Source organism: Neoarius graeffei, chromosome 5 (assembly GCF_027579695.1).
Source record: "Neoarius graeffei isolate fNeoGra1 chromosome 5, fNeoGra1.pri, whole genome shotgun sequence".
NCBI classification, from domain to species: Eukaryota; Metazoa; Chordata; class Actinopteri; order Siluriformes; family Ariidae; genus Neoarius; species Neoarius graeffei.
Genome location: NC_083573.1, coordinates 29,674,225 through 29,746,313, shown reverse-complemented (window position 1 = coordinate 29,746,313; position 72,089 = coordinate 29,674,225). Strand labels below are relative to the sequence as shown.

Genomic DNA, 72,089 nt, shown 5'->3' with positions numbered 1-72,089 from the left:
TAAATAACAATAAGTTTGAAGTATAACACTGAGCTCTAATTATAACTAATATTATGTGATATGAACTGTTTTCATCTTTTCATATTGAATTATCAGAAGTGTCCTGGTCATAAAGTGCAGGAGAAGTTTCCTATTATTATAAATACTGTATATACCATATGTACTGCAACACACCTGGATTCCCAGCTGCTTTCTGTGGATTGTCTTTAATGCTGGCGCATGTTTCAGTGACATCACCTCGTCTGATGACCACCACTGCCATGGCCCGCCCCCTTGCTTTCCTCATAGTGTGGAGCGCCTCCTTGTGGGTGGAGTTATGTAGAGCTGTGCCATTAATGGACAACACTTGGTCCCCTACATAGATGGAGCCCTCCTGGGCTGCTATACCATTGCGTAGCACCTTGTGAACCTGAGAGAGGAAATATTTTATTTGCCAAGTAGCTATGAGACCTCTGGTAAGGGTATCAAAAATAGCTCAAATTCAATACCTCAATTATTTTCAGGATCAAATGCCCTTTTTTCAAAGTACAAAAGTCATCTTGTTATTTTATGACTTATGTCCAGGTTAAGATGTTTGTTCACAAGTAATAAACACTCACAGTCACAGGTTTATTCTGATCCACTCCTCCAGCCACAGTGAAGCCAATTCCACTTCCTGCCTCCTTATGTAGGACAACCACATGGACATCCTCACAGTTCTGCAATAAATAAAGAATAAATGGATGCGCATAGATGCACTTAAAAATGCCCATATTCTATATAGATATACTATTCCATATCGCAATTTTATATTAAATATTACATTTCTTAAAGCATATAATTCCTGAGTATACAGAACATGCATCCTATAGAACTTCATGATAATTACAGCAAATACAGAAGGGTGACAAAGTACAGAAAAATCCAGCGTCTTTGTTATGCTTTGACTGATTACTTTTATCTGATAATGAAACATTTCTTTCCTGATGGGAGTGGGTTCTTCCAGGATATCTATGTACCTATACACAGGGCATGAGAGCTCATTGAATGGTTTAACTCAGGGGTTCTCAACCTTTTGCAACCTGGGCCCCACCAAAGCTGGTTCATTGCAGTTGGGGGCCCCTCTTCTCGCCCCGCCCCCACCCCCACCCCCGCAACACACTCACCCGCAGTGACGCCACCCGACCTACAACACCTTATATTGACAGATAGATAGATAGATAGATAGATAGATAGATAGATAGATAGATAGATAGATAGATAGATAGATAGATAGCTAGCCCTGGGCTAGATTATTATTATTATTATTATTATCATTATTTTTATTATTATTAGTAGTAGTAGTAGTAGTAGCAGTAGCAGCAGTAGTAGCATTATCCATTCCATAGAAATACATAGGCCTATTATCATTATTAGGCTATTGTTATAATTGGCAGTAGCACCACATTTCTAATCTGCTTTCGGGCATTATTATTATTATTATTATTATTATTATTATTATTATTATTATTATTATTATTGCCTATTATCATTACTAAGCTGTTGGCAGTAGTACAAGACTTATGTTCTTTCAGGCATTATTATTATTATTAGGCCTATTATTATTATTATTATTATTATTGCTGTTGTTGGTTGTTGATATTATTATTATTATTATTATTATTATTATTATTATTATTATGCTATTATTATTAATAGGCATCATTATTATTATTATTATTATTATTATTATTATTAGTGTTTTTATTAGGTATTTTATTAGGCTTATCATTAGCTGGCTATTGATATCATTGGGAATTGGGACCAGGCGTGAATTTAGGTTTTACTTTTTACTGTGCCTTTGTGATCTGCATTTGCGTTAATGCGAGACCTGAGCCTGCTTTGCCTTACAAAGATCCTCGATTCTTGGCGAAATGTTTGACAAGCACAGTCTCAAGTCATCCTCAATTTGCGCACGATTGCGATATTTCGTTTTGAGCGCAGTCATTTTTGAAAATCCTGCCTCACACAAGTAGGTCGATGCGAATGGGATGAGCAGTTTCAAGGCTACGTCACACAGTTGCGGGTACTCCTGCATCAATGCTGCCCAGAATGTCGAAAGAGGGCATGAGGTGAAGACTGCCTTAAGTCTACTGTCACTCTTCAGCTCAATAAGCTGTTCCTGCATGTCAACTGGAAGTTCGTCAGCAGTACACACAAATGGATCTCGAACCCACGCAAAAGAGCGATAATCCTCTGTGAAGTATGCCGCAAACTGTTTTCTCATTACCGACAGGTGCTCTGACGCTGCTTGAAAGACAGATGAGAAATCGTGGGAAGTGCCTGCATTACTGATAAAGTCTGCAAGGCTTGGGAACATATCACAGTTCCCCCGACTGATGCGGCCACACACACAAGATTTTATGATAGATTGTTGATAGATTTTATAATAGTATTGATTTGTATGTAATAGTCCAATGTCCTGCATTTTGACATGGGTAAATGTGTTGCATCTGCTTAGCTACTATAGCCTGTTAGCCCCAGATTTTTTTTTTCCTCCATACATGAAGCCTACTCGCGACCCCCCTGGAGTACCTCCGCGCCCCACCAGGGGGGCGCGCCCCCCCGGTTGAGAACCACTGGTTTAACTAATATGGCAATAAAGTAAATGATATGATATGACTTTGACAATGACCAGATTTCAACCTTATTGAACAATTGTGAGATTTCAAAACAATGTATCAGTGAGTTTATATGTCTGTGAAGATTCTCAATCATCCAGGTCATAGTAAACTGTGGGTGGTAGAAATGGGCCAGTCCAGTTGCCCATTTCTACCACCCACAGTGAGTTTATACCCCACCATCATCAAAATGCCAAATGACAGAATATCTTTTGGAAAAAAGGCATTCCTTTTTTTCCATTAGAGTTCCTGGAACTTGTAGAATCTATACCAAGGTACATTCAAGATATTCTGGCAATCCAACAATTTACTATTTTATGTTTTAATTTTATGCTGTTATTAGTGATGCAGTGCTATGCATTGCAAACTATTGATTTAATTTGCCACTCAGCTACATGTTGTGGCAGGTGGGGGTGGGTTTTAGCAGGAATCTGCAGCAGGATTACCCTGGTGAAAAACCTCACAGGATCTTTAAGGATCCATGAGGATTGTCAAAGACCTGCCAAAGATCCTTAAAGACAAGGACTTTTAGAGGATAATTAAAGGATCTTAGAAATATCTTCAAAGATCTTCATATGCAAAATCATTTGTGAAGATCCTCAAGTATTTGACAAAGATCTTTTAAGGATCCTACAAAGATCCTCATAATGATCCCCACAAAGATCTTTGCAAGGATCCTTTAAGATCCTCAAGGATTCAACAAGGCTCTTTCAAAGATATTAGAAGGATCCTTCTAAGGATCTTGTGAAGATCCTTGAGGATTTGATCAGGGTCTTTGTCAAAATCTTCATAAGATCTTTGCAAAGTTCCTCCAAGATCCTCAAAAACAAGGATCCTTCAAAGATCTTAAGGCCCGGTCCCACTGGCCGATGGACACAAAACGTATGCAAAAAGGACACAGCGGACGAGCAAAATTTCGGGGGTGGCTCTATCCGTTTTCATCCGCTCCAGAAATGGACAAAATTGGTGAAAATTTGCGAAAACAGAACGGAAAAGAACGGACGTGGGTAGTATATAGCGGGGATGTTAAACGCATGTTCATAGGAAGCCTAGCGGATGAAAGCGGATGGAAGTGGATGACAGCTCCAAAGGGGTTACCGGTGATAACTGAGAAGCGGACGCATAGCAGAAAGAGCGGATGCATAGCGGATGAAGGGGATGCATCACGTACGCCTAACGGAAACAAAGGGGATGTTGCGCGGATGTATATCGGATGCAGACCGTTCACTGCGCATGCGGGGGGTATGAATTGCGTCTGCTCCGCGGATATAAAGGGATGCAGCACGCACGCCGTCAGCATAAAGCGGAAAGACGTGCTGGCGGCTACATCGATACATCTCTACTACTAGATGATTTTCTCCCCCTTTTTATACAAAATATCGATTGTCCGCTAGGTGTCCTTCTACATACTCTAGACATACTCCAGACATCCTAAATATATGAGATACATCCCAGATATAAACGCTTTGTCCGTTTTGAATACTTTATATACGAGATGCATACGCTTACATCCTTTCTATTTCTGTGCTACTAACGATGAATAGACGTTTCATGTACCTTATCTTTCCTCCCTCTTTCCGTTTTCAGCTGCAGCGGATGTGAGTTGCGAGGATGCCCAGAGGATGCAGAGAGGATACAGCAGACGTTTAACCGATGATAACGGACATAGAACGTTTGTTGCTCGTATATGTCGCGGATTTACATCGTACACGGCGGAAAGTTCATCCGTTCTAAAAGTTTTGTGCAGCTCAAAACTTTTTGCGCGGATGAAATCACAGTGGACGGATGCTCGATGGATAGAGCGTATGAAGCACGTATGCAATGAGTACACAACGGATGCATAGCGTTTTCCAACGGATGGCAAAGATTTTTTTACGTTTTACATCCTCTTTGCATCCGTAAGTGCAGTGGGACCGGGCCTTTAAAAGGATCATTTTCAGGATCTTTCCTTATAAAGATCTTAACTGGGGCGGCACGGTGGTGTAGTGGTTAGCGCTGTCGCCTCACAGCAAGAAGGTCCTGGGTTCGAGCCCCGGGGCCGGTGGGGGCCTTTCTGTGTGGAGTTTGCATGTTCTCCCCGTGTCCGCGTGGGTTTCCTCCGGGTGCTCCGGTTTCCCCCACAGTCCAAAGACATGCAGGTTAGGTTAACTGGTGACTCTAAATTGACCGTAGGTGTGAATGTGAGTGTGAATGGTTGTCTGTGTCTATGTGTCAGCCCTGTGATGACCTGGCGACTTGTCCAGGGTGTACCCCGCCTTTCGCCCGTAGTCAGCTGGGATAGGCTCCAGCTTGCCTGCGACCCTGTAGAAGGATAAAGCGGCTAGAGATAATGAGATGAGATGAGATGAGATCTTAACTGGAATCCTCAAGGATTTAATCAGAATCTTGTAAGGATCCTTGTCAAGGTCTTCAGGAGATCTTTGTGAGGATCCTTTAAGATCATCGAGGAACTAAAGAGTATCTTTCAAATTTTTTAAATGATCCTAATTCAATGGAATTGGCAAGGATGGAAATAGATTGACGCTTACATAATTATGATTCATAACAATTGGATAAGGATATACCAAGGAATCCTGAATAGCCAACATCTTAAAAGGATCTTTGAAAGAATCTTTCATGATTTTCAAGGTTTCAAAGATCTTGAAAGGATCTCTTGGTCAATCAATTGATTTCTTCTACTGGAAATGTCAGTGTATATGTTATGATAGCATCAATAAAGAATTGTTTTGTTTGGAATTGGTTTTTGTTTTTTAAGATTCTTGTTGATCTTGTCAAGAATAATAAAGATCCTTGAAGATCTTGTCAAGAATTTCAAAAATACTTGAAGATCTTGGCAAGAACTTTAAAGATCTTGACAAGTATTCTAAATATCCTTGAAGAGCTTGAATTTTTTTTTTTTGAAAATCCTTGTAGATCCTTAAAGATCTTGGCAAGAAAATTGAAGATCCTTGAAGATTTTGGCAAGAAGTTAAAAGATCTTTGGAGATCCTCAAAGATCTTTTGAGGATCTTTGTTGAGATCCTCAACAGCATCCTCAAAGACCCTCACAAAGAACTTTATGGATCCTTGAAGATCCTTGAAAGATTTTCACCAGGGTTAGGACGGTGATGGGCCATTCCGCCATACTCCTGCTGCAGACTCATGCTAAACCCTGTGTCTACTTGCCACATATGTTTTTTTTGGACCGCTAAAGAATTCCTAGTACCTCTAATGCATCATCATCCAAACCCCTGACATCATTCAATAAGCAGTCCAGCTCATCCATGCCCAACAATGTCACAGAGGAAAAGGCAGACACCTCTGAGCTCATGGACACTGTACGCTTTGACATCCAGTTCTCGTCTTCCTGTGACCCAGTGCTATCTGAGGGTGGAAGGTCCAACCCACCCAGACTGCATAGATCTACAAGGCTGTTAAGAGAACAAATAGGAAAAAAAGTAGGACAAATTAATTCACCATGAGGAATGGAAGCAAGAAGCTGATGATATGTGACTTTCAAAAATATATAATATAATATAATATAATATAATATAATATAATATAATATAATATAATATAATATAATATAATAACAGGACAAACAGAATAGAACTTACAACATAATTTTGGACAGTGTGTATGTTATTAAAGGTGACATATTATATCCCTTTTCCACAAGTTGACACAGACCTGATGTCTTAATGAGATGGCATGCTTTGTTCAAACCACAAAGATAAAACACCACAGTTCCCTCCTCACGCTGTCTAAACAGCCCTGTTCAGCACAGTTAATTTGAGTGCCTGTTCCTTTAAATAATAATGAGCCACTGCTCACCCCACCCCGTCTTGTACCAGCTAATCATGTAGAACTTTCATCATGAATATTCATTTGCAAAGGCAGTTCAAAAGCCATGAGTGGAGATACTCAGATGAGGGGGTGGGATAATGCTAATGAGCTCCTTGTGACATAAAAAGGGGAGCCAAATCTGAACAGCTTGTTGAAGCGCATGTTTTCTGAAATAGGCAGCCCAAAAGAATCTGACTGGGTGTCTTATTTCAGAGTTTGTGGTTTGGTAGGTACTCCCAATCTACAAATGTACAGTGGATATAAAAAGTGTACACACCCCGTGAAAATGATAGGTTTTTCTGATGTAAAAAAAATGAGGCCACAAAAAATAATTTCAAAACCTTTCCCACCTTTAATGTGGCATATAACCTGTACAATTCAACTGAAAAATAAACAAATCTGTTGAGGGGAAAGCATAAAAAATAAAAAACGTACAATAAGCTGGTGACATAAGTGTGCACACCCTTAAACTAATGCTTTGTTGAAGCAACTTTTGATTTAATTACAGCATTCAGTCTTTTTGGGTTCACACCTGCCATCAATTAAAATGACTCTGATTAACCCCAAATAAAGTTCAGACATTGACTCAGTTGCATCTTCCAGCAAAAGCCAGGGTTCACAGAGAGCTTACAAAGCATCAAAGGGATTTCATTGTTGAAAGGTATCAGTCAGGAGAAGGGTGCAAAAACATTTCCACAGCATTAGATATACCATGGAGCACAGTGAAGACAGTCATCAAGAAGTGGAGAAAATATGGGACAACAGTGACATTAACCAGAACTGGACGTCCCTCAAAAACTGATGAAAAGACAAGATGAAAACTGGTCAGGGAGGCTGCCAAGAGGCCGACAGCAGCACTGAAGGAGCTGCAGGAATTTCTGGCAAGTACTGGTTCTATACTACATCTCCCATATTCTCCATATGTCTGGACTATGGGGTAGAGTCACAAGACGGAAGCTTTTTGTTACAAAGAAGAACATCCAGACCTGGCTAAATTTTGCAAAAAAAAATACATCAACTCTCCCAAAAGCATGTGGGAAAATGTGTTATGGTCTGATGAAACCAAGGTTGAACTTTTTGGCCACAATTCCAAAAGGTATGTTTGGCGCAAAAACAACACTGCGCATCACCAAAAGAACACCATACCCACGGTGAAGCATGGTGGTGGCAGCATCATGTTTTGGGGTTCTTTTTCTTCACTTGGAACAAGAGTCAAGGTGGAGGGAATTATGAACAGTTCTAAATACAGTTCTAAATACCAGTCAATTTTGGCCCAAAACCTTCAGGTGTCTGCTAGAAAGCTGAAGATGAAAAGGAATTTCACCTTTCAGCATGACGATGACCCCTAAAAAGTTTTGGAACGGCCCAGCCAGAGCCCAGACCTAAATCCAGTTGAAAATCTGTGGGGTGACCTGAAGAGGGCTGTGCACAAGAGCTGCCCTCGTAATCTGACATACTTGGAGTGCTTTTGCAAGGAAGAGTGGGCAAATATTGCCAAGTCTAGATGTGGCAGGCTGATAGACTCCGACCCAAAAAGACTGAATGCTGTAATTAAATCAAAAGGTGCATTTATGCAACCAGCTTATTGTACGGGTTTTTTTTTTTTTTTATGTTTTCCCCCCTCACTGATTTGTTTGTTTTTCAATTGAATTCAGAGGTGGACAGTAACAAAGTACATTTACTTGAGTACTGTACTTAAGTACACTTTTTGAGTATCTGTACTTGAGTATTAATTTTTTTGGCAACTTATGACTTTAACTTCACTACATTTGAAAGACAAATATCATACTTTTCACTCCACTACATTTCTATCAAGGTCCTCTTTACTCGTTACTATGAAGTGGTTTTGAAAGTGGATGTTTTTTTCTTTTCTCTTCTAAAACGGGATTGTTTTTTTCACAGGTGACACTGAGACAGCCTATCAGTAATTACTAGGGTCAGGTCACGTCCATGGACTGGATAAAATCAAGTTCAGTGATTTCTCTGCAGCATTACTTAACATGATCAGTTGATAGCAGAATGGAAGGAGGTGGTTCTTCTGGGGGATGCACACACCCATGGCTATAGTTAGAACCCATGTTTCAGTTTTCTGAAAGGAATAAAGAGTTGTTTCATTTTAAATGTTTGCTTTGTTTGCCTAAAACAGAGCACATCACAGCCTACAAAAACTCGACGTCCAACCTGCGGAAGCATATTGAGGGATGTAAACGTTTTATTCCAAGAGAAAGTCAAGTCAAGTTTATTTTTATAGCACTTTTAACAATAGACATTGTCGCAAAGCAGCTTTACAGAATTTGAATGACTTTAAACATGAGCTAATTTTATCCCTAATCTATCCCCAGTGAGCAAGCCTGTGGTGACGGTGGCAAGGAAAAACTCCCTCAGACAACATGAGGAAGAAACCTCAAGAGGAACCAGACTCAAAAGGGAACCGATCCTCATTTGGGTGATAACATATTGTGTGATTATAACATTTTTAACAGTTTTAACATGAAGTCTGTTTTGTTGATATTATAACTCTTTATTGACGGAAACTTGAGTGCAAAACTGTTCATGACAACTGCAGTCCTAAAGTTAGCAAGTCAACTGTAGTCCTCAGCCACAAAAGCATTACTGTAAGTGTCCAGAGCATCTTCCAAGTGTGACTTTCAACTGTCCATATGGGGCCGTCCTCCACAGGAGCAATGTGATGAGACTCCAGCCAGACGTAGGGCATCTGGATGGATCAGGCAGGTCCGAGGAGCAGAAGAGGTCAGCATCTCAATCTCAGGATTGATAGAAAACTTGCAGTGAAGTTGTCTGTGCTTTTAGAGCTAGCGATAATGTTGCAATAGCTATGCAGTCTGGTTAGTCAAATGACTTTCTATGGATTTGCCTGCCAAGTTGCCACAGCCTTGTCCATGGCTAACGTTAACACATAGCTAGTTAACTTGGACACTGCTAGTTAGCAGTAAAAATGGAGTTACGCTAACATGAATAGCATTAACTTATCTGAAGTGCTTTTGGAAATGTTTTAGCATAATATTGCCAAATAAACAGAATGTATAAGTCTTTCTGTTCTAGTAACGTTAGCTACCCAATAAGATTTCAAGTTTGAAAAGATTTTGCTAGCATGTCAGGTGGAGCTTCACTGACTAGCTAGCTTAACATTAAACCACCATGATTCCACAGGCAGATTCATATGTGCATGAATACACGCACTTGCGCGCATGAGACCTGTGAGATGGACAGTATTGTAGTAGTCAGTCACAACAAATTGCTGGAATTTTTTGTTTTGATGTCAGATGATGGTCTTGCCTTTTTTTTTTTGTCTTGCTTAAAGTAGTGTTGCTGTTGGGCAGTTATTAAACTCGAAGTGTGGACCTGGGTTTTAAGCAGGTTGGATTGTCATTTTTATTTTCTGAGCAAGCTGCATTTACAGCTATTACACTGTCTTCCTGATTAACATATACATTAACATACATGTGTGCACACACTGCCAGAGCTGTGTCAGAACATGACCATGCTGCTTTGTCGGGGTGGGGAGGAGTGTTACAATAAAAAAAAAAAAAAACACCACCACAATGGCTCTTTTTCACTTCAGTTGTGCTTCATTTTGTAACGTTCTACCAGGTGTTTATTCTACAGGTTCTACAAGTTAGTCAGTAAATCCAGTTGTTTGGTTCAGAGGCATTAGGTTTTGTAAGTGTTGTGGCAATAATACAACAATGTGTTGACAGAAAATGTACTTTTAATACTTAAGTATTTTTAAAAGCAAATACTTCAGTACTTAAGTAAAAATTTGACTGTATAACTTTCACTTGTATTGGAGTAACATTTAACCAGTGGGATCTGTACTCTGACTTAAGTAATGAAGTTGGGTACTTTGTCCACCTCTGATTGAATCGTACAGGTTATAGGTCACATTAAAGGTTGGAGAAGTTTTGAAATTATTTATCGTAGTCTCATTTTTTTACATCAGAAAAACCTAGAATTTTAACAGGGTGTGTACACTTTTTTATATCTACTGTATGTGCACAAGCACTGAAAAAGTCAGTTTTTCATATTTCCCCTTTAATATATGGTAAGTTTAATATTTCTGTTTAGTTTAAGCTAATGACTACATTTATCCTGTATAGGAAGGCAAGGTGCATTGGCTGTCATGATACTTGACATTTAATGGTGGCAAATGTCTTAGATAAACCACAATTATATTAATTTGGCAAACACATTTCCATTACATTTTACCACAGGTCTATTTACTGACATTTTACATCTTAATTAGATTTTTATTTCACTGATAAGTTTCTGTATTTATCAAGCATTTTCATAACACAAAGTCCATGTACACTCACCGGCCACTTTACTAGGAACACCCATACACCTGCTGTTTTATGCAGTTATCTAATCAGCCAATCATACAGATACAAATCACTTCACTTCACTCCAAGCATCCGAATGGGAAAAATTGGGATCTCTGTGACTTTCACTGTGGCATGGGTGTTGGTGCCAGATGGACTGGTTTGAGTATTTCAGAAACTACTGATCTCCTGGGGTTTTCACACACAACAGTCTCTAGAGTTTACACAGAATGGTGCAAAAAACAAAAAAACACTGAGTGAGAGAGTTATGTGGGTGGAAACAAGCACCTTGTTGATAAGAGAGGTCAGAAGAAAATGGCCAGATTGGTTTGAGCTGCCAGGAAGGATATAGCAGCTCATATAATCACTCTTTACAACTGTGCTGAGCAGAAAAGTATCTCAGCATGCAACAGCAGACGACCACACTGGGTTCCACTCCTACAGCCAAGAACAGGAATCTTAGAATCAAGAACAAGTTCCTATTAAAGTGGCCAGTGAGTACATGACAAATTCTGTAACGTTAAGATGCTAGCAAAAATACTATCTGTGTTATTGTCCTCAAACTGTAACATCATACTGTACCTCATAGAAAAACTCCTATTGCTCATGTTGCTTGTGATGGTTACTGATGATTCGCCTGAGTCAGAGTCATATCCTCTCTCTGTTCCCTCATCATCTTCATCGTCGTAGTCGTCATCATCATCATCACAGTCTTCACCATTCTCATCATCAACCCCTTTATCCATGATCCACCTAATAACTTTTGCAGCTACTTTTTCGTCCTTTATTGTGTTGTAGGTATTACTGAGATCACCTGAAGCTGAAGAACAGACTTGGATAGGAGAGATTCCTGCAGAGTCACTAAAGAGATTGGATGGTGATTTAGAATGAGTGCTGTTGCCTGTTAAATCTGTTGACTTTTCTGGAGTGAAGGAATTTTGATATGGTAGCACAGGGCTGCTTTGTGATTTTAGAAACACTTTATCTTTTGTAGACTTTGAAAATGTGTTCTCTGGTTTAGGAGAGAAGTCCTGAGGATCAGAGTGGGATACATTCATGATTCTACTTGATTTTTGGGAATTGTGGGATGTTGTAGAACTGAGATTATTCTTACCATTTTCTTCAGTTAATTCAATGTTTTTAAGCTTTTGATAAGATTTAAGGTTGCTGCCTTTGGAGAAATCTGACTCATCCATGTGCTTATTCATCATAGTAAATTTAGCCTTGTTCTTCTGCTCAGATGGAAATTCATCCAGGAGTTTCAAAGTCTGAACAGCTCCAGGCTCGTGACTTTTAGTTCCTCTGCTTTGGGTTTTCACTGTTAATTCTTCTTTATCTTGTGTTGTGATCTGGACAGGTCCACTTAGATCATGTATACTCACTGCCTCATCACTCTTTTCAATCTTACTAAAAAGATTCTCTCTCGAGCATTCTCTGCTGCTGTCACCCGAACTTACACTTAATGACCTACTTGAATATGTCTTATTCAGACTGGTCACTACTTTCGGTGTTTCTGTAACTGACAAAGCCCTTCTATGATGCTGAATCTGTGATGAACTCTGGCTTTGCAGAGCAAGAGCCTCAAATTTGTGAATTGTTTTTCGCACCGAATCCAAGGATGGTTCATGGACTTTTTCTAACGAGAACTCATTCTTCATACTAACCCCATGTTGTTGGTGATGATGTTTTTCACTGTCTGCTGTCATACTTTGGGATGGTTGAGGTTTGGCCTGAGGATTTACTCTTTCCTGTGAGCTATTGGTTTGTTTTCCTGGAATTGTCTCCATACCTTTTGTCTGATTTGAATTTCTAGTCCTTATTTCTACTTGCCTCTCTGTTTCTTTCCCGGTGTTTTTTTGGACACTGTTGCTATTGTTCAGACTATAGGCTGGATATGAACTCAGAGTTGTAAAAAGTCTGTTTCTTGTTCTGCCGAGAGAATGACTTCCCAGTCCGACAGAGGGCCCAGTCAGTCTTCTATCATCATATATACTATTATTAGTCACCAAGGAGATTGTACCTTGGCTAAGGGTTTTTTCGTTAGACCATGCTGACGTTGTTGCCAAGTTATCTTTTCCATCGGCTGAAACAAGTGAAGTGTCTGGCAAGGGAGTAAAATTCATATGTCCTTTTTTAAAAGGTGTTTTTGGGAAGGTAGCCGACTTTCCTGGATTAGATAAAACTGTCTTTGTGTTACGCACTGTGTAAAAGTTTAGGCGATCATCCATTGATCTTCTACTGGGATTCTGTTTATCTAAACCTGAACCGTAAAAAGGCTCAGGGGTGATCATTCCAAATGAGATTCCTGAACTTGCTTCACGATTATCCTCTAATACATTACGATTTCTTTCCTTTACAGTGTTATTCCCAGTGATCTCACTGGTCTTTGATGCAGTGAATTGAGCTCTGAGGTGGGGCTCTGCTTGATCTGGCTTGGTACCACTATGTTCAGAATGCCACCAGGGACTTTTTCTTTCCTCCATCCTGTCCTTACTTTGATTTGCTTTTAGTCTGGATGGGAAAGATTGGGCAAGAGCCACTGTTTTCACAGGTAAGGTTCCAGATGTTGCAGTTCCAGAGATTAGTCCATTATTGTCCTGCTTTCTTTGACCATTTCCACTGAATGGTTGAATTTGTAATGATACTCTCTTTAATGGGTGGGTCAGTTCATTAGATTTTGGGCTACTGGCAGCGTCATTTCTTTCTAAACTCTCAGAACGTCTCATGGCTCTCCTTTCAAGGTCCTTAGTATTTCTGATAACATCCATCTGATTCTTTTGTCCTCCTTCATGTTTTGATCCACTCCAGTCTAAGCTCTTACTTCTGTTGGACAGATATGATTGTCTCCACTCTGTTCTTTCCCTCACTTTGGTGGTGGGATTCTCAACGGCATCTGCTTTCTTTTGAGTGGTACTACTCGTCTCAGAACTGACGGACAGTTCTGCTTTCTTTGTCCAGCCGAACTGATTCAGAACTCTAGGTCTTTTTGTGTCAATCATATCAGTATCTGGAGATGGAGACGAAATGGGGTGGACTCTGGACATCTCTTCTGGACACTCTTTGATGCTTCTGCTGGCTTTTTCAAATGTCTCACACTTATAATTACTGGCTTTGGTGAGCTGCTGTCTTTCTTTAGCAGAGCGGATTTTGAACCTAATAGTAGACTGTGTTGGAGCTGCATGTGGTTGACTTTGGTTTTGTTCTTCAGAACATTTTGAAGATTCTCTATTTCCAACTCTCGGGACTGATTCTGATAGACAGGCAGAGTGTTCAGGCACACAAGTAGATCCAACAGGGATATCCATTTTCTACAATGAGGAACAGTGCATGCATTACAGTGTGATTGTCAGGAAATGTTTAAAGTTCTTTTTAGTACTTGGTTCCATGCTCAAGTTCCAAATTTATGTCACATAAATGGTTTTGGATGTCCATACTACAATAAATGTGGGTAGGTTGTCAGCTATGTAATTCAACCCGCACAGTGTGATCAAGGGTGTCCAAGTGTTGACGTGGCATTCTTTCTAAGTAATCCATAAACAAAAAAAGATTTGTTTGTGAGGCTGCAGGTGTGGCTCGACGTTCTGGTTCGCAGTTCCGTAACGTTATGGTAAAAGTAATAAAATGTCCCGCAAAGTACAAACTATAAACAACAAACACAGAAAACAAAAAAGTCAGCTCCCTTTCTGTCCTAAGTACTCAGAATTGTTTATATCTGCTTATGTTGGAAGTCGGATGTTCATTTGTCAGAACACTTTGCTTTCTTCTGTTTTTTTTTTCCTCCGAGACAATTGAGTAGCTTCAGCCTGAAGATGTATCTTTGCTTCTTTTTCTTTCACAGAATGCTGTGTTGTGTTCTGCAGGTTACACTGGCTGATCTTGTGGCTCTCTGCCTCTTTCTGCGACTGACTTTTTCAGACAGTCCTAGCATCCAAAGTCCTACAAAAAAAAAAGATATAATTATATTATGTTATATTTCTTAATTATAAATATTGCAGTAGTAAGGACAAACTTAATTTTGAGGAAGCCTATCATAAAGCATGACGGTTTCAGATTCTGTTGTGAGAAGTGGACGTAAAGACACAAAGAAAGCCAAAATGTTATTAACAACAAAGGAACAAATTGCATAAATCATAAAAGTGTCATAACATACCTCGAAACTTCCTCTGACAGAGCTGAAATTAATCACACGATTGTATCCGTTTATGTTTATACAACTAACATGCTTTTTGCCCTTCGTCATGCTTTTAAGCTTAAACCAAACCAGATCAGCAGGCAGATAACAGGTCAAACACACCAGACTGCAATCCAGACGGATCTCGTTTACCATACCAGAGTAGAAAATACACTAGAGTACACGTCATAGATGTAGATCTAAAATTAAGTATCACTCTATTTGCCTATTGAAATATACTTTCAGCAGATTTGTTGTAGAAATCAACAGATGTATCAAACAACCAGGAAAGAGCTCCATGGGCTGGTCACGCAGCTGTAATCATTCAAATCAGCTAAAACCTCTGAATGAGACAAAATCAAAAAGCCTTGCAGGCACAGCAGCTAATTTACATACATACTAGCATTAGTCAATCCATCCATGAGTGAGGCTGATAAACCACACATGATAAAGAACTCACCTTCTGATCACAACGTACATTGTATGTCTAATGATCCTCATGTGATCCTTTCAGTAATACTATAATGTGGTCGCAAAGTAAATACCTATGATCAGCTGAGAAGATACAGGTGCATGCAGAGTTTTGTAGTGTTGAAGCTGAAACCCAGTAGACACAGACAGGGAGGGAGGCAAGAATATAAAACGAGGTGTGTTCTGGTGCAACCATTCAAAAGGAGCCAACACCCCAGCAGGTCAAGATGGCATAAACATGACTGACTGAAATATAAAGTGAGCTGTGAAAAAAGCAAATGCTGAATAGGAAAGGAGAAGGTGTGTAATTGATTGATAGTTGATCAGGCTGAAGAGAAAAAGTGGTGAGATTACCTGTGTGACTTTACACAGTCAGTGTAGTGAGAGAACAGGTGCGTGTTGGGTTAAAGTTTTACCTGTTCTCAGGGGCATGGACACACACACACACACACACACAGACACACATACACTGTACATTTGACACATGAATGACACCCAGTGAACCAAGCATTTTAGTTTGACCTCAGATTTAGTTGAAACCAGACATACCTTTAAAGAAAATCACAGCAGGTGTTCAGTGCCCTTCCTCTCCCCCTGTCTTGTGCTTAGTCTTTTTTTTTTTATTTTACTATTATTCATCTGCAATCTAAACTCACCTGACAGGTTTTTCCTTTTCACCCTCACCCACCCCCTCTCATTGTTACACCTTCCCTCCCTTGTCTCTCTGTCTGTCTGTCTGTCTCTCTCTCTCTCTCTCTCTCTCTCTGCCTCTCTCTCCTGCACACTCTCTCTCACTCTCTCTTTCTCCCCCTCTCTGCCTCTCTCTCCTGCACTCTCTCTCACTCTCTCTTTCTCCCCCTCTCTGCCTCTCTTTTGCTCTCTCTCGCTATCTCTCTTTCACTCTGCCTCTCTCTACCTCTGTCTGTCTGTCTCTGTCTGTCTCTCTCTCTCTCTCTCTCCCTCTGCCTCTCTTTTGCTCTCTCTCTCTTTCTCTCCACCTCTCTTTTGCACTCTGCCTCTCTCTCTCTGCCTCTCTTTTGCACACACACTCTATCTCTCTCTGCTTCTCTTTTATCCTCTGCCTCTCTCTCTGCCTCTCTTTTGCACGCGCACACACACTCTCTCTGCCTCTCTCTTTCTCTCTCTCTGCCTCTCTTTTGCGCACTCTCTCAAGTCTCTCTCGCTCTCTGTCTCTCTCTCTCTCTGCCTCTCTTTTGCACTCTTTCTCTTTCTGCCTCTCTCTGCCTCTCTTTTGCCCTCTGCCTGTCTCTCTCTCTCTCCCTTTCTTTTGCGCACTCTTTCTCTCTTTCTCTCTCTCTGCCTCTCTCTTGCACTCTGTCTCTCTTCCTCTCTACCCCCTCTTTCTCTCTCTGCCTCTCTCTAATTCTCTCTCTCTCTCTTTCTTGTCTGCCTGTCTCTCACTCTATTTCTCTCTCTCTCTCTCTCTCTCTCTCTCTCTCTGTGTCTCTTTTCCTCCCCACCCTCTCCTCTATGCTCTCCTCCCTCCATTCATTTTCATATATGAAGGAAAAATAACTACTAGCACGCACACACATTTCTGTGACAGCACAGATGCCCAGGATGGTGTAACTATAATAAAAGCAATGTTTTAGAATTTTCTTGTGGCATGAAATTGAGTGTGTGTTCATCCTCTGGCCCATTTCTTTTTTTGTAACCCACAAGTCCGTCTAACATCTCATGGCAGCATTCCTGACTTGTTTTCTTAGTGATTCATTACCGTAGTCACGTCTTGTAATATTCATGAACAGAAATGTCAAGCACTCTGACTTTACTTGACTTTACCACAGTCATATGCAAACCGTAGAGGGGCGACCCATTAAAGACAAATCAAAACAACACAAAGTGCTTTTAGTTAAGTGTTTGGCCACAACAAGACACCAAAACAGCTTGGATGCACCTTGGCACAGATCATAAAAGATTCTCTGGAACTGTACTAGAGCAATTTAAACCGTTCTTCCTAAAGATATTCTCATCAAAGCATTCAGTGAGCCCTCATGAGCTGCAGACACTATCCTGGAAAAGCCCGCTGACATCAGGATAGAAAGGTTTCATCAGAGGAAAAAGGTGATCATTCTGAAGAACTCTGTATTGATTTGCAGTGAATTTTCCATCTAAAGGTCCAAACCATGCTGGCAAAATAAACAAAACAGAGGCACAGTTTTTCTTTTCTTTTCATTTGTAACATATTTGTATATGAATGAATTTCAGTGCGAGAGTGTTGGGGAGGTTTCTGTGATCACTGCTCCACTTGGTTGTGGGAATCATACACAGGCTTTTGGCATTATAAAACTAACAGGACTATAACTGAGACATCCAGAGTCTAGACTGATGTACTGAGGTCATGAAGACACATTTGCATTAACATTTAAGAGTGTGGAGGTAAGTACTAGTGATAAGAAAAATTACACACACTAGATACAAAGCAGTCAGTCAATACAAAAGATACAGTAGATGTACAACCCCGATTCCAAAAAAGTTGGGACAAAGTCTCATCTCATCTCATTATCTCTAGCCGCTTTATCCTTCTACAGGGTCGCAGGCAAGCTGGAGCCTATCCCAGCTGACTATGGGCGAAAGGCGGGGTACACCCTGGACAAGTCGCCAGGTCATCACAGGGCTGACACATAGACACAGACAACCATTCACACTCACATTCACACCTACGGTCAATTTAGAGTCACCAGTTAACCTAACCTGCATGTCTTTGGACTGTGGGGGAAACCGGAGCACCCGGAGGAAACCCACGCGGACACGGGGAGAACATGCAAACTCCGCACAGAAAGGCCCTTGCCGGCCCCGGGGCTCGAACCCAGGACCTTCTTGCTGTGAGGCGACAGCGCTAACCACTACACCACCGTGCCGCCGTTGGGACAAAGTACAAATTGTAAATAAAAACGGAATGCAATAATTTACAAATCTCAAAAACTGATATTGTATTCACAATAGAACATAGACAACATATCAAATGTCGAAAGTGAGACATTTTGAAATTTCATGCCAAATATTGGCTCATTTGAAATTTCATGACAGCAACACATCTCAAAAAAGTTGGGACAGGGGCAATAAGAGGCTGGAAAAGTTAAAGGTACAAAAAAGGAACAGCTGGAGGACCAAATTGCAACTCATTAGGTCAATTGGCAATAGGTCATTAACATGACTGGGTATAAAAAGAGCATCTTGGAGTGGCAGCGGCTCTCAGAAGTAAAGATGGGAAGAGGATCACCAATCCCCCTAATTCTGCGCCGACAAATAGTGGAGCAATATCAGAAAGGAGTTCGACAGTGTAAAACTGCAAAGAGTTTGAACATATCATCATCTACAGTGCATAATATCATCAAAAGATTCAGAGAATCTGGAAGAATCTCTGTGCGTAAGGGTCAAGGCTGGAAAACCATACTGGGTGCCTGTGATCTTCAGGCCCTTAGACGGCACTGCATCACATACAGGCATGCTTCTGTATTGGAAATCACAAAATGGGCTCAGGAATATTTCCAGAGAACATTATCTGTGAACACAATTCACTGTGCCATCCGCCGTTGCCAGCTAAAACTCTATAGTTCAAAGAAGAAGCCGTATCTAAACATGATCCAGAAGCGCAGACGTCTTCTCTGGGCCAAGGCTCATTTAAAATGGACTGTGGCAAAGTGGAAAACTGTTCTGTAGTCTGACGAATCAAAATTTGAAGTTCTTTATGGAAATCAGGGACGCCGTGTCATTCGGACTAAAGAGGAGAAGGACGACTCAAGTTGTCATCAGCGCTCAGTTCAGAAGCCTGCATCTCTGATGGTATGGGGTTGCATTAGTGCGTGTGGCATGGGCAGCTTACACATCTGGAAAGACACCATCAATGCTGAAAGGTATATCCAGGTTCTAGAGCAGGGGTGTCAAACCTGATCCATAAAGGGCTGTGTGGCTGCAGGTTTTCATTCCAGCCATGCAGCAGCACACCTCATTTGGCTTATTCAATCAACTGACACACCCACCCTTTAATCAAGGGTGGGTGTGGCTGCAAGTATTTGACTGTGTGAAGACAGTTCAGTTGATTGAATGAGCCAAGTCAGGTGTGCTGCTGCATGGCTGGAATGAAAACCTGCAGCCACACGGCCCTTTATGGATCAGGTTTGACACCCCTGTTCTAGAGCATCATATGCTCCCATCCAGACGACGTCTCTTTCAGGGAAGACCTTGCATTTTCCAACATGACAATGCCAAACCACATACTGCATCAATTACAGCATCATGGCTGCGTAGAAGAAGGGTCCGGGTACTGAACTGGCCAGCCTGCAGATTTATTTGTTTTTCACATTAATTGTACAGGTTATATGTCACATTAAAGGTGGGAAAAGTTTTGAAATTATTTATTCTGGTCTCTTTTTTTTTACATCAGAAAAACCTATCATTTTAACGGGGAGTGTTCACTTTTTATATCCACTGTATATAGTCCTCTATATAGTAATTCCCTATATAGTGAGTAGGGCATAGTGAACGAGTGAGTGATTTAGAACACAGCGTTTGTAACCAATCAGCACTTATCCTGATCAAGTTCAATTACCCATTCTATTTCTTGATAAACTTTGGAACTAATCAGAACTAGAAATGAAATAAGAGAAACCTCGTTATAACTTCGTAATATCGGAAGTTAATTGGCAGATAAAAAGATAAACGGAATTCATCTCATGGTTCGCCAAGGCTTCCGATTCGATATCAAGTAAGTGGTGTTTATTTTAATAATTACCTTTTGATTATCATAGTTTTTGTTTGGTCCTTCTGAAAAGTCAAATAAGTTTTGTAAGTTTTGGGGGGGTTGGTTTTTTTTTTAGCTTTTTGGCAGATATTTAGAATCTTTACACTACACTTGTGAAACAAAATGTTCTCATTAGTATAGTGACTTTGAAAGAACAGAGACCACACTTGTGAGTTTGAATCAGTGGTTATAATACTAAAATAAGTGCTACCGGGCGAGGTTTTTTTTTTTGCCTGGCAACACTTGCTATTGCTATTATTATTATTATTATTATTATTATTATTATTGTTGTTGTTGTTGTTGTCATTCTTCTTGCTGTTATAATAATAATAATAATAATAATAATAATTATTATTATTATTATAACAGCAAGAAGAATGACAACAATAATAATAATAATAAATAATAATGTTTAATTATTATTATTATTATTATTATTATTATTGTTGTTGTTGTTTTCACTATGTCTTTTTATATTTTTCGTTTATACCAAATATTTTATAACAAAATTAGCTGAGGTGGCACGATGGTGTAGTGGTTAGCACTGTTGCCTCACAGGAAGAAGGTCCTGGGTTCAAGCCCAGCCTTTCTGTGTGGAGTTTGCATGCTCTCCCCGTGTCTGCGTGGGTTTCCTCCGGGTGCTCCGGTTCCCCCACAGTCCAAAGACATGCAGGTGAGGCTAATTGATTGTTCTAAATTGACCATAGGTGTGAATGTGAGTGTGAATGGTTGTTTGTCTCTATGTGTCAGCCCTGTGATGACGTGACTACGTATGTCCAGGGTGTACCCCACCTCTCTGTAACCCTGCGCAGGATAAGCAGTTATGGATAATGGATGGAATATAAAAAAATTAGCTGGGTTTAATTCCTACAAAGTTGTAAAATATAAAGACAATGGTAGAATAATTTAAACTAACATAACCCAGACCAGGCAGTTACTAACGACTGCTGGAAGCTTCATATCTGTCAGTTAGCTCGTGCCTGCATGAAAGTAAAAACCTCCTGTGCTTGAAACATTTTTTTGGATCTCAATCCTGACACACACCTCAAGAAAAACAAAACAAACTGTGCACCAAATATTCATGTACACACTGTATGGCCTAAGGTTTGTGGACACCTGAGCATCACAACCATACATGCTTCTTGAACATCCCATTCCAGATTTAGTCTCCCTTTGCTGGTATAATAACCTCCACTTTTCTCGAAAGGTTTTCGTCTAGATTTGTGCAGACCCATAAAATTGTCCCTACTAACTTTGGCAAACCAGGTCTACATGGAGCTCAGTTCGTATACAGGGGCATTGTCATGCTGGAACATGTTTGGCCCCCTGAGTTCCAGTGAAGGGAAATTGTAATACTGGAGCATACAAAGACATCTTATATAATTTGGTGCTTTCAACTTTGTGGCAACAGTTTGGGGAAAAAACACATATGGGTGTGATGGTCAGGTGTCCACATACTTTTGGTCATCTAGTGTATATATTTGTATAAGTTTACAGTACATTATCTGTTCAGTCTGAACAATAATTTCATATCTGGTTCCATCCCTAGTACCCTAATACACAGGTTTTTGTTTTTCTTAAAAAAAAAAAAAACTTGTAAAAAACTTCCATGCCTGATACACTTGTACCAGTGTCTCACACACACTACCCTGTCAGCATCACTGCTGTGTTGAAGATAGATCACCAGTGTTCCTATGGAGATCCCTTTCCATTGAGGGATGGAGTAGAGGGGAGCTGAAAAACTATGCATATGACCTAAAGTTTGTAATCATAGCCCTACAAAGTGCACCGGTATGGAAGGTGTACTTGAAAAGTATGCATGGCTAGAATTTAGGTGTACCTAATGAACTTGCCACTCAATGTAACTGCAAAGAATGGCTTGGTTAGAAACGCCCACATATGAACATATGGACATCTCAACTTACTGCACTTTCTATTCATAACCCAAAAACATGTGGGTAGGTGGATTAGCTATGCTAAAAAGTGCAAATATGTGTGCATGCTGCCAGCTGCCCTGCAGCATACTGGTGCTCCATCCAGGTCGTAGCCCTGCTTTGCACCCAGTGTTCACGAGATAAGATCTGGGTCTAATGCTAACCCATTAACATCCCTGACCTGGATACAGTGAATGAATGAATAAAATGTATAATTATGCAGTAAATTCATGTATTAGATACTATTTTTATTCATGGAGCCCATCATGTGTACATGCATGGTCTTTGGCAACTTTACTTCCACATTTCTTTCTTATTTCTAGCCTCATGGTGGTAGTGCTGCTGAGTGAAGGTTATACATTGACTTTATAGTTTCCCATACTTTATATGAAGATTCTTTCTTCTGACTTGGCTCCTGAGTCTTCGAAGAAAGATTACACCTTAAATACAGTTGTGGTCAGAAGTTTACATACAGTGACATGAATGTCATCTTGGATATGAATGTCATGGGCTTTCAGTAATTTCTTTGAACTGTTCTTTTTCTGTGGCAGAATTATTGTACAGCATACGTACATCTTTAATAAAAAAAACACTAAAATTTGGTGCACAAGTTTTAATTTTCTTTGGGTTTTCTGAAATCAACACAGGGTCAAAATTATACATAAATGGTCAAAAATGTACATATGCTCACTTAGATTATTAATTCAGAGGTGCTGAAACTTCCAAAATGTCTCTTATCTTGCCAAGGCTGAGGTCTCTTAACTTCCTGTTAGTGATCATGATTGACTACAGCTGGTAGCTTCTCTGTGCCTTCATAAAAAGGGTTTGTTTACAGCACTCATTGACCAACACACAGTAAAATGGGAAAGTCCAAGGAGCTCAGTGCAGATCTGAGAAAGAGGATTGTAGATATACACAACTCTGGAATGTCTCTTGGAGCCATTTCTAAACAACTGCAAATTCCAAGATCAGTTCAAACAATTGTATCCAAGTTATTGGGAGGTGTGGTCACTTTGCCAAGCCACTTTGCTTCAAGAAAACCCAAACTGTCTCCCTGAGCTGAAAGGAAATTGGTTTGGATGGTCAGGAACAACCTGGGAACCACCATGGTACAACCCTGCCATGAACTGGAAGCTGATGGATCACTGTCTACAGTTCAAATCACCATGAAATCATCATCACTGTTCAGCTGCAGAGCAGGCGACCACTAGCTTCCTCCATTTCAGCTTGTCGTTGGCAAGGGATTCAATTTCCTTGTCGGAAATGAGATCATATCCTTCACCCATGACTTTCTGGATGTAGGTCGGTGTGGCAGCAGGGGTGTGGCCAAGCAGCAGTCTGTGAATGGAGGGCAGGGTTGGGGAAGGTAAGTGGCTAAGTCATTCCACCTGCTGTCAATTAATGTGTGTGTGGGTGTGTGTTTGTTACAGGGATGGAGCATAGAAGGAGAGAGAGAGAGAGAGCAGAGAAAAGGGACTCTCTCCCCGACCACAATGCATGTGTGAGTAAGTGAGTGAAAGAGTGAGTGAAAAGCAAGCTGAAAAGCTAAAATAAAGTGTTTGTGTAACCATCAACTCTCGCCTGCCATGCTTCTGTGCTCCACCCGCATCAGGAACTGTTACAGTCGGATATAAGGTGGCTTGTCTACCAGGCCTTCATTTGCCATGTTGTGGGACATACAAGGCATAAGTCCTTGCTGGCTCATCTGTGTTCAGATGAAGTTGGTGACCGAGGAAGGACAGTTGGCGGCGTTGTACAGTATTAATGAGTGGCTCCACCTCCAGGCGTTGGTATATGGTCAGGTTAGAGACTCTGTCAGTGCGTTTGATACCAAGCATTATTCTGTAACACGAGGTTGCGTATGAGTTGATTTTATTACTCATGTCTTGTGAGATAACTCAGGTTTCACAGCCATACAGGAGAACGGAGAGACAGGTTATTCTAAAGAAGGCGAGTTTTGATTTCAATGGGATCATGGTACTTCTCCAGATCTTCTCCAGCCTCCAAAAAACTGACCATGCTAATCCCTGTCTCCGGTTTAGATCAGGTTTGCTGTCAGCAACCATGGAACCCAAATAGCAGAAGTCAGAGACATGATTGATTTCCTCCTCATTAACCTGGAGGTGGTTCTGAGGGCACAGGTTATATGTCATGTACCAGTACTCAGTCTTGTTAACACTTATCTTGAGCCCAACTGATTTTGCTGCATTCACTGTGGCGCTTAGTTGTTTCTGGGCACCCTCCATTGTTGATTCTAGTAGGCATATGTCGTCAGCAAAGTCCAGGTCATTTAATTTGACTTTGGGGATTCTTCGTGACTGCCTTTGGTGAGTAATAAGACCGGAGTTGCACTTGTTGGTAGCTGTGGTCATAAGATGGTCTACCACTATGATGAAAAGGAAAGGGGCAAGCACATCTCCCTGCAAAACACCAGTGGTGATGTAAAACGTGTCGGATATTTTTCCATCCACTAAAACTGTGCTTTTTGAATTGTCATACAGAACTCGAATGGCCTCGATGATGCACAGCGGTATACCATAGTGACGGAGGATGGCAAACATATATTCCCTGCTGATGGAATCAAACGCCTTCTTAAAGTCTTTGAAGGTTGCCACAAGAGGTAGCTGTTTGCATCTGAAGCCTTCAAATATCTTCTGAGGATGTGGATCTGTTGGCTACAGCTGCATCCTGGTCTAAACCCAGCCTGGTTCCTTCTTAGTATAGGGTCAACCAGAGGACTAATCCTATTGAGGAGGATTTTGTTGTATACTTTAGCTGTGATTGACATCAGCATGATGCCTCTGTACTTGGTTTTTAGAGACAGGTCACCTTTCTTAGGAACTGGCACTTTGAGATTGGTGATCCACTGGGCTGGGGGTATTCGGCTGATATAGACTTCTTTGCAGAATCGATGGGTGAGTTTGACCATGGCCTCACCACCATCTTTTAGAGCTTCAGGAGTAATCCTACTGTCCATGGCAGCTTGCTTTTTGCCTCTTAAGGCTGTGGATAGCTTTTCTGGTTTCCTCTAGAGTGGGAGGCTCACATCTGATTGGGAGGTCGTTTGCTGCAGGAGGTGGGGTTGCATCACTGGAATTGTTCTGGTTGTTCAGCAAAGTGCTGAAATACCTTGCCCAGTCAGCTAGTGACTCTTCCTCGTTGTTAGGATTTGTACAGTCCTGAATCTTAACCTTTCTGCTCATCTGAAGGTGTTTCCCAGTAATGTCATTGATGATCTTCCAGGTGGTGTTCATGTCTCCATGCTTCTCAGCTGTGGTGAGGTCTTCCAGTTTCTTCATTAGGATAGCTGCGTGGTCTTCCTGGTATGAGGCTAATAGTTCATCTGCCAGGTCCTTCCACTTCTGCATTTGATGTGGGTTTTTAAGGGCCAAGTATTGAGCCTTGGCATTGTCCCTCTTGGCTTTAAGTTCCAGGGTCCTTGCAGTTACCCAGCTTGGCATACCACTGGGGACACGTTTGCCGATGGTCTTTTCAGCAGCTTCGCAAACTGAATTTTCAAACTCACTGTAGCGAGAGGTTATTGGAGTTCCCTCATCTGTGGACAAACAGGCAAATCTGTTTGACAGTTCCAGCTGGAACTCAGCTCTCATCTCCTCATGTTGTAGTGTCTCCAAGTTAAAACGCTTCATTTTGCATGTGTTTGCCTTTGATGTTCTGAGGCTAATGGCAAGACTGATACTGACGATGCGATGGTCAGAGTCCAGTTCAACTGTATTGTATGCTCTACAGTTATGAAGAGAGTTGCGCCACTTGCTGTTGATGAGTATATGATCCAGCTGGGCTTTTGTTCCAGATGGGTGTTGCCAGGTCCACAGTCTACCCAAGGGTTGAAGGAATGTTGTTTGTGCTGGTCTGAATCTTAGCTCTATGCGTAGATTTACAAGTCTTTCTCCATATCTGTTTGTGTCTTGATGGAAGCTAACTAAGAACGAAGAGGCTACTATCCAAGAAATAAACCCCTGCTCCAAAATTGACACCTTCAAGCTAAACTAAAGTTTGAAGTTGACCACATGCACAAAAAAAAAGCCTTCTGGAGGAAAGTTGTATGGTCAGATGAGACAAAGATTGAGTTGTTTGGCCAGAATGACCACCATGTACCACTGTACCAGCTGGTGGTGGTGGTAGGATCATCATGCTCTGGGGCTGTTTTGCTGCCAGTGGAACTGGTTCATTGCACAAAGTGGATGGAATAATGAAGGAGGAGGACTACCTCAGAATTCTTTAGCATAAACCATCAGAAACTTGAACACAACTTGGGACTTGGGAGTTACAACAGGACAATGAACCCAAACACGCATCAGAGCTGGTTGTGGAGGATAAAGCAGGCTAATATTAAGCTTAAAACAAGTCCTGACCTCAACCCTACTGAAAATATATGAACTGTGCTTATAAGTCGAATCCATGCCCCCCCAAAAAAAATAATAATAATTGAACTCTACCAATTCTACCATGAAGAGTCGTGAAATATCCAACCAGAATTCTGCCAGAAGCTTGTTCATAGTTAACAAAAATGTTTGGTCAAGGTGAATCTTGCAAAGAGACATTTTACCCAAATATTAGGTGTGCTGTATGTATATTTTTGACCCTGTGTTGATTTCAGAAAACCCAAAGAAGATTAAAACTTGTGTATAAATTCTAGTGGTTTTTTTTTTTTATTTAAAGATGTATGCTGTACAATCATTCTGCCACAGAAAAAGAACAGTTCAAAGAAATTACTAAAAGCCCAAATATTGCCATGACATTCATATCCAAGATGACATTCATGTCACTGTATGTAAACTTCTGACCACAACTGTATCTGCTGGTTACCTGAAATCTGATAAGTATTCTGACCCCTGATCATGTGCACTCAGTAAACCACATTTCACCCAACAATCTGGAAACTGTAAGCACTTGTATCCACCTGAAGACAAAGCTAGTCCAAGCAATGTGTTTGCTAAGTCACCAACACTTTAGTTAAATAGTTAGGTAACTTTAAATGGGTATCTAACATGAACAGAAACACCACTTTTTGTTAACCGTTAACAAACTTTCTACAAAACATTGCATGAGTACAACATTTCCTTTCCAAACTGTCTTATTTTAACCAGTGTGACAAAGCACCATCACACCCTGCAATAAAATATTCATCATAGAATGAACCTCTGTACAATCTTTCTTAATTAGTACAACAGTCATGTAATTCATTTGAACTATATACCATTCTATTAGCAAACAATAAAAGTGAACATGTTAAATCATTATAGATTGATGAAGAAAAATTACCTTGGTGATTACATCTTGGTGAGCAAAATTCAGATCTGAACTTCCTGCAATTGCAAAGCGTGCTACCACAAACCTGAGACAGTAAGCAAAGAAAGGAAGAGAGAGACAGACAGAGAGAGAGAAACAGAAAGGGTGATCAAAGAAGAGAGATATTACTTATACCACTATACAAACTAAGACATGATGATCATTTATGTCAATGAATTAGACACTTTTTAGTTATTGTTAGTTTAGCATATGGAAGGTCAGCACAAGTGCCTGAACACACTGTAGTTTGGGCAGTTTGGGCCGTTAGGGTTTTGTGCTTGCATCAAACATGTTATTGCTCAGTGCCGCTGCCATCTGGAGCAACGGAAGCCTGGTGTGTGGTTTTTGAGAAAACGAAAGCTCTTGCACAACAAGACCCTCTGAGTAGCTTGTGAGTGAGATGATGCTTAGATATGTCAAATTTATATGATTTATAGACATGACAGATTGAAAACAATATACAGTGGTGCTTGAAAGTTTGTGAACCCTTTAGAATTTTCTACATTTCTGCATAAATATGACCTAAAACTTCATCAGATTTTCACACAAGTCCTAAAAGTAGATAAAGAGAACCCAGTTAAACAAATGAGACAAAAATATTATACTTGGTCATTTATTTATTGAGGAACATGATCCAATATTACGTAGCTGTGAGTGACAAAAGTATGTGAACCTTTGCTTTCAGTATCTGGTGTGACCCCCTTGTGCAGCAATAACTGCAACTAAACATTTCCGGTAACTGCTGATCAGTCCTGCACACTGGCTTGGAGGAATTTTAGCCCATTCCTCCATACAGAACAGCTTCAACTCTGGGATGTTGGTGGGTTTCCTCACATGAACTGCTCACTTCAGGTCCTTCCACAACATTTCGATTGGATTAAGGTCAGGACTTTGACTTGGCCATTCCAAAACATTAACTTTATTCTTCTTTAACCATTCTTTGGTAGAACGACTTGTGTGCTTAGGGTCGTTGTCTTGCTGCATGGCCCACCTTCTCTTGAGATTCAGTTCATGGACAGATGTCCTGACATTTTCCTTTAGAATTTGCTGGTGTAATTCAGAATTCATTGTTCCATCAATGATGGCAAGCCATCCTGGCCCAGATGCAGCAAAACAGGTCCAAACAGTGATACTACCACCACCATGTTTCACAGATGGGATAAGGTTCTTATGCTGGAATGCAGTGTTTTCTTTTCTCCAAATATAACGCTTCTCATTTAAACCAAAAAGTTCTATTTTGGTCTCATCCATCCACAAAACATTTTTCCAATAGCCTTCTGGCTTGTCCATGTGATCTTTAGCAAACTGCAGACAAACAGCGATGTTCTTTTTGGAGAGCAGTGGCTTTCTCCTTGCAACCCTGCCATGCACACCATTGTTGTTCAGTGTTCTCCTGATGGTGGACTCATGAACATTAACATTAGCCAATGTGAGAGAGGCCTTCAGTTGCTTTAGAAGTTACTCTGGGGTCCTTTGTGACCTCGCCGACTATTACACACCTTGCTCTTGGAGTGATCTTTGTTGGGTGACCACTCCTGGGGAGGGTAACAATGGTCTTGAATTTCCTCCATTTGTACACAATCTGTCTGACTGTGGATTGGTGGAGTCCAAACTCTTTAGAGATGGTTTTGTAACCTTTTCCAGCCTGATGAGCATCAACAACACTTTTTTCTGAGGTCCTCAGCAATCTCCTTTGTTCGTGCCATGATACACTTCCACAAACATGTGTTGTGAAGATCAGACTTTGATAGATTCCTGTTCTTTAAATAAAACAGGGTGCCCACTCACACCTGATTATCATCCCATTGATTGAAAACACCTGACTCTAATTTCACCTTCAAATTAACTGCTAATCCTAGAGGTTCACATACTTTTGCCTCTCACAGATATGTAATATTGGATCATTTTCCTCAATAAATAAATGACCAAGTATAATATTTTTCTCATATTTGTTTAACTGGGTTCTCTTTATCTACTTTTAGGACTTGTGTGAAAATCTGATGATGTTTTAGGTCATATTTATGCAGAAATATAGAAATTTCTAAAGGGTTCACAAACTTTTAAGCACCACTGTATGTCAAGAAGATATCTCATCCCACATGTGTTTAGCTTTTTCATTACCCATTTATCTTTGTGTTACTTTTCTGTTCAACTCAACTCAAGCAACAATACTGGTTTATGGGTAACTACTATGGGAACTGAACTACTGCGGTTCTGCAGGTCAGAGGTGATCATACATTGCTTACTCTGCTTTAACAGCTTTAACAAACACGATTAAACTTGTCAGTTTATTTCCAGGTTAAGAGTACTAGAGCAGGTAAATCACCACACTGTTGGATACCCAATGCAGATGACCCACTTTCTTTAAATAATGTGGTTTAGGGGTGGTACTGTAGATAAGATTAGTTACTGCAGTACCTGCTAGAAACCAGAACTTTGATCATACAAACTTAATCAGCAGTACACCTTCTTGCTAAGAAAAAAAAAATCTACTTGGTGTAGTTCACTGAAGGCCCAAACCTTTTACCTTATTGAACACTTGACTAAACCATTGAGCTTTTTGTGATATAAATTCTTCTCTTATCGAGCAGGAGGCATCTCTACTTGCTGGATGAAAATTTTGCACGTACAGTACCAGTCAGAAGTTTAGAAACACTAGATTGACTGACTATATTTTTCAGAAAATTATTTGATAAAGGCTTATGGTTAAAAAAGTATCAAAATCAAATGTAAATGGTTCAGGTAATTCAGTGCCCATGTATATATTATTTCAGAATCAAATGCATTTATAATATCCATCCATCCATTATCCGTAACCGCTTATCCTGTGCAGGGTCGCAGGCAAGCTGGAGCCTATCCTGGCTGACTATGAGCAAGAGGCAGGGTACACCCTGGACAAGTCACCAGGTCATCACAGGGCTGACACATAGAGACAAACAACCATTCACACTCACATCCATCCGTCCATTATCTGTAGCCGCTTATCCTGTTAATATCCATCCATCCATTATCCGTAACCGCTTATCCTGTGCAGGGTCGCAGGCAAGCTGGAGCCTATCCCAGCTGACTATGGGCAAGAGGCGGGGTACACCATGGACAAGTCGCCAGGTTATCGCAGGGCTGACACAGAGACAAACAACCATTCACATTCACACCTACAGTCAATTTAGAGCCACCAATTAGTCTAACCTGCATGTCTTTAGACTGTGGGGGAAACCGAAGCATTCAGAGGAAACCCATGCAGACATGGGGAGAACATGCAAACTCCACACAGAAAGGCCTCCGTTGGCCATTGGGCTCAAACCCAGAACCTTTTTGCTGTGAGGTAACAGTGCTAACCACTACACCACCATGCTGCCCAAGTCCAATTCATTTTAGGAGCAATTTCCAAACAACATAAGGTATCGCAAGCATCTGCACAAACAATGCAAATATAAAACTCTTGAGACCTCACAAACACATCACTCAGGAAAGAGGCACAAGCGAACTCCCACGGATGAGCAAACTTTGACGATATGATGAACATCTGTGAAAACAATTGTATGCAAAATGTCTAAAAAAAAAAAAACCTTTAGACCACATTTTAGATACTACACCACTCAGGAAGGAGGCACAGACTCCCAGGGATGAATGAACTTTGGTCCGAAAGGTTCATCTGAACCCTGAGATAAAAACAAAGAAACTGGTGAAGGTGTTGAAAGCATAAGATACCAAAGCATGTACATCCACCATTAACACAGTCCTTCAGGCCATGGCCTGAAAGGCTATTGCACAAGGAAGAAGTCCCTACTAAAAGATCGGCATAAAAAAGCCAGACAGGTGATTTGCAGGTGATCACCAACCTTTTGGAGGAGTGTTCCCTGGTTAGATGATACAAAAATTTAACTGTTTGGCCATAATGATCAGTGCTAAGCATGGAGGAAAAGTCAAGAAGCTTTTAATCTGAAGAACACCATCCTATCTGTGAAGCATGGGAGTGGCAGCATCATGTTGTGGGGGTGTTTTGCTGGAAAAGGGACTGATAGTATAGAGGTTATAGAGAGTAAAGAGGATTATCTAGAAATACTAATCAACACTTCAACAAATCAGCGAGGAAGTTAAAACTTTGTCAGAACTGGATCATTGTGGAGGACAATATAGCTATTATATAGCTCTTAGCTATTATTTTGAAATGATCTCTTATGGAAGAAAAGTAGATATGCTAATTGATTTACCACAGGACTTTTATGGCAACATGAAATGTGTGTTGTGAAAAACTGAGCTTGAATGTTTTTCGTGTCGGCACGGTGGTGTAGTGGTTAGCACTGTCACCTCACAGCAAGAAAGTCCTGGGTTCGAGCCCAGGCCGATGAGGGCCTTTTTATGTGGACTTTGCATGTTCTCCCCGTGTCTGTGTGGGTTTTCTCTGGGTTTTCTGGTTTCCCCCAAAGACATACAGGTTAGGCTAATTGGTGGCTCTAAATTGACCATGGGTGTGAATGGTTGTTTGTCTCTATGTGTCAGCCCTGCGATGATCTGGCGACTTGTCCAGGGTGTACCCCGCCTCTCACCCATAGTCAGCTGGGATAGGCTCCAGCTTGCTCACGACCCTGCACAGGATAAGCGGCTATAGATAATGGATGTTTCTTGTGTAGGTGTGTGTAAATTTTTGGCCTAGAGTGTACATGTGTACACATATCAAGACCTTTACCACAAAGTCATGGTATAAAATACTATTTTCAACAGTTATTTGCCCTTTTGTTCTTCTCGCCTCGTTGCTTCTTTGCTCAGAACAGTGACCTTTGTGGTGAATAATCAAACTGCTGGTTCTCACTATATACTACATAAGGTCGGCTCTAAAGTAATAACTAGCGATAATGTAATATTTGTACTCAAGTGATAAGTGCCTGAACACTCTGGAGCTGAAAACACACCTCAATCCTGTGCTTGATACCTCTGCCTTGATCACCAGAGAGACAATTATCAAAACAGGAGTTTTTCATAGGCCAAATGATCAGTGATGCCTATGCTGATACAGTATATTTGTTTGGCAGATTCAGAGTCAAATATGATGGAATTATCACTGCCCAAAAGGTCTGCTAGCCATGATTGCACTACATGCATTTAACAGACGCTCTTGTCCAGAGCGACGTACAACAAGCACAGCACCTGGGGAGCAGTTGGGGGCTAGGTGCCTTGCTCAAGGGCACTTCAACCATGGATTTTCCTGTCAGTGCAGGAAATCAAACCAGTGACCCTTTGGACCCAAGGCCTCTTTTCTAACCTTTAGGCCATGGCTGCCCCTGATGGCTCACTAACAAAGACAGATGATAAACAGATGAAGAGAGGAAAAAGTGCTCAGAGCTGGGGCACCACTCGGGCCAAGATAGCCCAAGACAGATTGAGGTGGAGGACCTTCATCACTGCCCTACATGCCAGCCGGCATACTGGGATATAAGGTTAAGGTAAGTTTAGAAGTAGTGATACTTGTCAATCAGTGTTACAGTTTTTAGTGTAGTGGTTAGAACTGTTGCCTCACAGCAAGAAGGTTCTGGGTTCAAGCCCAGTGGCTGACAGGGGGCCTTTCTGTGTGGAGTTTGCACGTTTTCCCTGTGTTTGCGTGGGTTTCCTCCAGGTGCTCTGGTTTCCCCCACAGTCCAAACACATGTGGTTAAGTTAACTGGCTACTCTAAATGGTCCACAAGTGTGAATAGTTGAGAGGAGAAAACCTCTATAATAATCTGACAGAAGGCAACTACTGTAATGTTCCCGAGAAGCTCTGATGGACATCAGAGCCAGACCTGCCATCAGGCAGAACACTGAAGAAGAAGCTGATGCATACCATGAGAGGTTTTTGAGGGGCCAGTGCACTCTGTGATTGACGGTCAGTATGTGTTATCTTATTGGCTAACTCTAACCATAGCTCTATCTGATTTGCTGATGTACTAAATGGTCAACAGGTTTGCCTACTTGTCATAGCCTTGGCGGCAGTTCTCCAGCACAGTAGGTGGTGCTATGAATATCTTTAGTCACGTTGGTGAAGAAGACGGTCACGTGACCGGGTTCTCAACTGTTTGTCAACAATGTACACTGAGCTCTATATAAAATCTGGAGAGCTCACCGCCTTGTCAGAGTGAAGCCATCTGGCCGCCATCTTACCACTCGCATCGCGTGGCTTTGGCTTGTGTGTTAAACCATCGTATCTGATCAAACTTGCCCCAAGAAAAGTATATCCTAACTTTTTTCCCTTTCATTACCTCCTCTTATTTTCTCACCTTTACCCCCATTCCTTACATATCTTTATAGTGCTCCCCCTTTTCCAGTCCAGTGTCTGATCTTTTTTTTTTTTTTGAACGGCTCTTTTACGACTATAATCATTTCAACTGAGATTATTTCAATTTTTCGTGTATCCAGTGTATCTTTCTCTTTCATATAGTTCTTCCTTTCTATCTATCTATTTATCTTTATTCATTTTTAAAATTATTTATTATAATACCAACACAAAGGCTGTACGATACTTCCTTTCTATTTAGGACAGTTGTTGAAACAGGATTATTTTCTCATGTTATTTGCCATTTTCACTTCATTCTCACAGTCATGTCTTAACAGGATTTATTGGCCATATTGGTTGCAAGCTGCATGAATATTGTGACCGTGAATTATGCGACCAATAAATCCTGTTTAGACATGACTGTCAGAATGAAGTGAAAATGGCAAATAACATGAGAAAATAATCCTGTTTCAACAACTTCTCCTAAATAGAAAGGAAGTATCGTATAGCCTTTGTGTTGGTTAGATAGATAGGAAGGAAGGAAGAAGAAATATACGAAAGAGAAAGATACACTGCATGAGAGAAAAACCTGAAAGAATCTCTGTAGTTAGAGAGCTGTTCAAAAAAAAAAAATGATCAGAGACTGAACTGGAAAAGGAAAAAAACAGTGAAGGGGAGCGCTATAAAGATATGTAAGGAATGGAGGTAATCAGAGGCGATTCTAGAGTCTGTTGTGGCCCCAAGCAAAAATTTCCAGGGGGCCCTTTCTGACCAGTGTTCATCACCAATATGTTATAAATAATCTGACACCAACGAAAAATGTATGAAACCAAAGTTTTTTAAATTCCAAATGTGAAAATACAATGGTAAAAAACAAAATAAATAAGCCCTCGGGCCCAGACTCTCAGGGGGCCCCTGGGCCAGGGGGCCCCAAGCAGTTGCCTGCCTTGCCTGTTCACAAGCTGCGCGTATGGAGGTAATGAAAGGGGGGAAGGTCAGGAGATACTTTTCTTGGGGCAAGTTTGATCAGATACAATGGGCTGCTAGTTTATTTATACTGCTTATTTCATGTTTCATGTTTACCTGCTATACCTCAAGTGTCCTTGACTGTTTGGTTATTTGAACCAATTTTTGTGTGTGTGTATGTGTGTGTGTGTGTGTGTGTGTGTGTGTGTATATATATATATATATATATATATATATATATATATATATATATATATATACACACACGAGTGTTTAGTCTATGTCTAGTTCATATCTAGAGTGTTTATACTGTTTATAATGTCTGAGTGTTTAGTCTGTGTGTAGTTCTTATCTAGTGTTTACACTGTTTATATTGTCTGAGTGTTTAGTCTGTCTAGTTCCTATCTAGAGGGTTTATACTGTTTATATTGTCTGAGTGTTTAGTCTGTGTGTAGTTCTCATCTAGTGTTTATACTGTTTATTTATACTGTTTATATTGTTTGAGTGTAGTCTGTCTAGTTCCTATCTAGTGTTTACACTGTTTATATTGTCTGTTCGAGTGTTTAGTCTGTGTGTAGTTCTTATCTAGTGTTTACACTGTTTATATTGTCTGAGTGTTTAGTCTGTCTTGTTCTTATCTAGTGTTTATACTGTTTATATTGAGTGTTTAGTCTGTCTAGTTCCTATCTAGTGTTTACACTGTTTATATTGTCTGTTTGAGTGTTTAGTCTGTGTGTAGCTCTTATCTAGTGTTTACACTGTTTATATTGTTTGTGTTTAGTCTATACAGTTCCTATCTAGAGTGTTTATACTGTTTATATTGTTTGTTTTTTCAATTATTCTATTTTTATTTATTGCATTGCCTGTTTGCACCGTGGGTCAGAGAGGACTGATATTTCATCTGTGCTGTATGTCGAGCACCTATAGCATATTTGACAATAAAGTTGACTTGACTTAACACACAAGCCAAAGCCACGCGGTGCGAGTGGTAAGATGGCGGCCGGATGGCTTCACTCGTCTCCGTATTTTATATAGAGCTCAGTGTACAATGTAGTAGCGTCCGCTCCGGAAGGCGTGCGCGGTTGTAGTGAGGTTTTTCATTTTTAAGTCAAAAATAGATAGTTTGGAAATTTGAACGAATGATTTGAATAAGGGTTTGATAAATTTGCACGAAAATGAACGAAGACTCGCCGCTCTCGGGAGTGAATGTAGTGCTTGTTATGGCCTACGGGAGTCTGGTAAGGAAGTGGAGAGCGAGGTGGCTAACAGGCCGCGGGCTAATTTGTGCGAGCGTTTTTAAGAGCAGCTAAATACATTAGAAATAAATAAACAAACAAATACAGACTTTTCTATTGACCTACAACGTAGTGCACTGTTTCCGCATGAGAGAAACGAGCTGAGTGTTCAGTTAGGAGGTGGCGGTGAAGAAGAGCTCGGCTAAGCTAGCATTTAGCTAACGCCCGCTGTCGTGTGTGTTTGTTTGTTTCAGGTGTTTGTGTTGTTGTTTATTTTTGTGAAGAGGCAGATTATGCGCTTTGCTATGAAGTCCCGCAGAGGACCGCACGCCCCGGTGGGACACAACGCCCCAAAGGTGAAGGACCTGCCACACCTTCCTGACTCAATATCCTCATTAATATTATTAAAGGAGAACTGAAGGCAATTTTTTTTAATTATCAAAATTCTATTTCTCATTTTATTAAATATAGGAATGCATTTTTTAGAGCTATTTTGTCGCTGCTGTAGCGAGTTATGAGTGTTTGAAATATGCTGTGGTGCTTGAAAGTTAGAATTTTCTATATTTCTGCATAAATATGACCTAAAACAACAACAGATTTTCACACAAGTCCTAAAAGTCCTAAAGAGAACCCAGTTAAACAAATGAGACAAAAATATTATACTTGGTCATTTATTTATTGAGGAAAATGATCCAATATTACATATCTGTGAGTGGCAAAAGTATGTGAACCTTTGCTTTCAGTATCTGGTGTGACCCCCTTGTGCAGCAATAACTGCAACTAAACATTTGCGGTAACTGTTGATCAGTCCTGCACACCGGCTTGGAGGAATTTTAGCCCATTCCTCCGTACAGAACAGCTTCAACTCTGGGATGTTGGTGGGTTTCCTCACATGAACTGCTCACTTCAGGTCCTTCCACAACATTTCGATTGGATTAAGGTCAGGACTTTGACTTGGCCATTCCAAAACATTAACTTAATTCTTCTTTAACCATTCTTTGGTAGAACGACTTGTGTGCTTAGAGTCATTGTCTTGCTGCATGGCCCACCTTCTCCTGAGGTTCAGTTCATGGACAGATGTCCTGATATTTTCCTTTAGAATTTGCTGGTATAATTCAGAATTCATTGTTCCATCAATGATGGCAAGCCGTCCTGGCCCAGATGCAGCAAAACAGGCCCAAACCATGATACTACCACCACCATGTTTCACAGATGGGATAAGGTTCTTATGCTGGAATGCAGTGTTTTCCTTTCTCCAAACATAACGCTTCTCATTTAAACCAAAAAGTTCTATTTTGGTCTCATCCATCCACAAAACATTTTTTCCAATAGCCTTCTGGCTTGTCCATGTGATCTTTAGCAAACTGCAGACAAACAGCAATGTTCTTTTTGGAGAGCAGTGACTTTCTCCTTGCAACCCTGCCATGCGCACCATTGTTGTTCAGTGTTCTCCTGATGGTGGACTCATGAACATTAACATTAGCCAATGTGAGAGAGACCTTCAGTTGCTTAGAAGTTACCCTGGGGTCCTTTGTGACCTCGTCGACTATTGCACGCCTTGCTCTTGGAGTGATCTTTGTTGGTCGACCACTCCTAGGGAGGGTAACAATAGTCTTTAATTTCTTGAATTTTGTAGTGCTGTCCGAAACCTTAGTGAGGATTAGGTGGGAAATGCGCTCAGTATAATATGTATTTGTCACAAAAATACATACTTGTATTTATTATTTTGAAAACCCACCAGCCGACTGATCTGGCACGTTTTAATTACAGGGTTCTCCACTTTTCAAAAATAGGAGGGGGCGGGGCCCCGGTGGGGGGCCAGGGGGACAAAGTCCCCCTGAAGCTGATGGACTTCTGGTTTTTTTTGACAGTGAAACTGGCCAATAAACGGATAGGAAATGCTAAAATCAATCATTGTTAAAATCATTTTACAAAAAAATGAACACATTCTTACGGTACGTATCTTTATTGTGAATGTGAGACTCATTTGACATTTCAGTTGAGACTGATGCGCCTGTTGCGCATCCCTGAATTAATTTATATATTTTCTGTGTGTGAAAAATGAACTTCCATGCATAAACAAAATACCCAATTACAATAAATGCATACATTTTTTACAATACACAATGTTAATTGGGTGAAACCACTCCAATCCATGCACGAGCTGGTTCGCGTGCCCGAGACTGGCACTACAAAGCCACCTCGGCCTCCGTAGTTCGGGTCCTTTGACCCAGGAACCCGGAAGTCCTGCAGTAAACAGCCACAGTGAAGCAACAGGAAAATGCAGCTCTCGCCTACACAATCACAGATACGTAGAATAAAAGACCTGAACTTAACTAATGTGTGTGTGCTGTTATATGATTACTGTAACTGTGTATGGTCAGAAAAGACGATAGATAAGCGTAACCGTTGCACAATAACACTACAAACACCTGCAAAGTTATTTAGCTGCTGGCTAGCTGCAGCTTGTAGCTTCTAACGTTACTGTGTGTCAGTATAGCGTAATATGGTGCGGTGTAGTGTAACGCAGGGATAGCCCCGTATGCATTCGTTTAATGGTCTTGTGTGTGTTAAATAGTTACAAAATTATAATAAAGTGAATACTTTACGATTTATTTGGTGTATACTGATGAAGTTACTTTTTTTGTTTGTTTGTTTGTTTGTTTGTTTGGGGGGTTTTTTGGCCAAGGGAAGGGTGGCAGGCCAGAATTATAACGTGGCGGTGCGCCACTTTAAAAGCACCCGTAGAGAACACTGAATTGTGCGACAGTAATGACGTAAATACCAGCGCGACGGACTAGTCCTTATCCTGTCGTATTTCCAACTCTTCTCAGTTGGTTCGAAGTCGTATGGAATAATCTCCATGTCACGTACGTGCTGGAGGCGGATGTATGTGCAGAAGTATACGGTTTAATAAAGTGCAGAATATATATACAGTGAGACAATATATACACAGGCAAACAATCCAAAACGGCAGGCTAGATCAAAAACGGGAATACAGGCAAAAGGGTCGGTCGAAGCGCAAACGGTACATCAAAGGCTAAGCGAGGACAAGATCGTGAAACAGGAAATCAAGACACCGGGGAAAAAGGCTCGGTAATGCATACGTGTGTATCGTAATACTTCGCAATGCAAATGCATCAGCACAGTCCTTAAATAGGCAACCGCACAGTTCCTTAATTGAGCTCAGGTGCGCCTTGTTCAGCACACGCGCAGCCCGAGGCGTGCCTTCAGGTGCACGTGCCACAACGCGCAGGACTGACGCTCCATCTCTGATGAAGCTGGCAAATCTCGAAATTAATCTAAATTGGAATGATATTGCGATCTGGCCGCTGTGTAAACAGTTTTCAAAATGGTGGCGCTGACGCTTCACATTTCAAGTCTCGCACAAGTCTCATGAAGATCGCGCGGATAAGCGATGCCTGCCGTGGACCATACAAATTACATTCAACATGGCTAAAAACCGAAAAGGCTGATAAGTGTAATATAATATGCCGCTACGAGTCATGATATAAGGTTAATAAAACCGAAAATGTAATTGAATAACAAGTTAATTAAGAAATAAAGCAAGTTTAAAAATGACTTCAGTTCCGCTTTAATATTAATAATAATAATAATAATCCGGGGGAAGCCATGGCCTAATGGTTAGAGAAGCAGCTTTGGGACCAAAAGGTCACTGGTTCGATTCCCTGGACCAGCAGGAGTGGCTGAAGTGCCCTTGAGCAAGGCACCTAACCCCCAGCTGCTCTCCAGGCTGCTTTGGGTATGTTGTGCATCGCTCTGGATAACAGTGTCTGCTAAACGCTTGTAACATTAATTCTGTTTCCAGGACCTCAAAGAAGAGATTGAATCTCGGCTGTCTAAAGTGAATAATATCCGCTATGAGCCGCGGCTCCTGTCACAGGACGACGACAGGCTGAAGCATCGCGGGCAAAATGGTAAGAAAGCCCAGCATAAAGCAGGTTAAGTGTGTTTTTATATTGAAACATTATTATTTGTGTGAGAAGTGAGTGGACATCTGCTGTGTTGAAGTCACATGGAAACATCCATCCATCCGTCCATTTTTTATACAGCTTATTCATTTCAGGTCGTGGGTGACCCAGCTGACACTGGTGGAGTACACACAATGGCCAGGTCACTAATCTACCACAGAGACAGACAGCTGTTCACATTTGCATCCACACCTGTGAGCAGTTTACAGGGATGCAAACAGCGCGACTTTTGGCGGATGGCGCCTTTTTCACGGCTGAATCGCGCAGATCCGAATTTTTTTTGGGGGGGGGGCGTTGGAGTGTCTGATTATAATTTCAAAGTAAATTCTGTATTAAAATTACTAAATAAGCAAATCCGTTACAGTCCATGAAACAGGAAGTATAAGGATGAGGAAAAAAACAGTTTAAATCGGGAAGCTGCGCATATTTGCGCAGTCCTGCCGCTCAGGCTGCACAAATGTGCGCAGCTTCCTGATTTAAACTGTTTTTTTCCTCATCCTTATACTTCCTGTTTCATGGACTGTAACGGATTTGCTTATTTAGTAATTTTAATACAGAATTTACTTTGAAATTATAATCAGACACTCCAACGCCCCCCCCCCCCCCCCCCCAAAAAAAATTCAGATCTGCGCGATTCAGCCGTGAAAAAGGCGCCATCCGCCAAAAGGCGCGCTGTTTGCATCCCCGAGTTTAGAGTAGCCAGTTGACCTGTGTGTCTTTGGACTGAGAGGAAACCCGTGCAGACACGAGAACATGCAAACTCCACACAGAAAGGTCCCAGTCAGCTGTCAAATTCAAACCCAGAGCCTTCTTGCTGTGAGGCGATGTTTCCGTGGGTGGAAACAGTAATAGTGCAGTTATAATAGTGCTTACTAGGAGGGGGGAAAATGGTCAGCTTTTACTTGTGACTTGCTTGTCTGGTTCACAAAAAGTAAAGTGTAGTTCATACAGTTAAAGGTGGGGTATGAGATTTTGGAATAACAGTTCCCGCAAGCCATATTTTGAAAAGAAACAAGCCCGCCCTCGCCATGCTCCCACCCCCCGCATCTCGTTAAGTTAGAGTGTAGAGAGCTTGGAAAAATAGCTCAAATTTTCTCATTTAAACTGTGTTTTCAGCCCCAATTTTCACTCCCCACACACAATTTTCTCAAAAGTAGTAGCCACACTTGTCCTGATTCACACAATGTGTCTGTCTACACGATAGGATTTACAGTTTTTGAATGAGAAGCCTGAAAGGGAGGAGAGCACAGGCGCGCAGCCCCATAGACTGCCATTATAAACTTGGCAAAAAAGTCACTCGTTTTTAACTCGCTCTAGTGACCTCAATTTTTACACTACAGACAAAAAGATTACATCAGTGTGTTCAGGAGAGCCTTGTGGCGCTCACTGTGAAAGAATTTTGTGACTATCTCCTTTCGTTTTCGTGTAAATCCCCGTTGTTTGGAGGGACCTTTATCTATGCATTTCTGTCTCTCCCTGCTCAGCGCGCGGGTTGGGGGAGGGGCTGCTCACTCTCTCACACACACACAGAAGGGACGGGCTGCTCGCGGGCTTCAGTCTGATTGACGTGTCAGTATCCAATCATTTTGAGGTGGTACCTCGATAGGATTGGATGACGTTTTTCCTTTATTTTACACTGTAGACTGGATTAAAATATTTCGTTTTGGGGTCAAACTTTCTATTGTACTGCTTGCAACATGGATGTGAGGAGCTTTTCAAGCAATATGGTAAAAAATACTCCTGAAAAAAATCTCATATCCCACCTTTAACGGTACGTTCACACAAAACGGGGCGAGAGCTTTAAAATTCATTTTGGCTACTCTACGAGTGATGCTGTTGAAGTTCGTGGACGCTCTGTGATGTAGATAAAATAGGCAGCTACAAGTTCATTCAGAGCGCTTTGCCTTGCAAATTTTATTTAAAGGGGCCGCAAAACCTAAACGCACATCGTTGTGCTGATTGACCACAAGTAGGATATAAGTTAACCTCATGAAAGCTTTTAAATGTGAAGGAAAATAAAGAACAATTGATTGCATGCTCGGTAAGAAAATAAACTAACAACATAAACTAATTACAGTGCCTTGCAAAAGTATTCATACCCCTTGAACTTTTTCACATTTTTCCACCTTACAACCACGAACTTAAGTTTTTTTAATTGAGATTTTATGTGATAGACCAACACAGAGTAGCACATAATTGTGACATGAAACGAAAATGATAAATGGTCTTCAAAATTTTAAACAAATAAAAATCTGAAAAATGTGATGTGCATTAGTATTCAGCCCCCCTGTGTCAATACTTTGTAGAGCCACCTTTTGCTGCAATTACAGCTGCAAGTCTTTTGTGGTACCGTATGTCTCTACCAGCTTTGCACATCTAGACACTGAAATTTTTGCCCATTCTTCTTTGCAAAATAGCTCAAGCTCAGCCAGATTGGATGGAGAGCGTCTGTGAACAGCAATTTTCAAGTCTTGCCACAGATGCTCAATGGGATTTAGGTCTGGACTTTGACTGGGCCATTCTAACACATGAATATTCTTTGATCTAAACCATTCCATTGTAGCTCTGGCTGTATGTTTAGGGTCATTGTCTTGCTGGAAGGTGAATCTCCTTCCCAGTCTCAAGTCTTTTGCAGCCTCCAACAGGTTTTCTTCCAGGATTGCCCTGTATTTAGCTCCATCCATCTTCCCATCAACTCTGACCAGCTTCCCTGTCCCTGCTGAAGAAAAGCATCCCCATAGCATGATGCTGCCACCACCATGTTTCACAGTGGGGATGGTGTGTGCAGGGTGATGAGCAATGTTAGTTTTCCGCCACACATAGCGCTTTGCATTTAGGCCAAAAAGTTCAACTTTGGTCTCATCTGACCAAAGCACCTTCTTCCACATGTTTGCTGTGTCCCCTACATTTTTTATGCCTGTCTTTCAACAACGGCTTTCTTCTTGCCACTCTTCCAAAAAGGCCAGATTTGTGGAGTGTACAACTTTATAGTTGTCCTGTGCACAGATTCTCCCACCTGAGCTGTGGATTTCTGCAGCTCCTCCAGAGTGATCATGGGCCTCTTGACTGCTTCTCTGACCAGTGCTCTCCTTGCTCGCTCTGTCAGTTTAGGTGGACGGCCATGTCTTGGTGGGTTTGCAGTTGTGCCATACTTTTTTCCATTTTTGAATGATGGATTGAACAGTGCTTCTTGAGATGTTCAGAGCTTGGGATATTTTTTTATAACCTAACCCTGCTTTAAACTTCTCCAGAACTTTATCCCTGACCTGTCTGGTGAGTTCTTTGGTCTTCCTGATGCTGTTTGTTCTTCAGTGTTCTCTAAGAAACCACTGAGGCCTTCACAGAACAAGTGTATTTATGCTGAGGGTAAATTACACACAGTAGGACTCTATTAACTAATTATGCCGCTTTTCCACTACAAACGCGGCTGAGTTGGGCTGAGCCGTGCCGTGCTGAGTCGGGCTGAGCGGGGCTGTTGGAGTTGCATTTCGACTACAACTGCGCTGAACCGTGCTGGCTGGAAGTGGGTGGACACATTGGGTGGAGTTAGCGAAAGTGGGTGGACGTCAGGTGATGTCGTTAAGCAGCGCAAACAGTGACATCAGTGAGCTTTTAAGCGGTAGTCTCACAACCCGGATAGTAAACAATAAACATGGAGGACATGGAGTCGTTAGTGTTGCTGGTCTTGGTTCTGTGGCTTGTTGTCACCGACAACGCCAACAGATATTGGCAAGAGCGTATAGATGAGGCGAGGCGCATAAGGCTTCAGAAATTCTCGTAATTCGTAATTCTTCTCCTTCCGGGTTTACGGCGTTTACAGATCCCAGCGTGCTCGCGGGGCGTGTGTGGGCATGTGAGGACACTCCTCCTCACCAATCAGTGCACAGGGGAGTGTCTGCTCACGCCCCTAGCCTCACTCGGCACGGTTTGGCTCGCTTCAGCCCCACTCCAAAACGGTGCGAGTTTTAGGGGCTAAGCAGGGCTGAAGCGAGCCGAGTCGTGCTGGTTTTTGGTAGTCGAAACGTGAGCCGTGTCGGGCTGAAGTGAGCTGAAAAAGGGTAGTGGAAAAGGGCCATATGATGACTTCTGAAGGCAATTGATTGCACTGGATTGTATTTAGAGGTATCAGAGTACAGGGGGCTGAATACTAATGCACACCCTTTTTTCAGATTTTTATTTGTTTAAAATTTTGAAGACCTTTTATCATTTTCGTTTCACTTCACAATTATGTGCTACTCTGTGTTGGTCTATCACATAAAATCTCAATAAAAAAACTTTTAAGTTCGTGGTTGTAAGGTGGAAAAATGTGAAAAAGTTCAAGGGGTATGAATACTTTTGCAAGGCACTGTAAATACAGTTTGTGTGGTGTAACTTTTGTGTTGAGTGCTAAGTCAAGTTTCAACATGCAGGTTTTTTTTTTTTTTTAAATGTCCATGTACACAAATAAACGTACAAATCATAAATAATGGGGAAATCCACCACTGCAAGTATTAATTTCTCCTCCATTGTACTTGGGAATGGTTTGAACAGAAGCAAAATTTAGATGACTGTGTTCTCTAGTATTCTAAATTTTTTTTTCAAGTTGAAGTTATATATAATTTTTTTTTGTTTTTTTTTTTTGTTACTCGTAGTAGGGTACAATGGTTGAGTTGCATCTGACATCACATCCGCCTCATTAAGCTACGGTCACACTCCAGCTTGCAATGCTTTGCGATGGGTTATCAATGAAAATGAGGCATTTTGGTGAGCTAAAAGTAGTGGTTACATAGTAGGTGAACACTTGACCGTTATGTCTTTGCATGCTTGAGTCTGGCACAGCTCGAGCGGCCGCGTGTGCTCATGGAGCATGTTGTGCGTGCGCTCGGGACCCAGTCGTTATGGGAAACACCTGATACTGATTTGAGCGCAAATCGGCACGCACCGATACGGAAGCTGTTTTCACAGAGGCTTTGCGAAGCATCATCACGTTTGTTTCTAGCCATGTTTATAACGCTGATTAAATACTCTGCTTTATGATTCTGCTTTCTGTTTTGCTTTTTGTAAATATCACACCTGCTAATAAACACTCTTCCTGCACTTAGATCCGTCTATCGTCTATCTTGTAGTGTCCTGATCCCCAGATCTTTAACTCAGCCACATATAAAAAGTTGTACGCCTCCATGCTCTTCCAGGTTTTCATCTGTGTGTCCGTGTAGAACGATGTCTGCAGCAGCAGGTAGTTTGAGATGTCGGGGAACTCAACAGATGGATAATTTTCGAACTCTTAGGAAAAATCTTTCTTTGTTAGCGTGTAAGGATCTACCCCATTGAGTGGTTTCTATATCCACTTCTTTTGAGTGTACTTCTCGGTTGTAATAACTTGCTTGTTTGCTGAACACAAACATGGCAATAAGTTCTTGTGTTAATGGACCAGACTCCACTTTTGGATCATTAATCCCTTTTGACTGAGAATGACCCACATGCATGGTTTGGCTTCTGGCCCATCCATACAGTTTTAAATACAATGCCTACAATTAAAAACAGTTTGTTTTTATTGCACTTATTTAATTCCTGGGCTACCATCTGTAACAGCGAGTGATGTTGCATCCCATTAATACACTTTACAATAGATTTATTAGATTCTAATAGAATAGATGAGCCAAAATTATTGGGGATCTTTTTTAATGGGCCTCGACTTGTTACAAGTATGAATAGGTGGGCCTTAAGGCCAATTTATGCTGACAACCCAGTCCTCACAGACGGTGTCGCAGATAGCGTCTGCGTAGCCCCCCCACCTTCGCAGACGCTCTGCGCGCACCTCCCAAAAATTGTGACCACCGCAGAAGCCTTGCAGACAGCGTCGCAGACAAGAGGGCTCTGATTGGTCCACTCCTACATCCGCTGTATACGCACTTCCGCTTCCCTACTTTCCCGGTTTGTTTTGTTTTCACGACCGCCATTTTTAAAAACACGAGCGAAGATGGAGCAGCACGAAGAGCGGTTGATCGAGGAAGTGAGGAAGTACGTGCATCTATATGACTCCAGTTCTAGTCATTATAAGTAACCAGAGGATAAACACTCCACTAACCACACCCACCAACTACTCCTAGCGACTTCGCGCCCCCTTGCGTTGTGGCGGTGAATAACATCGCGCACGCCTATTACTCCCCGCTCAACGATAAATTACAACTGTCTGCGAAAAGCTGTCTGCGAAAGCCTTGTCGCAAGAGCATGCAGAGGCCCTTAAAGTAGGAAAGGTTGAGAACCCCTGCTCTAGAGCAGAGCACTTCTGAATTCCAATTGGTTACCGCTGAAACACATCATGTGTTTTTTAACCGTAAAGTTGCCTGGATTTCAACTTTATTCTCACACTCTCGCCGCTAAAGATGCGCCATCAAGTGTCATACCACTGCTCGCTGCTGAGAGACGCTGTCTCGCATAGAAAGTGATGGACTTGCTGCTTTTGGTGTGAACAGTAAGGTCAGGGCTTCCAGCTCTAAATGACAAGGATGAGAGTTTTCCGCTTTTCAGTGGATTTCTGCTTTTTCTGAGTAAAAATCGACCTTTTTATATTATGCCAAATCCGTTGAGATTTTTTTTTTTCATTTATTGAGGGGGGGGTTGGGGTATGTTCCTTCGTGATACTCAAGCGTAATTCATTCCTACCACGATGTTACATGTTTACATTTTCGCCATCTTTAGTCTCGCTAAGTCTCGTGGTAGAATACGTGTTATCTACAATGTAATTGGCCAAAACATCAATGACGAGTGCATGATAGCCAATCATAAGTTCTTACAAAAGTACCCACATCCATTCTATTTTATCGAAACTTGCACATGTTCATCGTCGCTGCTCTTCAAAAATACGTTTCTCTTTCGTATCGGCTTTTTTACTCAAAATGCCTCAATTTGCTCAATTAATACATTGAACGTGTATACGATAGTCAGTAAATCTGAATTAATGCTGACAGTTTTGAAAACTTAAATATTTCAAGAGACTTTTTGAAGAAATCATATGCAGCTAATGAGGACATGGGGAGAAAAGGTCAGTCACCCTAAGAAATTTTATTTAATATATGAACATTTTTGATAATTAATAGAACTTAAGTTTAATGTGAATTTTTGTCATTTTTGTTGATCATGAATTATAACCATACCCTTGAATGTAGAATGTGATTTTTTTTTTTTTTATTTTGAATTCAAACAATACTCCTATTGATTTGAAACATATTTTCATGTAAATATATAAAAAAGACAACAGAGATTTTTTTTTTTTATCTACTACAGCTCAGATTGCAGGAAAAGTGGTTTGTAAGGCCTTATTTTTCAAAAATTTCCTGGGGGGGGTATCCCTCCCAGACATCCCCCATCTTGTTTTCTGCTTTTTTTGATGACCACCCACTCTCATCCCTGAAATGATTATCGCTGCTTCATGTTTATAACTTTCTTACTCTGAAGCAGCTGAGCACCTGACTGAAACTGTGGAAAAACAAATATCACTTTTGATCGTGATATTTGAACAGGTCTATGCTATAAGCTGGTTCTGATGTTAGTGTGTGTGTGTGTGTGTGTGTGTGTGGTGTTTTTTGCAGGCTGTTATAACTACCTATACAGAATGCAAGCTCTGGATGCCATTAGAGATGCCGGTAAGAGCCCCTGTGTCACAGTTTATGATGGCACGCTCATGTCATGTTTTCAAACCAAGTTTATTTGCTAAAGTCTAGACCAGTTTTGTGGGTTCACACACACACACACACACACACACACACACACACACACACAGTTGAGTGTTCTTTGGTTGGTCAGGAATTCAGCAGCATGTGCTTTGATGGCCACTTCACATTAGCTCTCACTGCAGGTCATTCAGGTGTATTTTTATTAGAGAAACAATAACGTATGAATGAATTTATTTTATTTTCGAACATGTATAAAAAAAAAGTATGTAACTATTTGTACATACAAAAGAAAGAAAACGAGAAAGTGACAAAAAAAGAATAAATGAAATTAAAGCCGCAAGCGGCCTCGACGGGCCCTCGCACCAGCGGCCAAGGGGGGCGGGGGCATGCGTCCCCGCGAAATAACTTCCACAGCTTCTTCGGCAAGAGACATTACTCCCACAATGGCGACAAAGTACAGAATTGGAGACATGGTAACAATAGGGTCTCGCACTGTACGGTGCTCGGGGGGCGCTATAGAGGCCCTGAGGCCCGCCTGGACCTGGGCTTCTGGTTCTCAGTAGCGGTGGCAGTCTAAGAAAAAGGAGCCAAATTTCGTGCGTTGTCGACCAGGGCAAGCGCCCCAATAAGGGTCTTGTAAAGAGTTTGCTTGCCAAGTTCGACAAATCAGAAGCTGCAATATCATTAATGCCATAACCAGCACCCCGAGGGGCGAAAGTGCACAAAATTTGGCGTATATGTCAGGTGAGCTATGAAGAGTTTGCCTATGAAGTTTGATGACAATTGAGTAAATAGAAGATGAGATATAGATTTTTGAAGAATAAATTTTTTGGTTGTTCCCATGTCAGTAGGTGGTGCTATGCTGTACATGAGCGATTATGAGTTGGAAAAATAAGTGTCTACAACAGCAACGCACTATCACAAGGTAGTGGTGTGAAGGAAAAGCATAATGGAATTATTTACCAAAAACCCGTTTTGGAGCAATTGCGTCGGCCAAAAACAGCGCCCCCCAGGGACGAAAATTCCCAAAATGTGGTATACATGACATGGGCGGTAGTAAGAGGGTGGCCGTGAAGTTTGACCAAATTTGAGGAAAGATTGGATTTTTTGCTCAAAAATAGCGCCCCCAGTGGCGAAATATCACAGAAATTGGGTAACATGTCAGAAGCCCAATGTGTGATTTGCGTGTGAAGTATGAGCAGTTTTGAGCAATTAGAAGATTTGTTAAGGTAGTGGTGTGAAGGAAAAGCATAATGGAATTATTTACCAAAAACCCGTTTTGGAGCAATTGCGTCGGCCAAAAACAGCGCCCCCCATGGACGAAAATTCCCAAAATGTGGTATACATGACATGGGCGGTAGTAAGAGGGTGGCCGTGAAGTTTGACCAAATTTGAGGAAAGATAGGATTTTTTGCTCAAAAATAGCGCCCCCAGTGGCGAAATATCACAGAAATTGGGTAACATGTCAGAAGCCCAATGTGTGATTTGCGTGTGAAGTATGAGCAGTTTTGAGCAATTAGAAGATTTATGAATTATTAAGCATGTAAAATTTTGCATTGAAAATTGATTGACGTATAACTTCTGAACGGTGAATGCTACGTGAAAGGTATTTAGTAACTTTTGTCAGCCATGTCTGTAGATGATGTGTATCAATTTTGGTGACATTCCTATGAACGGTCTAGGAGGAGTTGCGCCGTCTTCGTGGCTATGCATTTCGCACAAAAGTGAAATTACCTCACTTCCTGTTGGGCGTGGCTAATGCATTGGCATTACATTTTTGTCCGGCGTAGTGAGATACATATGCGTACCAAATGGCATGCCACTACTACAAACTACATGGCAACCAGGCACCTTAATGCGGGAGGCCAGAATCACAACGAGTTAGGGGGCGCTATAGAGGCCCTGAGGCCCGCCTGGATCAGGGCTTCTGGGTCTCAGTAGCGGTGGCAGTCTAAGAAAAAGGAGCCAAATTTCGTGCGTTGTTGACCATGGCAAGCGCCCCAATAAGGGTCTTGTAAAGAGTTTGCTTGCCAAGTTTGACAAATCAGAAGCTGCAATATCATTTCTGCCATAACCAGCACCCCCAGGGGCGAAAGTGCACAAAATTTGGCGTATATGTCAGGTGAGCTATGAAGAGTTTGCGTATGAAGTTTGATGACAATTGAGTAAATAGAAGATGAGATATAGATTTTTGAAGAATAAATTTTTTGGTTTTTCCCATGTCAGAAGGTGGCGCTATGCTGTACATGAGCGATTATGAGTTGGAAAAACAAGTGTCTACAACAGCAACGCACTATCACAAGGTAGTGGTGTGAAGGAAAAGCATTATGGAATTATTGACCAAAAACCCGTTTTGGAGAAATTGCGTCGGCCAAAAACAGCGCCCCCCATGGACGAAAATTCCCAAAATGTGGTATACATGACATGGGAGGTAGTAAGAGGGTGGCCGTGAAGTTTGACCAAATTTGAGGAAAGATTGGATTTTTTGCCCAAAAATAGCGCCCCCAGTGGCGAAATATCACAGAAATTGGGTACCATGTCAGAAGCCCAATGAGTGATTTGCGTGTGAAGTATGAGCAGTTTTGAGCAATTAGAAGATTTGTTATGAATTTTTAAGCATGTAAAATTTTGAAGTGAAAATTGATTGACGTACAACTTCTGAACGGTTGATCCTACGTGAAACGTATTTAGTAACTTTTGTCAGCCATGTCTGTAGATGATGTGTATCAATTTTGGTGACATTCCTATGAACGGTCTAGGAGGAGTTGCGCCCTCTTCGTGGCCATGCATTTCACACAAAAGTGAAATTACCTCACTTCCTGTTGGGCGTGGCTAATGAATTGGCATTACATTTTTGTCCGGCGTAGTGAGATACATATGCGTACCAAATGGCATGCCACTACTACAAACTATATGGCAACCAGGCACCCTAATGCGGGAGACCAAAATCACAACGACTTAGGGGGCGCTATAGAGGCCCTGAGCCCCGGCCAAGTTTGGGCTTTTGGTTCTGAGTAGCGGTGGCAATTCTCGGAACTGGTGCCAAATTTCGTGCGTTTTCGCCCATGGCAAGCGCCCCGAAAATGGCCCAACAGCGGAGAAAAATAAAGAAGAAGAAGAAGACGGAAGAAGAAGAAGAATTAAAGCCGCAAGCGGCCTCGACGGGCCCTCGCGCCAGCGGCCAAGGGGGGCGGGGGCATGCGTCCCTGCGCAAAACCTTCCACAGCTTCTTCGGCAAGAGACATTACTCCCACAATGGCGACAAAGCACAGAATTGGACACAGAGTACACGGTGCGCTGAGATGTTGTCATGGACAGAACATTTTATGCCATGGCTTCCCAACCAAATTAATGTATTTACCTCATCAGTCACCAAACTACAGCTACATAGGATTGTCTTCTGTTAGACATCTATTAGTCTGTATGTAACGCTACAACACCTGCTCCCGACTGCCTACCCATTCCCCACAAGTCATGTGTGTTTAAGGCAACCAAAACAACATACTCCTGGTGCCTCATGATTGTAAACACCTCTCCTGCAACTGCTACAGCGCAATGAGCGCCCCCAGTGGTGAAAGTTCACCAAATTTGGTATACATGTCAAGGGACCTATGAAGAGTTGTTGTGTCAATTTTGATCAAGTTTGACCAATCAGAAGCCGAGATATAAATTGTTGCCTTAAAACAGCACCCCCAGTGGCAAAAGGTCACAAAATTTGGGAGATATGTCAGGTGACCTGTTAAGAGTGTGCGTATCAAGTTTGATCAAGATTCAGTAAATAGAAGATGAGATATTGATTTTTGAAGAATAAATGTTTTGGTTTTTCCCATGTCAGTAGGTGGCGCTATGCTGTACATGAGCGATTATGAGTTGGAAAAATAAGTGTCTACAACAGCAACGTACTATCACAAGGTAGTGGTGTGAAGGGAAAGCATTATGGAATTATTCACCAAAAACCCGTTTTGGAGCAATTGCGTCGGCCAAAAACAGCGCCCCCCATGGACGAAAATTCCCAAAATGTGGTATACATGACATGGGAGGTAGTAAGAGGGTGGCCGTGAAGTTTGACCAAATTTGAGGAAAGATTGGATTTTTTGCCCAAAAATAGCGCCCCCAGTGGCGAAATGTCACAGAAATTGGGTAGCATGTCAGAAGCCCAATGAGTGATTTGCGTGTGAAGTATGAGCAGCTTTGAGCAATTAGAAGATTTGTAATGAATTTTTAAGCATGTAAAATTTTGCATTGAAAATTGATTGACGTATAACTTCTGAACGGCTTATCCTACGTGAAACCTATTTAGGAACTTTTGTCAGCCATGTCTGTAGATGATGTCTATCAATTTTGGTGACATTCCTATGAACGGCCTAGGAGGAGTTGCGCCGTCTTCGTGGCCATGCATTTCGCACAAAAGTGAAATTACCTCACTTCCTGTTGGGCGTGGCTAATGCATTGGCATTACATTTTTGTCCGGCTTAGTGAGATACATATGCATACCAAATGGCATGCCACTACTACAAACTACATGGCAACCAGGCACCTTTATGGGGGAGGCCAAAAGCACAACGACTTAGGGGGCGCTATAGAGGCCCTGAGGCCCGCCTGGATCTGGGCTTCTGGTTGTCAGTAGCGGTGGCAGTCTAAGAAAAAGGAGCCAAATTTCGTGCGTTGTCGACCATGGCAAGCGCCCCAATATGGGTCTTGTAAAGAGTTTGCTTGCCAAGTTTGACAAATCAGAAGCTGCAATATCATTTTTGCCATAACCAGCACCCCCAGGGGCGAAAGTGCACAAAATTTGGCGTATATGTCAGGTGACCTGCTAAGAGTGTGCGTATGAAGTTTGATGACAATTGAGTAAATAGAAGATGAGATATAGATTTTTGAAGAATAAATTTTTTGGTTTTTCCCATGTCAGTAGATGGCGCTATGCTGTACATGAGTGATTATGAGTTGGAAAAATAAGTGTCTACAACAGCAACGTACTATCACAAGGTAGTGGTGTGAAGGGAAAGCATTATGGAATTATTCACCAAAAACCCGTTTTGGAGCAATTGCGTCGGCCAAAAACAGCGCCCCCCATGGATGAAAATTCCCAAAATGTGGTACACATGACATGGGAGGTAGTAAGAGGGTGGCCGTGAAGTTTGACCAAATTTGAGGAAAGATTGGATTTTTTGCCCAAAAATAGCGCCCCCAGTGGCGAAATATCACAGAAATTGGGGAACATGTCAGAAGCCCAATGAGTGATTTGCGTGTGAAGTATGAGCAGTTTTGAGCAATCAGAAGATTTGTTATGAATTTTTAAGCATGTAAAATTTTGCATCGGAAATTGATTGACGTATAACTTCTGAACGGTTTATCCCACGTGAAACGTATTTAGTAACTTTTGTCAGCCATGTCTGTAGATGATGTGTATCAATTTTGGTGACATTCCTAAGAACGGTCTAGGAGGAGTTGCGCCCTCTTCGTGGCCATGCATTTCGCACAAAAGTGAAATTACCTCACTTCCTGTTGGGCGTGGCTAATGCATTGGCATTACATTTTTGTCCGGCTTCGTGAGATACATATGCCTACCAAATGGCATGCCACTACTACAAACTATATGGCAACCAGGCACCTTAATGCGGGAGGCCAAAATCACAACGACTTAGGGGGCGCTATAGAGGCCCTGAGCCCCGGCCAAGTTTGGGCTTCTGGTTCTGAGTAGCGGTGGCAATTCTCGGAACTGGTGCCAAATTTCGTGCGTTTTCGCCCATGGCAAGCGCCCCGAAAATGGCCCAACAGCGGAGAAAAATAAAGAAGAAGAAGAAGACGGAAGAAGAAGAATAATAATAGTGAACTCTTACAAGAACAATAGGGCCTTCGCCCTATAGGGCTCGGGCCCTAATAATAGTGAACTCTTACAAGAACAATAGGGCCTTCGCCCTATAGGGCTCGGGCCCTAATAATAGTGAACTCTTACAAGAACAATAGGGCCTTCGCCCTATAGGGCTCGGGCCCTAATAACATAAAGAGCTAAGACATTACAATACACCGCACATTGTTCAAAAAAGGATGTATGTATTTGTTAACTTGAAGATAATAATGTACCGATAGCACTTATAGGGCTTTGTTTAGAGCCATTTACAAAATGCTAATAGCTGTAATTTAAGCTCAGTAACAATTTCTGGTGTTTCTACCTGCACTTATTTATAAAACCTAATTCTAATGTTAAGTTAATAAAATGAGTTCAAGCGTTGAGTCGTTAAAATTAAAGTGTATCTTGAAATAAATAGGGAGAGGTGTCTTAACTATGTGACGTTTGTTTTTGTTTTTTTAAATCGATTTGAACCTTTTCTATTATGATTTAAGATAATGATGGGAAACGTTTGGATCCATTCGTGCACAAATGGGTTCGTCTCCAGAGGGTTCACAAACTTTCGCCAGTACTTCCGGGACGTAATAGACTTCAACTTTGAGCTGAAGGAGCTTTTTCATTTAGGTTCCTTCTTTCTTGTTCTGCTTAAAGGTGGGGTATGAGATTTTGGAATAACGGTTCCCGCAAGCCATATTTTGAAAAGAAACATGCCCGCCCTCGCCATGCTCCCAGCCCCCGCGTCTCCACCCCTCCTCCCCCTTATAAAGCCTGAGAAAATCAGCCTTTATAATGGGTGTCTATTGCGTTACACACCAGTGGAGCAGAGTGTAGAGAGCTTGGAAAAATAGCTCAAACTTTCTCATTTAAACTGTGTTTTCAGCCCCAATTATCACTCCACACACACAATTTTCTCAAAAGTAGTAGCCACACTTGTCCTGATTCACACAATGTGTCTACCTACACGATAGGACTTGCAGTTTTTGAATGAGAAGCCTGAAAGTGAAGAGAGCACAGCTGCGCAGCCACATAGACTGCCATTATAAACTTGGCAGAAAAGTCACTCGTTTTTAACTCGTTCTAGTGACCTCATTATTTACACTACAGACAAAAAATTACATCAGTGTGTTCAGGAAAGCCTTGTGGCGCTCACTGTGAAAGAATTTTGTGAATATCTCCTTCCGTTTTCGTGTAAATCCCCGTTGTTTGGAGGGAGCGCACTGAGAAAATCCTGCGCTCTGTGTGACACTCTGCTCGCTCTCTCACACAGAAGGGCCGGGCTGCTCGCGGGCTTCAGTCTGATTGACTTGTCAGTATCCAATCATTTTGAGGTGGTACCTCGATATGATTGGATGGCGTTTTTCCTTTATTTTACACTGTAGACTGGATTAAAATATTTCGTTTTTGGGTCAAACCTTCTATTGTACTGCTTGCAACATGGGTGTGAGGAGCTTTTCAAGCAATATGGTCAAAAATACTCCTGAAAAAAATCTCATACCCCACCTTTAATGAGGTTACTCTTCATTAAAGAGAGAAACATTTAAACGCAGTTTAAGAAGCCTGATGGGTTTAATAGTGACACCGATGCAGTATAACCATATTCAGTAACTTTTAATTCAGAGCATTAGAAATGTTCAGTGGTTCCTGACTGAGTGCATCATTAAAACTGGGATGTGTGCAGTGATGTCATCTCTCACACACGCAGGCATTGTTTCTCCTGATCTGGCCCGCAGCCCCAGCGCTCTGACTGGCCCCTGCTACAGGAAATGGCTCCTGGACCTGCGCAATTCTCACTCACTGATCAAAACCAGTCACAGCAGCCTCATAGACCGCCTGCTGGAGGGCTACAGCAACGCTCGTCATGGCACTGCGGTGAGTGTGAGCGAGAATTAATAAAGTAGGGGGATAAATAATATAAATTAATTTTATTATCAAGCACAAAACTATCGATAAATCGCTGCTTATGAAAGCAGCCTTGCCTCAGGGCAAATCTCATACGACATCACACATGGAACCCCGATTATCTGGGTCATTTTGGTTCATCTGACTCCATGCTTGTTTACTCACCAAGGTTGGATCTTGTTGTAGGAATCTTACAAAAATAATGATGGGAAAGCGCCGAGTTGTGTTTGGATGTCCAAATCCCTATACAACAGGACATTCAGTTCACAAATTTCCAAGAAAAAACAAATCTAAAGCGACAGTGGGTGAGGCTTGTGCAAACGAGGCGGGCAGATTTCACGTCACCTACTAATAATAAATCTGATTCATCAAGTGTTCATGGGAATTACTGGAGTAAAAAAGAAACCCATTTATTTAATAAATGACATTTGATCTGATATTTGGGCAGTTCGTCGATTCCCCTATTATATATCTCTTTCACACACACACCGTGCGCCAGACACAGGATTATGAGCAACATTTACACGCTCGTGACATCTGATCTCATCATATCTGATGCACTTTAAACAGGAAGAACGATGCACGAGCGCGATCGTTATCATTAATTATTAACTGAAATGTGTTAAATGCTCTCAGATTGCAATATTGCAAGACTATTTGTTTTTAGTTTTGTTCAGGAAAACATGATGAAAGGTAGCCACTGCATTCTGCACATCTTTTTCTATCTATCTCTCTCTCCATCTCACGCGCTACAGAGGAAGACTGTCATGAACTGGCAGTTTCTTGTCTTGGGGACTCAAAGATAACCATTTACTCTGTAATATCCTTGATAATCATCTGCCCCTTCATCCAATATACAGGGATGTGATTTTTCCGCGAATTCGCGGAATTCTGCTTTTTTTCACCTCAAAATTAAAAAAAAAAAAATTTCCGATTTTTCGCTCAAAAATCCGCATTCATATCCTATTCGTTCCGACTTTCAGTAATTCCGTCATTGAGATGAAACGAGGTACGTGATTGGCCCATCGCTCTGTAACAACCAATGAACGCGCTTGTTAGATAGCTGTACGTAAGCTCACTTCAAACAAAGAGTTGAAAGATGGCAGCCTCCGTGATCGAGCGTAAAGATGCACCTGATCATCAGTTTGGTGTGTGTTTTTAAAGTAAGTAAACATGGGGAAGAAGAAAAAACAACCCAGCTCATTTCTTTCCCCATAATAAGCCTGTGAGTGGTGATGGTGTCACTGCACGTGCGACGGAGTGACGAAGGTTGCCGTGGCAACGGGGCCTCGCGCCATCTGTTGCTTCCTGGATGCGCATGCGCACGCTATGAAAGCTGTGGTGAAAAGGTTAGCATCGGAGGCTAAACCTTCTGAGGAGAAAAGAAGGGGTGGTTTTTATTTCAGTTTGTTTTAGTTACGTCCGAAGAAACAGCAGTTTAAATCACGGCTCTAGTTTACAAATCAAAATGGTTACTCGGTGAAAACAAAACAAAAGCTAGAGCGAGGGGGAGCGGTGGGAGTTTAACCCCGGAAAGTGAGTCTGTGAGGCGGCAGTGATGCTTGACGCCTCCCGCCTCCTCTCACTTTACCTCAGAGTCTCTGCCAACTTCATCACAGATTATTTCACCTTTTTCACTCCAAGGCCCACTTTACACGGGGACGGTATAAAACAAAAACGCAAAAGTCCGTTTTCGTTCTCACTTTTTTCCGCGTCTACACGACCGTTTTCAAGGAGGAAATCTGCGTCTATACGGTGACGCATAAATGTCTCCGCTATGTCTGCACGCATGCGCAACGTCTTCCGTCTTGTCTGATCTGCACATCTGCACCGCTGTTCTGTCAAGTTATCCTACCAAGCCTACTACACATGCGCGAAATCCAGGAGGGTAGGAAAATTCAACAGTAGTTTTGTCCCACCGATCAGCTGGGCTGATAGAAAATCGGTGAGAATTTCACGCATTTGCCGATTTTTATGTTTTGTGCGTATTGGTCGAGTCTTTGGCCGAGTCAAATAATTTGTAATGACCTGTTTTGAATAATAAAACGGTCTGTATGAGAACTTGCTAGGATAACTTTACAGAACACCGGGTAGGAAGAAATTATAGGTAGGAAGAAATTTCAGAACACCGGCTGAGGTACTGTAGTGCTTGAGGGAGGAGCAGGAGCAAACCAAAACTCTTTTAATCTGCCTTTATTAAGTAACACTCACTCTTGTTTCGGTGAAGAAGAGAAAAGGCAGTGTCCATCTCAGCAAAATAAACCCGTTCGGCTGCTAGTTTTGTTTTCAGTCTCGGGTTTATGGTTTCACGAGCGGCTTGAATAGGCGGCGCGCGCGTGCGTGTGTGTAACTTGGCGACACCAAACTGAGGAGCTCCAGCTGGGCGGGTGAGCAGGAAAACACATCTACTGCATTGAAACACAGAGCAGCTTGAAGGTCCGTTGGATTGATGTAATCAGACATGCTCTTACTTTTTTACTTACTTTCTTACTTCCCGGGCTGGCATGTGCAGTATATGACATATGTATGACGTAAACGCGTACCCGACGTGAGCAGATCCGAGCGGAGTTTCGCGTGTTGGGTAGTTTAGACGGATACGCAACGGGGGCCGTTTTTAACTTATCCACTCTGGAAGGCGTTTTCAATTTTATCCGTTTTTCAGCCTCGGAAACGCCGTCCTCGTGTAAACGAAAGGCACTTCTGATAAAATATTTAGTCGTTTTTACCCAACAGCGTCCTCGTGTAAACGGGCCCCAAGTTAGTTTTAATTTTCGCTCAAAACTTTTCCCACAGCGTGGATGTAAGGTAATTATACACAATTTTGATTTGTTTATTCAATATTAAAATGTTAGTGCAAATAATACATACTTGCCAACTTTTCAAAATTCTCATGAGGGAGAAAAGTGCATGAAAGATATTTTCAATTGGCCGAGGGTCTGATGCGCGGTTGAAATGATAAAAACAGTGGATCCCAATTAATTGCAAACACATTTTTTGTGAATGTTGTTTAGTGAAAAAGTGATTTTTATTCTTGCATATGAAAATCCTCAAGTGAGTGAACACTGTACAGTTCTGTATATGAGTCAGTTTCACAGAAAACGTTTTTTTTTGTTTTTTTTTTGTCCGGACGTGTTTTGTTTACATTTTGAGATTTCTAAAACCTTTTTATGGTCTCATATGATAAAACATTATCAGTTCTACCTTGCATTTCAAAATTTGACTACTTTGGTTCATAATTCTGCATTTTGTAGCAAATTTTAGGGTCGAAAATGAGCAAAAATGGCTGTTCCACTGAAAAGAGACTTTATCAGACATGATTCTTAATGTTGGACAAAGGTGGAATTGAAACTTTTTCATGTTCAACGACAAGACTGTGGAAACCACAATGGACATATGATGTCACAAATTGAAAATGCCATTAAGAAAAGAGATTTTTCGATTTTGTGTTAATTTTTGTACCTGTCCCAGAGGTTTGTGTCAGTTCTGTTACCGTGATTAATCACATAACAAAAACTAGACAGGGACACTCTAACGAGTGCAAACCCCGCCTTTTCCCTATTAAAATACATTGGGCGAAAATTTCGAAGTTCTGCCATGACCTTGACCTTTGACCTCCAAAATTTAATGGTTTCCTTCCTGGGTGATTGGCAACACGTACAAAATTTGGTCCAAATCGATCCATTGGTTCTTGAGATATCTTGCAGACAGACAGACAGATACACACACACACACACACACACACACACACACACACACACACACAGACTGACGCAGGTGAAAATAATAACCCCTCCGACTACTGTCGGCGGGGTTAATAAATGCTCCCAAAAGCTATTATTGAAATTATTTGTTGCCAAGGATCTACATATTCTCACCTTTTATATGGATGGCAGAATGAACTGAATCTGAGAATATTTACTTAAAAATTTCAGTTTTGGTAAGTAGTCTATGCATGACTAATTTTTTTTGTGTCAATCCTGTTACCCTGTCTAAACGGGGTGTGCAGTAACTTAATCAAATATTAGAAGTTGCCATACATAAGAAGCAAACCGGGAGACTACCAGGAGCAATAGAGTTTAATATATAATGGTGGATGAATTCTTATGTTGCATCATGTTTGTTTGAAAAGGCACATTTAGGTATGTTCAACTTCTACAGTAATTGAAAGTATAAATTTTGTTTTTCCTTATACAATTTTCTATTTATTCTAATGTAGATGATTTAATTTAGAATGACATTTTTAGGTTTCATGTTTTGGCTTTTTGTCAGTTAAGAATCATTGAATTTACTACAGGGGCTCAGAGTTGCATGTTGACCATTAAATTGGCTTGAATTTGTTAATCATGACAAGTTTTTTCTTGTGTGTTTGCTTGCCATTTTAGTACAATTTTTAAGTCAGAAAACCCCAGAACCCAGGAGCTTCGGGGGGCTTCGCCCTCCCTTGTCCCCCCCCACCAGGGCACTGCCCTGGACCAGCTGGGGGCCTGCGGCCCCCAGACCCCTGGCTAAAATTTTCAGATAATTTCACCAGCCCCAAATCACATCCCTGAATACAAGAATCCCAATCACTATCAGAATTCTCTCCGAAACATGATTCCATATCGAAACTGGTCTAACCACTGCTGCGCACGGGAACGAAATTGATGCCTGAATTGTTGCACGTGTGACGTCACTCACCCCTTCAGGGTCTTCCGGATCAGTCTCGGCAGGTTCCATGAAAATCGGCTAATCTTATTGATTTTCCATCAATTTATGGCCTTTTGGGTCAGCTACGGTTCGAAAACACATGGTCAATCAACATAATGATTGCTGCTTTGTACAAGGAAAAAAGTGGGGTTTAGAGGCATTACATACACTTTAAATAAACTATTAGGGGAAATGGGTAAATATTATCAGCACTGGTAAACATATGCGAGTCAGTAAGCATAGATGGATAGAATATATTGGCCCAGTGCATTCTTTCCTATTTATATTCCAATTCACAAATTATAGTAATATTCCACCAAACTCTTTGCGTTAAACCAATGACTGGGAGGGAACATGGACAGCGTAACATCTTTAAAAAGTGAAGTCGCCACAGGTCTAGTGCCGCTGTTGGCTGGCTGCAGCATATTGTGTAGCTCCACTTGTTCACATGTGTTTCAGTGACAAAATTGCCTGTTTTCCATGTCACTTTTCCTATCTAAACTGTCTTTCGGTCTACAGTGTCAAATTCAAACAGTTACCGTTTCCTATACTGAGATCTGCACTTTTTTTTTTTTTTTCCCCCCTCAAATTATTTTTTTAAAAGTTATTCTACTACATCATAAAAAGGCATGGATACACTTGAGAATGACGCAGGGGTGATAGCGTTCCGGCGCGCCGTGGCTGGGGGAAAAAAAAAAAAAAATCTAGTTCGCCCATTGTCCTGTGTCATTCTGAGATGCGCAGATAGACAGTAAAGGGAGAATTCCCTTTACTGTCTATCTGCGCATCTCAGAATGACACAGGACAATGGGCGAACTAGATTTTTTTTTTTTTTTCCCCCAGCCACGGCGCGCCGGAAATCCGGCGCGGCGCGCCGGAACGCTGTCACCCCTGATGACGTGATTGATAGCCTTGGTGATGTCCAGGACCTTGGTATTGGGACGAGGGGGCGTAGCTACCAAATGAGTAGGCGTGCCCAACTCAAGTCACTTCGCCACGCTGGCTCCAAATTTGACAATATGGTGGAGGAATTTTGGCTTAATTTCTGTAGAACAGAAGGGCATGGATACTCACCGTCCATGATTTTTACAGTCATTGGGTTAAACAGTCGTTCAGTGGGGTCTGTTTGCGTGAAAATGCTTCTATTTTGCGTTCTTTACTAATTGAGTATGACCGTCATTTACAAATTATATTCTTGACACCAACTAGAGTTAACAATAGACTTTTTTTTTTCTTTTCTTAAAATATCAGTTTCTTAGTATTTGGCTGGCATGGACTCCAAGTTTGTGTAAAACCTCATGATCCATTTTAGATCAAATCCATTGGCGTATCACATGAATGTGCTTCAGTAGAAGAGATGAGGAAAATCTGACCTTTTGTACAAAGCAGTTCACATGGCCAATATCACAAACTGCCTACATTTAAATGGCGATCTAGAAATAGGACAGAATCTTGAGTAATAAAAATACTGAATTTATTTTGTTTGAAATATTTCAAGTTTCTTAAACCTTCTGTACGGAAGCCGCGAGAGGCCCTTCGTATAATCTTTTTTTATTCACCTTGTTATCCCGAGATAACGACATAATTAATTCAGGATCTCGAGGAAACAACACAACTAATTCGAGATCTTGAAAAAACAAAACCGTTATTTCGAGATCTCCAGAAAACAAAACAATTATTTCATGATCTCAGCTGGATCACTGTATCTCCGTCGGTAGAGACGAAGCCGGGCCAGTCTTCTGCGGAGGTGCCGCGGACTGATTTTAAAATTATCCCTTATTAAAAGACTTAATGCAATCTCTCCCTGTGTCAACCCCTGATCAAAATATTGCCGCCTTAGGTGATCGATTATTCCAGACATTCTAATGACCAAAGTTGTGTCTATACAGAATGAGAAATAGCCCCATAGTCAGCATATCACAAGTCTCTTGGCGCACCTGAGTGAACCATTTCTCAGCTGTTTACTCGAGATCATGAAATAATTGTTTTGTTTTCTCAAGATCACAGAATAATTTTGTTTTCTCGAGATCTCGAATTAGTTGTGGTGTTTTCTCGAGATCCTGAATTAATTATGTCGTTATCTCAGGATAACAAGGTGAATAAAAAAAAAGGAAATATGAAGGGCCTCTCTCGGCTTCCGTACTTCTGTTTATTACAAACCTACTTTACTTTCACCACGCATGCATGGATATACAGCTGCTCCATGAGTAACATTGTTCACATACTCACTGGAGTGCGTTATGTGCATCTGGAGGATTAAATACAGCGTCCACTAGATGGTGCTTCAGTGTCAAAACATCTCTGTCCATCTGGTTTCTAAAGCCAGTATCTCACTGGGCTGCGACAAATTGCAAACGTCATTTGCGAGAGTGTTTCAAAAGCGTCTTGAAACATTCGCGGAACTTCTCAATTTCCTTGCATGAGTTGAAAAGTGTCACTCCTTTGTCGCTGAAATTTTGAACATGTTCAAAAAAATTTGTGCGACAAAATTTCTCTCAAAATAGCCGCAAATGCGTCGCTGGTGTCGCAAAGCCATCACAAACCCTTCTCAAGTCAGTTTCCGTGAGACAGGAAGTGCGCGTGTATGGGTAGTATCTCACTGGGCTGCGACAGCCTGCGGCTAGTTGGAGACACAACAGTTGCGATAAAAAATATGCGAATATCAATTCAGTGTGATTCCAAGTGAAAATTGTAGCTAATTTGCATATTTTATCGCAATTGTTGTGTCTCCAACTAGTTGCAGGCTGTCGCAGCCCAGTGAGATACTAGCCTAAGTCGAATGGTAATGTCAAGCAATTTCATGCACAGTGATGAGTGCTAACCCAAAACGAAAACTCTGCCCTTACATTTAAAAGTATTTGCTAATCTAGAAAATTCAGACAAGTCCACAAAACATCTTTTGGTAGGCTGAAGAGGTTTTTAAAATTCAAACACTTATTAGGGGTGTTCACACGGCAAATATTTGCATCGATTCTCATCTCATTATCTCTAGCCGCTTTATCCTGTTCTACAGGGTCGCAGGCAAGCTGGAGCCTATCCCAGCTGACTACGGGCGAAAGGCGGGGTACACCCTGGACAAGTCGCCAGGTCATCACAGGGCTGACACATATGCCGCTTTTCCACTACAAACGCGGCTGAGTCGGGCTGAGCCGTGCCGTGCTGAGTCGAGCTGAGCGGGGCTGTTGGAGTTGCATTTCGACTACAACCGCGCTGAACCGTGCTGGCTGGAAGTGGGTGGACACATTGGGTGGAGTTAGCGAAAGTGGGTGGACGTCAGGTGATGTCGTTAAGCAGCGCAAACAGTGACATCAGTGATCTTTTAAGCGGTAGTCTCACGACCCGAATAGTAAACAATAAACATGGAGGACATGGAGTCGTTAGTGTTGCTGGTCTTGGTGCTGTGGCTTGTTGTCACCGACAACGCGGACAGATACTGGTAAGAGCGTATAGATGAGGCGAGGCGCATAAGGCTTCAGAAATTCTCGTAATTCGTAATTATTCTCCTTCCGGGTCTGCGGTGTTTACAGATCCCAGCGTGCTCGCGGGGCGTGTGTGGGCATGTGAGGACACTCCTCCTCACCAATCAGTGCACAGGGGAGTGTCTGCTCACGCCCCCAGCCTCACTCAGCACGGCTTGGCTCGCTTCAGCCCCACTCCAAAACCGTGCGAGTTTTAGGGGCTAAGCAGGGCTGAAGCGAGCTGAGTCGTGCTGGTTTTTGGTAGTCGAAACGCGAGCCGTGTCGGGCTGAAGTGAGCTGAAGCGGGCTGAAGTGAGCTGAAAAAGGGTAGTGGAAAAGGGCCAATAGACACAGACAACCATTCACACTCACATTCACACCTACGGTCAATTTAGAGCCACCAGTTAACCTAACCTGCATGTCTTTGGACTGTGGGGGAAACCGGAGCACCCGGAGGAAACCCACGCGGACACGGGGAGAACATGCAAACTCCGCACAGAAAGGCCCTCGCCGGCCACGGGGCTCGAACCCGGACCTTCTTGCTGTGAGGTGACAGCGCTAACCACTACACCACCATGCCGCCCTGCATCGATGCTGCACCGATGTATTTTGTTGCGATATATCTTACACCGGTGTAAATTTTGTGGAGCGTTCACACGTCACAAACCTGCTTACTAGAGAGAAGCGTGTTAGCACCGGTGCAGCCCCACTTGCGTTCACACGGCAGTTTTTGCGACCGTGCTATACAATAGTAATAATGCGGAAATGAAATATGCGCATGCGTGAAAATGTACTTCCTTTTCCCGGTTGTCATGGCATCACCAAGCGCCGAGAAAACGACGTGGATGAAGACACCAGTGTTGCCAGATACTGCTGACGTTTTCCAGCCCAAAATGTGTTCAGATCTGCCAAAATGCACTTAAAACTGCCCAATCTGGCAACACTGGAAGACACGCAGTTCTGTTGTTGTTGATATTCGCCATTTTGGAAGCGCAAAATACCAGGATGCAAATTATGCAATGCCCGTATGTAATCAGCTCTCCTCACGCGTAGCGAGTCTACCCCTGTAGCGTTCAGACGGCCCATTTTATATCGGCGCTGCCCCGCAAACTAGCATTTACTCCGGAGTAAATTTCTTAAACCACCTCCCGAGCAGGGTTAGATTTGCACCGGTTTAAGCAGCTGTCAGGGGCTACACCGGTATAACTTTGTACCGTGTGAACGCTCTACCGGGGCAGCCCCGGTGCTACACCGGAGTAAAAGTTGCCGTGCGAACACCCCCCTATAGTCATAATAAAATTGTTAGTACTTAATAATGGATGAGAATTGAATCAGTCTGCAATTTGAGATACACTGTTAGTTTGTACTGTCAGTTGTCTGAGGACGTGCCAAATGATTGCAGGATAGCTTATAGACATAGTTAACAGTATAAATTAAAAAAAAAAAAAAATATATATATATATATATATATATGAAATAAAAACCAGGCCTTTGACTGATGTACTGTTTTTACCATTGTGTTTGTTCATCTGGCTGTGATTTTTGCAGGAAGATAGCCATGTTATTTTAGTGAAATATTAATAGTTTATTAAAGTCATCCAATATTACTGGCAAATAAAAATCAATATTGGACAAAACCTGATTGATTTTTTTTTTTAAATTAATTTGGCTGTTTGCCAGGTTCAGCCACAGTTAGATATGGTAGGATTCCAAGCTTGTCACTTATATATGAGTTAATTAGGGTTTTACTTATTACTAATTAATAGTTATTTGCTGAAGGCAAAGTGAATATCACTGATATTGTTTTAGTATGAATACACAGGTGATTTTTTTTTTTTTTTTTTTAAATCGTATAAAAAAATGATATTCTTCAAAAGCAGCTTGCGTTGTCACTTATCTACACCAAGTGACATCAAGTACTTTGCTTTTAAGCCTCGGTCACAACCGGCCGTACGTGCTCCTACGGCCGGTCTACGTGCAAAAAAAGCAAGAAACGCACGGAGGGCACGCGTGTGACATGCTGATTTTCGAGCCATAGACTGGCCACAGACCGGCCGTAGAGGTTCTTTGTCATGTCAAACAAACTCTACGGGCGCTTACGTTTTTTTCAGGTTGCAAGACAAACTTACAGCCAACGTGCGTCTTTCTCCATGAACAAAAAAACCGCAGCGATTTGGGAAACGCCAAAAATCGCACGGCCAAAAAATCGTACGTCCGGTTGTGACCTAGGCTTTAAATGGGTAAAATAAATCACAATTCCACCTTACCTTTGAATAGTTTTAGACCAAACTTCATAGCACCTTTAGTGCTTTAAGGAACAGTATTTTCTTTCATAATTTGTAATTCTTCCTCACTTACGGTGGCAAAGCAATTGGCCGCCATTTTGCCGAGTCGCTCGAGGTGATTATCGAGAAATAGTCCGAATCTCTCAACCAATCAGCGCATGCGATTTTTGATAATCACCTCTGTATTTATACTGGCCATAACTAACATGGGCAGCTATTTACCTTCCGTCAGGCTTTGTTAGATGGTTTCTTGTGTTGAAAATAAGGAATCAGTGTGGTGTTTGGTCCCCCCCCGGCAGGTGTTCGGCGAAGCTGAATTCCTCAAATACAAAGAAGACTTGGCCGAGCTGGCTGCCATGTGAGTGAACAACTCTGTCTGTTTCTCAAGTACACACAGTATCAAGCTGCACTGAGTTTGAATTGGCAAATGCAGTAATAAAAATGTATATGGACAAATTGGAAACCATTTACACTGTAACAGCATGTATTAACATCGTGATCAGGAAGTAGTTGTTTTATAAGGCATTGAATTATGAGTTCTGTTTGTAGTCTGTGAGTATTCTCATTCTAGCGCCACATGGTGGCGTGGTAGCATGTGCCATATCGTCCTGGGAAAAAAAATTAAGTCAGAAGATAAGCATTAGATCCACACAGAGCTGTACAGAACTGTGAAGGTGATGGACACCGTGTCCCATTCAGGGAGAATGTCTTTAAGCAGTGCACGATGAGGAACTGCTGAAACACCTTTTTGTAACACCTAGAGAAAGCAAAGGTCACTTGTAGGACAGAAGAGACCTCTCTTTATGAACAAGACAGATTTTTAATGATGCTGGGAATTAATGCTGCATTCAACTTACCTTGAAAATGGGAAGTTGGAGCTTGGAATTGCATTGTTTTTGAGCTACAAGGCGGGGAATAAACACAGAAAAAGGGAACTGTAGTCAGCGTTATAAGAAGGGCTACTTTTTACTGTTGGTGTTCTTAGCCGCCATGTTGATTAGACAGCACTTGCTGAACCCAGAGTTGAGAAGGCTTGCGAGAGTTTTCGAGGAAGTTTTTTCATTTTTTCCCCTAGTCAGGCTATTTTCATAGAGAGTCAAATGCAGCAAAAGAGAGAAATTTAATTCAGTTTTATTTGTAGGTGGTTATTGTCACAGAGCAGCTTTACTGAGGTAAATTTGGATCCCTAATGAGCAAACTAGAGGTAATAGGGCAAGGAAATCTCCCTCGACATACAGTAGTGGGCAAAAGTTTACATACCCCAACAGAATGTTTCGTTTCTTGCCTATTTCTAAGAGAAATTGAATGATAATACACAACCTTTATTTCACTTGTGGTTAATGGTTGGCTGAAGCTATTTATTGCATTCATTACTGCGTTTACTCTTTGAAAACCATGAAAACAACAAAAACTACCTAAATGACCCTGATCAAAAGTTTACATACCCCTGTGAATTGGCCTGAAAACCTGTACACAATTTGACATAAACAGGACTGAATGGCAATTAAAGGCAACTAAAGGCAACTACCTTCACCTGTGATCTGTTTTCTTCTAATTAGTGGGTGAAAATAAAAGCCGGTAAGTTGCTGGACTTTTGAGAGAACCTTTTATCCCTCATCCAGTGCTGTGCGTCATCTTTGAGATTGAGCCATGGGAAAATCAAAGGAATTGTCAAAGGACCTGCGTGAAAAGGTAGTTGAACTTTATAAATCAGGGAAGGGATATAAGAAAATATCAAAGCAATTAAAAATGTCAGTCAGCACTGTTCAAACAATAATCAAGAAGTGGAAAGTCAGGGGCTCTGTAGACACCAAAGCCCGTTCAGGTAGACCAAGAAAAATTTCACCCACCACTGCTAGAAGAATTGTGCGTGATGTAAAGAAGAAGCCCCAAATAACATCTGGTGAACTTCGAGATTCTCTGAAACAAGTTGATGTGGATGTTTCAAACAGTACAATTAGGAGACTCTTGAGAAGAAATGGGCTGCATGGGAGAGTTGCCAGAAGAAAGCCCCTTCTACGCAAATGCCACAAAGAAGCCCGTCTACGATATGCCAGACTGCACAGAGACACACCCCAAACCTTCTGGCAAAAAGTTGTGTGGAGTGATGAGACCAAAATTGAACTTTTTGGGCACAACACTAAACGCTACATCTGGCGAGGAATCAACAAGGCCTATGATGAAAAGTACACCATTCCCACAGTGAAACATGGTGGTGGATCTCTGATGTTTTGGGGATATGTGAACTACAAAGGCACTGGAAATTTGGTAAGAGTTGATGGCAGGATGAATGCAGTCACTTATCAAAAAATACTGGAGGAAAATCTACATGCCTCAGCCCGGAAGCTGCGCATAGGACGAACTTGGACATTCCAGCACGACAATGATCCAAAACACAAGGCCAAATCAACTTGTCAGTGGCTACAACAGCATAAAGTGAAGGTCTTAGAGTGGCCATCTCAGTCTCCTGACCTCAACATTATTGAGCCACTCTGGGGAGACCTCAAACGTGCAGTCCATGCAAGACAGCCCCAGACTTTACAGGAACTGGAGGCTTTTTGCCAAGAAGAATGGGCAGCTTTACCATCTGAAAAGATAGAGAGACTCATTGACAACTATCACAAAAGACTTCAAGCTGTTATTGATGTTAAAGGGGGAATACACAGTATTAAGAATTGGGGTATGTAAACTTTTGATCAGGGTCATTTGTGTAGTTTTTTTTGTTGTCATAATGGTTTAAAAAGAGTTAACATTTTCTTGACATTTTCTTGACAATAAATAGCTTCAGCCAACCATTAACCACAAGTGACACAAAGGTTTTTGTGTATTATCATTCAATTTCTCTTAGAAATAGGCAAGCAACAAAACATTCTGTTGGGGTATGTAAACTTTTGCCCACCACTGTAAGGAAGAAAGTTTTATAGTGAGCAGACGTAAAGGGAACCCATCCTCTTCAAGGTGATCTTGGATTGTAAATCAGTTGCTGTGAGTATAATAAGAGTCAGTTCCTGGGTACAAGTCTACAATATCCAGGTGAGATTATCCACTGAAGAAATGGGATCTTAATTTTTAAACACGCACACAGAGCCTCATGAATGTACTCATCACTGTTTGCTTTCACAGTGTAAAGGTGCACTCCAGCTCCAACAGTCTGAACCAGCAGCACCAGTCAGCAGCTAAAGACCTGACGAGCTCACCTGGCCCGTCCTCAGCCTCGACCATCCAGGTGACGTACCTGCCCTCTTCAGGCCAGCGCAGCAAGAGACCCAAACACTTCCTAGAGCTCAAGAACTTCAAGGACAACTATAATACACTAGAGAGCACATTATAGGAGCCTGTGCTACTCCGGTCATACACGCGGTAGGCCTGATATTGACGACGGACTGGCCTTGGTGTAGTGGACAGGACTCAGCTGACCTTGTACTGCAGTGCGGAGTGGAGGATGAGTATTAAAGACTGAATCTGGGGTGTTTCAGCCTTAATGGCACAGAGGACGAGCCAAAGGGAAACTGGTCTGTGCGTTTGCGCAAGAGCGACAAGCCGAAAGCCAGTCTTTGGGGGAGACGGTTTAAAAGCTAGTCAGAGTGTTAAGGTACAAGTGGATTAATTGATTAAAATGCTGTCAGTGTTATGTACTGAGGAAAAGTCACTGCCACTGTTCTTCAGCATTCCTTCGTTCAGAGCTGCCTGTATGAATTACGAAAAGAGATTAGAAAACCTGAACAAACGTTACTGTGACATACTGTATAGCACTCGGGAGCTTTCAGAGACGTGCAGTAGGATTAAAAAGAGCCAAATAGTCATTTTGATGCTTACGTAATTCGTTCACACTGTCAGTGCATTACTGTAGCATCTGGTAATAAATTAGAATCATGTTAGAAAGAAAAACCTCAAAGATGGGGCAAATGCTTGTACCGTATATATGTGAAGTCCTTGAAGTGCACTTTATTTGCTCTGTGTGTGTGTACAGGAGGAACGGGAGAATTTTAGTGATGGATTCGGGACTAGAGCTGCTATGCATTTAGTGTCTGTGCATACGTGACTTAAATCATGAATCAAGTCAATCAGAACAAAACCTTGTGTATCTTTTGTACATCACTGCTTAAAGCAATGTGTGGTGTTTTTTTTGTGTGTTTTTTTTTTTTGACAAAAATATACACAGTGTTTGTTTTTCCCCAAATGTAGTCAGTGTTGGGTATTCCAGTTTCACTCCTTTAGTTTTGTGCTAGAGCTGTGAAACTAACGAGAAGTTTGTTCAATGTTCACACACTCATCAAGCAATGAAAATGATAGATTAAAGCAAGAAGCACTTTCTGTCTCCACACGCAGTCTGGTGTCACTTCACACGAACTTCTGACTCGGGTAAGTGTTGCTTTCAGATTTTGATCGTTTAAAGATGAAATTGTATGTTAGAATGATTAATATGGTTTGATTTGATTTGGATGTTTAATTTTCAATCCAAACTCAACTCATTCTGCTCTTTGATGAAGCTGGTACTTAAACGAGCAATATCTTTTGAGGTGAGTGTACAGGTGCTGGTCATATAATTAGAATATCATGAAAAAGTTGATTTATTTCAGTAATTCCATGCAAAAAATGAGACTTGTATTTTATATTCATTCATTACACACAGACTGAGATATGTCATGTTTATTTCTTTTAATTTTGATGATTATAACTGAGGGCGGCACGGTGGTGTAGTGGTTAGCGCTGTCGCCTCACAGCAAGAAGGTCCGCGTTCGAGCCCCGTGGCCGGCGAGGGCCTTTCTGTGTGGAGTTTGCATGTTCTCCCCGTGTCCGCGTGGGTTTCCTCCGGGTGCTCCGGTTTCCCCCACAGTCCAAAGACATGCAGGTTAGGTTAACTGGTGACTCTAAATTGACCGTAGGTGTGAATGGTTGTCTGTGTCTATGTGTCAGCCCCGTGATGACGTGGCGACTTGTCCAGGGTGTACCCCGCCTTTCGCCCGTAGTCAGCTGGGATAGGCTCCAGCTTGCCTGTGACCCTGTAGAACAGGATAAAGCGGCTAGAGATGATGAGATGAGATTATAACTGACAACTAATGAAAATCCCAAATTCAGTATCTCAGAAAATTAGAATATTACTTAAGACCAATACAAAAAAAGGATTTTTAGAAATGTTGGCCAACTGAAAAGTATGAGCATGTACAGCATTCAATACTTAGTTGGGGCTCCTTTTGCCTGAATTTACTGCAGGAATGCGGCGTGGCATGGAGTCGATCAGTCTGTGGCACTGCTCAGGTGTTAAGAGAGCCCAGGTCGCTCTGGTAGTGGCCTTCAGATCTTCTGCATTGTTGGGACTGGCGTATCACATCTTCCTCTTCACAATACCCCATAGATTTTCTATGGGGTTAAGGTCAGGCGTGTTTGCTGGCCAATTAAGAACAGGGATACCATGGTCCTTAAACCAGATACTGGTAGCTTTGGCACTGTGTGCAGGTGCCAAGTCCTGTTGGAAAATGAAATCTGCATCTCCATAAAGTTGGTCAGCAGCAGGAAGCATGAAGTGCTCTAAAACTTCCTGGTAGATGGCTGCGTTGACCTTGGACCTCAGAAAACACAGTGGACCAACACCAGCAGATGACATGGCACCCCAAACCATCACTGACTGTGGAAACTTTACACTGGACCTCAAGCAACGTGGATTCTGTGCCTCTCCTCTCTTCCTCCAGACTCTGGGACCTTGATTTCCAAAGGAAATGCAAAATTTACTTTCATCAGAGAACATAACTTTGGATCACTCAGCAGCAGTCCAGTCCTTTTTGTCTTTAGCCCAGGCGAGACGCTTCTGACGCTGTCTCTTGTTCAAGAGTGGCTTGACACAAGGAATGCGACAGCTGAAACCCATGTCTTGCATACGTCTGTGTGTGGTGGTTCTTGAAGCACTGACTCCAGCTGCAGGCCACTCTTTGTGACTCTCCCCCACATTTTTGAATGGGTTTTGTTTCACAGTCCTCTCCAGGGTGCGGTTATCCCTATTGCTTGTACACTTTTTTTCTACCACATCTTTTCCTTCCCTTCGCCTCTCTATTAATGTGCTTGGACACAGAGTTCTGTGAACAGCCAGCTTCTTTAGCAATGACCTTTTGTGTCTTGCCCTCCTTGTGCAAGGTGTCGATGGTCGTCTTTTGGACAACCGTCAAGCCAGCAGTCTTCCCCATGATTGTGTCGCCTACAGAACGAGACTGAGAGACCATTTAAAGGCCCTTGCAGGGGTTTTGAGTTAATTAGCTGATTAGAGTGTGGCACCAGGTGTCTTCAATATTGAACCTTTTCACAATATTCTAATTTCCTGAGATACTGAATTTGGGGTTTTCATTAGTTGTCAGTTAT

The 72,089-nt window shown here is 41.7% G+C and overlaps 2 protein-coding genes across 11 annotated transcripts in view; one reads left to right on the top strand and one right to left on the bottom strand.

Moving 5' to 3' along the window:
- The window catches only part of si:dkey-92i15.4 (pro-interleukin-16), a 34,975-nt gene extending 7,253 nt beyond the window's left edge, over nt 1-27,722 (bottom strand). Inside the window, exons 1-6 of one of the 10 annotated variants that reach the window (XM_060921490.1) lie at nt 27,700-27,722; nt 27,432-27,504; nt 11,387-14,740; nt 5,845-6,049; nt 600-698; nt 175-409 (exon numbers count right to left, since the gene is read on the bottom strand). In XM_060921490.1, coding sequence (XP_060777473.1) covers nt 175-409; nt 600-698; nt 5,845-6,049; nt 11,387-14,109 — 3,262 coding nt within the window. In that variant the 5' untranslated portion in view covers nt 14,110-14,740; nt 27,432-27,504; nt 27,700-27,722. Of the gene's footprint in view, nt 1-174; nt 410-599; nt 699-5,844; nt 6,050-8,464; nt 8,554-11,092; nt 11,239-11,386; nt 14,741-14,954; nt 15,391-15,435; nt 15,771-15,800; nt 15,863-15,995; nt 16,136-27,431 lie in introns of those variants that run through there. The other 9 variants (XM_060921492.1, XM_060921487.1, XM_060921495.1 and 6 more) reach the window with 9 other exon arrangements.
- A 7,949-nt stretch (nt 27,723-35,671) lies between these two features.
- c5h1orf43 (chromosome 5 C1orf43 homolog) lies at nt 35,672-70,060 on the top strand. The gene is made up of 7 exons (XM_060921486.1): nt 35,672-35,912; nt 36,164-36,265; nt 39,739-39,847; nt 47,473-47,526; nt 55,113-55,279; nt 66,038-66,096; nt 68,862-70,060. The coding sequence occupies exons 1-7, from the start codon at nt 35,850-35,852 to the stop codon at nt 69,067-69,069; spliced, it is 762 nt and encodes a 253-aa protein (XP_060777469.1). The 5' UTR covers nt 35,672-35,849; the 3' UTR covers nt 69,070-70,060.
- Nucleotides 70,061-72,089: the final 2,029 nt, after the last annotated feature.

What these genes read in the sequence shown, in the direction of transcription:
- c5h1orf43 (XM_060921486.1), top strand. Translation starts at nt 35,850, where the DNA reads ATGAACGAAGACTCGCCGCTCTCGGGAGTGAATGTAGTGCTTGTTATG. An exon ending in TGGGACACAACGCCCCAAAG is followed by an intron (nt 36,266 to 39,738) that starts GTGAAGGACCTG and finishes TTCTGTTTCCAG; the next exon opens with GACCTCAAAGAAGAGATTGA. An exon ending in TTGGCCGAGCTGGCTGCCAT is followed by an intron (nt 66,097 to 68,861) that starts GTGAGTGAACAA and finishes TTGCTTTCACAG; the next exon opens with TGTAAAGGTGCACTCCAGCT.